We start from the raw sequence: 72,089 nt of genomic DNA on the forward strand, positions 1-72,089 counted from the left end.
GAGTCCACAAAAAAAGTTTCCAAACAGAAATGCAAGAGATTAAAAATATGATTGAATATATGGGTTATAGAAGTAACCAATATGAGAACAGTATCAGAACTGGAAGACATGGCTTTGGCCAGTTTTCAAATAATAAGAAATCATTAAAATCAGAGAACAGGGCTGGGGATTTAGCTCAGCGGCATAAGCGCCTGCCTTACAAGCAGGCAGTCGTGAGTTCGATGCCTGGTACCAGTAAAAAGGAAAAAGATAAAAAAAGAAAAGAAAATCAGAGAACATGGAAAATGGATCCACTAGCTGCTAGTGGACTCAACAAAGACTAATTTGAGACTAATTGGAATAAAGTAAAAATCAGAAGACAACACAAAGGGCTTGTTTAAAAAAATAATTTAACCCAATGGAGTATATTTCTCTGACCATGGCTATATATGGGGCTGTATATGTTAAATAATTTTTTTCATACCTGGAAATTTCCTATTACTTCTGTAAACAAGTTTTTATGCCCTTTGTGTTGTCTTCTGAATTTTACTTTATTCCAATTAGTCTTATATCACTCTTTGTTGAGTCATCTATTAAATCTTGTAACCTGAACAACTACTTCTAAGATAACAATATGCAATATATTAACTGGTGCTAATTTCCCACTATTGTGTTAAAATTCTGTATCATTTCTATCTTTTTCTGTTTTGCTTTTTAAAATAAAAAAGAAAAATACAATCCACAACATATTATAAATAAAATGCAGATACTCAGAAAAATATGAGCGTCTTAAAAGCTGTTAGAGAAAAGCAACTAAAACACTACTCAGATTCCCAAGTAATACAATAATCCAACCAAAAGGGAGAGAGAGAGAGAGAGAGAGAGAGAGAGAGAGAGAGAGAGAGAGAGAGAGAGAACTACAGGTCAATTTCTGTAACGTACATAGATATAAAAGTCCAAAAAGACATTGCCAAACAATGCAACAAATCTTCAAAACAAATCATACACCATGACCATGTGGGCTTCATCCAAGAAATGTAAGGGTGATTCAATATATGCAGATCAATAAATGTAATATGTCACACAAACAGAAGCAAGGACAAAAATCCCATGATCGTCTCAATAGATGCAGAAAAAGCCTTTGACAAAATCCAGCATCTATTCAATAGAACAATCTTGTCTCAATCTGATACAAGCCTCTTGTGACTAACAAACAGTCAACATTAAACTAAATACAGAAACCGAAAGCTTTCCTTCTAAAATCAGGAAGAAGACAAGGATGCTCATCATAACCACTCTTGTTCAACATAGTCTTTGAAACATTAGCCAGTGCAACCAAGCAAGAGAAAGAAGAGGTACGCAAAAAATGAAGTCAAAATATCAGTATTAGCAGATGACATGATCCTTTACTTACAAGACCCCAAAAATTCCACCAGAAGACTCCTAGAATTAATAACCAAAGTCAGCAGTGTAGCAGGACACAAAATAAACACACAAAAACTAATAGCATTGCTGTACACTAGTAATCAAATTTAGGAAAATAATACTGTTCACAATAGTATTAAGAAAAATGAAGTCTAGGAATTAACCTAACAAAGGAAATAAAAGACCTCTACAATGAAAGTTATGTCACTTTAATAAAGGAAATACAGGAGGATATCAGAAAATAGAAAGATATCCCCTGTCTGGATAGATGGAAATAATGTAGCAAAAAAAGCTATACTTCCAAAACTGACATACAGATTTAATGCAATGTTAATGAATATAATAACAACACATCTCATAAATCTAAAATGAAACAATCTTAAAATTCATATGGAATCAGAAGAGACCTAGAAAAGTGAAAGCAACTGTAACAGGAGTAAATTAGGAGGTACTACAATCCCAGATCTGAAGTTATACTACAGAGCTAGTGTGATTAAAACAGCATTTTATTGGCATTAAAACAAACATGTGGGTCAATGGAACAGACTAGAGACAGAGAAACAACCCCAGGCACATTCGACTGATTTTTGCCAAAAACATTTACTGACATTAATGAATGGTACTAGAAAAATTGGATATCCACATGCAGAAGAGTTTAGACCTATATGTCTAAGTATGTACTAAAACTAAAATTAAAATGGACCAAAGATCTAAAGGTTAAAACAGAAACAATCTGTTGAAAGATAAAATCAGTAAAATTCTTGAAAGACTTAGGTGTGTGTAAGGACTTGCTAAATAGAAGTCCAATGATACTGAGAATCAACAACTGGGATTATATAAAATCAAGAAGCCTCTTCATGGCAAAGGAAGCTGTGGGTCATAGATCATTTTAAACTAGTTTAACCTTAGGTTGCCCCAGGGACTTTGTGTTCTACTAGGCCATATGATTGTTCTGGAGGAAGTCTTACAAACGCATTTGTGCTTTTGGAGATGAATGCAAAACCTAGGTCTCAATGGAACTCTTTTGGGACAGCACAAGATCCTTTGCTAAAATTCCCAAAAGAATGATAAAATCATGAAGGCCAAGTATAGCCAGAGATGGTCCCTGGGATAGTTAAACAGTTAAAAGTTACCACTTATCTGAACTTTACCCCTCCAACATCTGCTTCTGTTCTTTGTAAAGAAAAGATTCTAATAAAATTATTATATTACTGGGATACATCCATACCCAAGTTTATAGCAGCACAATTTATAATAGATCTTGGAAACCACATATGTTCATAGAGAGACGAATGGATAAGGAAAATGTAGTATTTATACACAATGGAGTACCAGTCTCCCATAAAGAAGGATGAATGAGGAATTTGTAGGTAAATGGATGTAACTTGAGAACATAATGTTAAGTGAAATAAGTTAGACATGCAAACTTAAATATCACATGGTTTTTCTTGCATAAGAAACTCAAAGTATATATATATATATATATATATATATATATATGTAAAATAATAAAATAGAAAATAAGTACAGTAGAAGTTAGATAAAATAGAAAATAAGTAAAATAAGTAAATTAGAAGTTAGATAAATAAAAATGAGGAGAGGTACAGATGTTGCCCCACATTAACCCCTTCCATTATTTCAAAATTAGTTTTATATATATGCTAATTTGTTTCATGTTTACTACTAGTTTCTTTCAGCTCATTGGAAAGAAAGTTTTGTACTAATGTGTGTTTCTTCATAAGACAATATTTTGTGTTAACACTTTGTACTCTGAGTCACTGGTTTGAAGATAATGATAAGGAGTGCTTAAGTATTGCTATTCTCTTATTTTGTTATGAAACTTTATTTTTTTCATAAAATTAAAAAAAGGCTGTTGTTGCCATCAAGTTGACAGCATTACGAACAACTTGCCATGGTAATACATGATGGTGTTTCCTACTGTTTTAGTGGTTCCACGTTATTTCTCTGAAGGGTTGTTTCATGATTTATTTATTCATCTCTTTTCTCTTCTCTTCCCTTCCATTTCCTTCCCTTCCCTTTCTTCCCTTTCTCCTCTCTCTCTCTCTCTCTCTCTCTCTCTCTCTTCCTTTCTTTTATGCTAAATGTTGAGCCCAGGGCCTTTGTACTGAGCTCATTCAACCTTCCTTTCTTTCTTCTTTTCTTTCTTTCTTTCTTTCTTTCTTTCTTTCTTTCTTTCTTTCTTTCTTTCTTTCTTTCTTTGTCACAGAGTCTAAGTCATTAAATTGATCATGTGACATTCAAAACTGTCATTTTTCCTGCCTCATCATTCCCAAATGCTAGAATTAAAGGCCTGCACCACCATGAATTGTTACTTTAGGGTTATTAAAGGAAGTCTCACCTATTTGACCTTTAAACAACAATACTTCTTCCCATGTTGCTACCATTTAAACATCCTGAGGCGACTCAGTGCATGGAAACATCTTGTTAAAACTGAGAACACTGTATTTCTTTATTCTTTGCAATGTTTAGCAGTAATCATTCTGGACCATTAATGCTCTGCTAGTTAGCTGACATCCCTAAGAGCCTGAGTATGAACCTTAACCACAGTCCTTACATAAACATAGTGTCCTCAACAGTGCCTGCTGTTCTGCACTCAGACCTAAAAGAGACTATTCAAGAATCTACAAGTGTGTTTGAAGATGAGTCCTGTACGTGTAACAACTCCCCAAGAGGAATATAATTATTATGTACTGCAAATGTACCCATTAAGCAAACACAGAATCCACAGAGACACACGCAAATAGTGTAGCCATAGGTCAGCCTCATTTGGGGAATAATGAGGGCACTGGAAGGCAGTTCTTTATGTATTTTACACTGGAAACACAAATTTAAATATCACATCACCGATTTAAAGGCATGTGATAATTTCAAATTGTCATGAGTCATTTCTCTTAACATAAAGGAACATTATTTTTAAAGGAAAATGAAATATATTCCTAGCCAGCCCCAAAACAGAAGTCACAGTGAGAGAAATTTTGAAGACCTCCAAAATTGTTTTTTTTTGGAACAACAAAATGAAAACAAAATCCATCCTGTAATCCTATCACTTGGGAGGCTGAGGTAGGAGAATCATTTGCAATTTCAAGACCAGCCTGTTTGCAAGTAAGCCCAAGACCAACGTGAACTGCACAGTGAGATCTTGTCTCAAAAACACAAAACAGGCAAACAACCCCCCCCCAAAACCCTATGTTTCTCTCCTAACATGTGAATAAATTATACATTTGTTATGAATTAAACAAACAAACAAACAAACAAACAATCAAACAAATGAACAGAAATCCCACTTGACTCAGCTATCTCTTTTCTAGGTTTCTTCACAAGAGTTAAAGCCATTATATTGTAGGCATATATTGATACTCATATCAGCACCATTTGAAATAACTAGATCTTGGAGACAGTATATATGTCCATCAACAGATGAACAGGTAAAGAAAATGCAGCATTTATACACTATGGAGTACCACCCTGCCATAAAGAAAGATAAACGAGGCATTTTCAGGCAAATGAAAGCAACTTGAAAACACAATATTAAGTGAACTAAGTCAGACACACAAGTTTAGGTGTCCTATGGTTTCTTTTATATGAGAAACTCAAAATATATACACATATAAATAAAGCACAAAATAGGAGACAGAGACATAGGAAGCAGGGAGAAGTTCAAATAATTTCCCCAAACTTTCTACATCATTGTTTAAAACTATTTCCATATCTATGCTAATTTGTTTCATTTGTACCATTAATTTCTCTTAGTTTACTGAAAAAGAAGTTTAGTGCTACTGTTCCTTTTTTGTTAGGGGAGTCTCTTTCTTGTCTATGACTTGTGTTCTGAGGAATGTTTTGGACAGTTTTTCAAGGTTATGGTACACAGTGTATTAACTTTTGTTATTCTCTAGTTTGTTATGAAATTTTATTTTAGTTTTTAGAAGAACAGGGTTTTAAATATTTTATTAATATTTACTTCTATTACATTAAAATAAAATTTGAAAATGAGTGAGGTGATAAATGTAGTCGTGTAGGGATCTTACGTTGCACAGAACAAGCCCTACATGTTTGCTGGGTTACCGGTAGTATCAGTGTTGTGGAGTCAGGTCAACACTGCATGCCTAGAAGTTCTGTCTCCAAGGCCTTATAGCCAGACCCAGGCCTTGATCATGGAAACTGTGCGGGCTTTGGACTTAGGTAGTTCTGGCTATGAATTCACACTTCATATCTTACAAGTTCTCTGCTAGTCATTTTAGTTCTCTGTGCTTCAAGATTATAGTCTGTAAAATGAAATTTTTATTATAGTAAGTACAACCATGTTTTACACACTTCATGATTTTAATGGATTTAGACATTTAATATGTGGTGGGGACACACAGGTGCCCTCTCCTCTGCCTCGTCCTCCTCACTCTTCTTCACTTGACTGAAGACACCTTTCTTTCCTTCCTTATCTTTTTTTTTCCCCAGATGGGAGTTTATGTCGTACTGCTGTCTCCCTCTTTTTCCCAGACTTTATTTGTGTGATGAATCCTCCATGGGCACACATTCAAATATAATATTACACTCCTGAATGTTATATTTGTTGTTAAATCTTTCTTAAAGAATCTGAACTTCTATCTAGAGAGAAAAAAAGCTATTAGGAGCTATTAGAAGCTGTCCCTTTTTGTGCTTTCCTGATATTCATAGATGCAAAATTGGAGCAGAACTTTAATTATTCATCTCTGCTTTGATAGTTTCATTCATTTTTTATGATTTTGGGAAACATGTAGGAGAGCTACCTCACTTGTACCCTAATGAACACCCTACTTTTGCTCCCCCACCGACAATCTCTAGGTGAATAATTTGCCTCAGTGTATTTTTTACCTTGTAAAATACCTGAAATTATATTGAAGAATATAATATACTTTGTCTTTTCTCAACCAAATCCTCTTTTTAAAAGATAAAGTGGAAAGGGAGGTGAGGGGAAAATTAGGTGCAATTGATTAAACTTTGTGTTGTTTCCATTTGTCAATATATTTAAACTTCTCTTTCCTGCAAGAAAAGAGTCCTGCTATTGTGTGTATTATGTAAGGCCGATCGAGTCATGTGCACAGAGCACAAATTGTGCACAGAGTAGCCTCCATCTTTTACACTGTGTGTTCAGAGACTAAGTGTTATGGTGCATGCAGTGGGGACAGTCCCATTTTGTCTTGCTTGAAGGTTAAAGAATGTTTTGAAGGTCCTCAGTAGTAAAAGAAATAAAAAATTGAAAACACAAAGATAGATGCAAATGTAAAATTTTACATACATTAATAAAATTAAAACACAATTTAAACATTTTAAAACACTACATATTCTACAAATATTTAAACACCTAGAAACAATTCTATTTATTAATTAACTGCCTGAGTTTTGTGATATTTTTTCATGCATTTTGATTGCCTAATTATAAGATAATTTTTAAATGTACTTATAAATACTTTTGAAAGCTTCCTGAACTAAATATTTTAAACTTTATTTTTTCTCTTTTATCTGTGATTCTGTGCTTGGAATCTTAGGGCATATTTATGACATTTATTTCAGTGATAATTGGTGAGTCAACAATCACTTAACTATATGAATAAAATCTGTGAAATATAAATATGTTAGACAGAAGTGAATTATCTTTGACTGAGTTAACTTTTGTTTTGTCCCTAGATTCCAAAACAACCATCGCTACTCCATGGCTGCCTGACTCCTGGGGATTTGTGATGAAGTCAGAGTGGAAAGAGAGCAGCTTAGCCAATCATGATTAAAATAACTCAGTTTTGAAAATTTTGGAAAAAACCCTGTGATTATATAAGTACATTGCTTTCAAGACTCAGAGCAAGGCGACGGCCTTATAGGGATGTGACCTAGAGTTAGACTTCATTAGCGTCACAGTAAATCTTCCTTTGCTTCCAGGAACTTCTAAAAATGAAATTCTCCATCAAGGACCTTTCTCTATTTTCAGATATGCTATAGTTGACTTTGCGTTTGGTTGCATTTTCCTACTCAACTTTTCCACAAGAGTAAAGAGAACTCTTCAAAGGCACTGAAGTTGTGGTCTGAGACATATTCTTTGCTCCTGAGAGCACTGCTTTGTGTGAGCAGGCACTGCTAAAAAAACGAATGCCTGATAGTCTTGGAGAAAACGTGGTAATCAGAAGCAGGCAAAGAAGGTATGTTGATCTAGAAAAAAGGGGGTCTAATTTTGAACTTTCCAAAGAAGAAAAATGAGTGTTTTCAAGACCATGAATCCTAAGCAGATATCCACTGGCTGTCTAGAGAGGTCTGTGCATGTTAAAAACTTCCCAGAACCTTCTCAATCTCTTGGGCCAATGGGCATGAATGGATGAAAGGATCACCTTTACAATAACTGGGTTCTCCAGCAACTGAAGTACAACTGAAGGTCAAGTTTCTAATTTGTGCTAAAAAGAAACTCTCCACAAATGGGATGACTTGTGTTAGTGTGATCTATTTTCTCTTTCTGTAGATTGGTTTGAATAACAAATCTGATTATAAACACAAGGCTGCCAGGAGAATGGGAAGGGAGACATGACTGGCACGAAACGTTAAGCACAGCTTCTGGTACATGCGCAGTGACCCCCTCTTCCCACGTCTCCTGGCCAAGGTTTGCTTTCCTCTTCGTCACATGCGCAGTAGCCCATTGATGATGCATCTTCTTTCTGACACCATCTTTGTCTACACACACAAATGCTGTGACACTGTGCCAAGGAGGGGAGCTCATTTTCATTTTTCAGGTGAAATAGTAAACACGTTTTCTAGATTTTGAATTTTTTTTTACATTTTTATCAAAGTAATACTGACCTGTGATTAACAAATCAGAGAGCTGAAAAAAAAGAGCAACTCGTGCTTCATCACACATTTTCCCAGGTTCCTGTTGTGACCATTGCCTGCATATGTACAAAGAATTCTTGATGATCATTTTTTTGTGACGTTCTTACTAAGATAGATGAAGATGTAGCTACTCAATGTTCTTTTCTTCTAATATAGCCTGGTGAGAGGTCAAATTCTCATTCGGTCCTGTATCACCATTTTAAGGTAACCTTAAAAGTAGAAATAGTTTATTTATAGTATTTATGTGGTTTTTTAATGCTTTATATTGTGTATTTGTGTCAAAGGTGTATAATAATACTTTTGTCAGACTTACGAATGAATCCAACTTAATGTTTTCCTGGAATGAAACTCATTCATAAATTGGAAACTTACTAAATTTGAAACATCAAATACTATATTTGTACCTTTAATTTTTGCTTTGCCAATTATGAAATAAAATTTTTATTCTGTGCTTTATAGTACGCAGATATTATTGGTATCTCTTACTCCTCCTTTGAGCTCTTTTCTCTTCCAAATTGTTATTTATGTTTTAATTTTTATATTATCAAGATTGGGTATTTACTACAGGTTATATAGAAGAGCAAGTTTATTAAACCAAGAATAGTAATGTCTGCCAGCTTTCTATGGATCTCTGTTTAAGAAATAAAATTAGATCAAGAGAAAAGTTCTGTGCACAGTGATTATGGTCTGTCAGAACTTGATCCTTTTTGGCCACAACCTCCCAGCAAGAAGCTTCAGAATATTCAATGTGAAGTGTACTTGAGAGCTAGTTTGCAAGTGTACTATGACGTGAAATGGACACTAGGGTCATTAGGTCTGGTAATCAATCTTAGTGGTTGCCTATGTCAGGTGGATAGCTGAATGAGGTGTCACTTACTTTTATACCTGTGTCCTCCTTTATTTCTCTATTCAACACGTGATCATGCCCACAGGAAGCTATAAAAGCATACAGTTCAGATGCTGCTTGTCTCTTCAGTCTTGGAAACTTACAAAACTAATAATAGCACTTAGACTATTATGATTTTGCAATTAAATTTTACTGAGTAGTGTGTTTTTTATTATTTGTCCAGTATTTTGTTTTCCAATTTCCCTTCATTTCTTCATAATTATTTTCTTTCCTTCTTTTTGTCATTTCATATAGTGCAGCTGCATTCAACAAATCAGGATAACTATAAGAATAAAACTTCTTTCTGGATGCGTTACAGGAATTCTAAACTCAACATGCTAATAATTAAACCCATCAACTCGAATCCAGCCTAGTTTCCTTGTACGTCTCATCTCTAGAAACCCTGTGCCAAGACCAAAAATCTTGGGTCATCCCAGTTCTCTTCCTTATCTCCACATCCTGCCTGCTATAAAGGTTTTACCTGTTGTGCCTCAGAAAGAGCGGTTGGTTTGAGGCAGACTGTCCTAGTTACTGTCATTTGGTTTGGACTGAATTGCACGCTGAATCTGTTCACAGGAATGCCTGTCTGTCAGCTGCCATCCTGGGCACTGGTCTTGTTTACCTTTCAGCCATACTCTAATCCCAGTCAGAACAATTTCTCCTGTGTTCAGATCTGAGTTAATACAGTTTTTTTAAAGAGCCATAGTTCTCTCACATTGTGTGCATGGTAATTTCAAGTCCTTGACAAGATACTCATAGCCTTTCATTGTCTGGATTTCACTGTCTGGAAGCCTGGTGTCTTAATGCCTCTCCTCTCACATTCTTCTTCAGCTAAGCCTCTAATATGACACTTCCTCTTTGAAATTTAGATTTTCACATATTGAATCTCCACATTGTGCTGAAATAGAGCTTTTTTTCGCCTAGCAACCTTGTGTGCCCAGTGTCTGTCTAGGTGATAAACCCTTCTTGGAGAGTATCTTCTAGAGTCATTAAATGCTATCTTTGTATTTTCAAAGGTAGTGTTAATTGCTTCCCAGAATACATGTAACAGCCTGAAGTCATCCCTTTGTCTGACTCAATCCTTTAGGTTATACACTCTTCATGAAGAATATGTCTTACTCATGGTGTGCCCTAGTGACCAGCAGAGATGGTACCATCACCTGCTATCTATTTGCTAAGTGGGTTAACAACAAGTCCTCTGTTACAGATTCCTTGATTTGCTTAAAGTATTTTCAGCAGAGCAGATGAGGACCTCATGGGATGATATAACTATAGTTTTAAAAGGAAGGGATGAATTGGAGTGAGGGTAATACATTTACTGCTTTTGTAAATTTGAAAGTGGACACAATTAAATTAGCTTTTGTATTGCCTTCTCCAGGATTCCAGGGTTTCTTTATGGCTTAATGAATTGTGATCTATCTAACAAATCTGCTTTGCTATGTATTTTAATTCTCCAACTGCCTCAATTTGAGAAAAGCAATTGTAGCTTATAGTGTTGGGAGTATAAATAATGATTTTGTGGTTATTCTGTGACATGTTGCATTATGATATATTTGTTTCAGCTATTTGAATTTAAATACAATAACACATTTTAGTTTTTTTCTCAGAAAGCTATATGAAATCTTATTCAGTAATCCATTCATTAAAAACTTTTCCGAAAGGGAAATTTGTTTTCCAAATCCTCAATTAACTGCTGCAAACTACTGATTGGTATTCTTTCTGGAGAGATGTTAAATTTCTATTGGCCCCACAATGAGGATGAGTCATTGGGAGTGTTTTCTCTTTAGAGGGTTGATTTAGCATCTAAGTTTTGGCTCATCTAATCCTCCTGCAGTATTATTTTCATTGTTAGCAACAGACCTTTTTTCCCACTTGTTCTGTGTTTTTGTGTGAAATTACCCATGCAGGTGTCTCTCCTCCATTTTGTAAGAACATTGTTAGTGTTTCAGGAACTATTGGCTAAATTGTTCACAAGTAGAAAATTACTCTAAATCCAGGCATGGTAGCACCTGCTTTGGAATCCCAGCACTGAGGAAAGACTGCAATCTTTATCTTGACTTAGATAATTTAGTTACTTAGAGAGACCCTTTCTTTAAAAAAAAAAAAAAAAAGTCTATATATGACTGGGAATGTATGACAGTGCAAAGGTTTTGGGATCAATCCTGTCCTGAAAAACAAATAAAAAAGCGAGCACAATTACTTGGAAAATCCCAGTGTAAGACCAGAAATGGGCACACGGCAAAGTATTAATTTTAACCTCTAACAGTCCTACTTCTTTATTAGACTGACTCTGAATATCTGTTGGCACAGTGGATTTCTATTTGCAGTCCCCAAATCCCAAGCTCCTTGCAGAATCTCAGGCCTACCGCAGGAGCAAGTTGGGGTGGGAGGAATAGAACAGTGCTGCCCTCCTCCACTACAATCTACGTGGCTTCATTTTATTTAACTTGATTTATAATTTGGGCATCTGAGCATGATTTCACTGCAAAAATTTGAATAAGGAATGTGCTTCAAAATACTTTACAGGTCCTTTGTCTGATATGAGTTCTTTGAGAATCTGGCTGAGTTTTGTGAGGTGGTTGCAGTGCAAAGTTCCAAAGGATCACAGTTTCCTTGGGTTCTGATAGTCCTGGTGTCAGGCTAGAGTGCCTATTTCTTGCACAAACAGGTATGGTCAATGTGTTAGTCATTCAACTGTGACTCATAACCCTCACAATCTTAAAGACAACTTTCTCTATTTTGGTGGTCAAGATCTCTAGTGATTGCCCAGTGAGTGTCCTTGAAATGTCCTTCCTTCCAAAGGTTGGGTTCTTTATGTCCCAAAATATTCTGAAAAACCCCCTGAGTGCACAAACCTCTGTGTGTGTGTGTGTGTGTGAAAACTTTAGTAGGAATAATGTGAATTTTATTGTTTCTCTTAACATTTTAAAATTCTCAAATGTCTAAAATATGCAAGTGCATGGGAGAAGTAAGTCCGATCTTGCTCAATTCTCTTTCCTCTCACCAGTGCTCCCATCTCTTTTGTGATCTCTAGGTGGGGACAGTGCTTGGTTTTCATCTGACTGTCATTGCTTCAGCCCTCTGGAATTAGTGCTACTTTTTCCTTTGGAGGAAATGTTCTTCCTCCACTTTGTGGATTCTGGGGAAGGAAATGTCAATGTAACCCTCCAGGAACTGGCTGGGATGGGTCATAAGATCCAATTGGCTAAACAAAGATATTCCTTAGGGATTTCTACTTTATTTAGGGAGAAACCAGTTTTCTTCCCCTAGGCTTTACTAAAGTGAGCTAGGGTGAGCCTTACTAATGCAGACTGTTCTTAGTTACATGCTGTTCCTCTCAGCTTTTGTCTAGGCGATAGGAGGGCTGATTCATATATTCTCATGATAATTTTCTTGGGGTGGCAGACTGCCTCTAGCATGACTCTACTCAGGAACAAGACAGGTTCTATCAAGAAGAGGATTTCTGTTTCTGAGATTGTTAAAGTTTTAGTCTCCTCATTTCCCAACACTGTCATCTCTTCTTGCTGCAAAAAAAGTTTGGAAAGTTAAACTAAAGTTTTATGAAAGATTGCTGTTTGGACAGAACAGCAGCTGTTGTGTGGATGAGATGAAAACAAGCATTTAATAGTTTTTACCTTTTAACTGTCTCTTGTTTGTGGCATGTTGAATAAATACATACAAATTATTTCTATATGCAACCTATAAAATATTCTCACAAAACATATGTTTTTCTTGTAACCTGGATGCTGGTATAAATGACCCAGGCTTCTTTTATGAACATTTGTTTAAAGAGAATTAAAACAATGATTGATCTGAATAATTCTCATTGTGCTGTCTCTCTGTTTCTTAGGGAAATATGGACTGACTAGCCTTACATTCAGAATCATACTCTTGTATACTTTTGTGAGTCGGTTTCTACTTCTTAACAGACATGCATTGAATAGGCTTCTTTTCACTGTCTGAGAAAGAGTGGGCGGAGCAAATTAGAATTAAGGCTCACAGTGAAATCATCTGTCTAGGTGAGTGATGAACTAGGAAACAGGTCATCAATTTGCTCCTTTTGTGCCCTACCTCTTCTAAATTCTTAACAGACTACAGTTTTCCCAAAGGGTATTTCATTCATAATAAAAATGAAGCAGTGTTTTACAAGTTTCTTTAACCTAAAGTCATGCTTGAAGTATATAATTTCATTCTATTATGTTCTTAGTCATTGATTACTTTTCTGCTGTTACAAGGGTAGCTGAAGTTTTCTACTCTTGGCTACAAAAACTGGGGTTATGCTTCATTTCTGGAGTTGCTACGTCTCTGCAATAATTTTGCACCCATCAGGCAAAGGAGTACTGAAAGCTGAAGTTAAAATACATATTTAAATTGTTTGTCAGGTAAAGGGATTTCAGATTTATGTGTGAGGTTGGAATCTAAATTTCACATGCTTTGATATGGCACATGATTTTAAGAGTAAGAGTTTATAATATTTCTCTCCTACTGGAAAATATTCCCTCAGGAATTTTTTTTATTTTTTTCTTTTTGGTTTGAATTCAGTTATCCTTATAGTTTAGAAAACATTTTGGTTCTCAAATGAGTTAAAATAACAAGTGTTCAAAGTAGAGTTTTTACATTGAAATATCCAAATGTGTTCACAAATTATTTTTGGTGAATTTTCCCATGTGGATTTTTTGTTAAAACGTTAATTTGTATGAGGCACATTTAGAAATATCATATCAAACATGCACTAGGGAAGGTCCAACTGTTCACAGTAAAAGTTAGAGATTCTTATAAATGACATAATTGCAGGAAGAAGTACTCATTCTTTAATGAAATTTATATATGTTTATTTTTAGTAGACACAGTAATTAGTGGAATAAATGTGACATTTCAATTCATATATACAGCGATGATGTGTAATGATCAGATCAGAGTAACTGGAATATTTATAATAGCAGATGTTTACCATCTTTTGTGTTGGGAACATGCAAAATTCTCTCAGCTGGCTATTTTACAATACTGAGTGAATTGTTCTCAATCATAGCTATCTTCCTGTGCTAGAGAGCACTTTAAGTTATTCTCTCCCAACTGTGTCCCTGTGCTCCTCATTCTTTCTCTGTCCCTCCCTCTCCCACACCCGTCCCAGGCTTGATAATCACTACTCCAATCCCCAAGGAAATAATATATTTTATCTGCAGTCCAGGGGTAGAATTGTTATTTAAAATAATGTACCGATATTATTGCAAAAACAGGAAATACTGTAAGTAAAATGATATGCCTAAAGAAGAACCTCCCAAGTAAAACTTGGACTAAGTTTTACTAATAAATATGAACTCCATACACCAATATCAAATATTCTTACCAGCACTATACATTGGAAAGCCATTGCAAGCATTAGTTATTATGGTCCCATGATTTCTGTTTGAAGGGTATAATTATCTTTAGCTCCCTAAACAAACAGTCATCGCAACATTTAGAGTCACACAATGAAAACTTCTTGAGGGTACAAAATGTAAAATGTGAATAAATACCATGAATACTTTTTAGCTTTAGAAAAGAATTTTTGAATTGGGAGTCAAAAGGCAAATAGTATTAAGGCAAATAGAAAAAGGCAAATGTGTATTATTTCTGAAGAAAAGGCATCTCTGTCGTATAAATGTGTCTCATGAAGGCAAATCAGATTTAATGTTTGTATCCTCAAGAGGCAAAATATGAAAAAACTCAACCTAGTCCATTAACCACATTAATAAAAACTGTACTTATGAGATAACCAATCTGGTAACTTCACGGGCCATTAGCAGTGTGTGAGAGGCTTATCTGCAATATGGTTTTTGAGGTTCTTTATAAGAGATAAAAATGTAATATTTTTTCTAGTGAGTTCAAAACCATTTCTTCTTTGTAATTCTAGGTTAGATTTTACATTTGACTTTTGCATGACAGTCGTAATACCAATAGAATATTGCAAGCTGAGGAATTCACCGTCCTGTGCTTCCTAGAGCCTGCCAGGGGGATGCTTCAGAGCATTGATCGCTCCCCACCACTCACTTGAGCTCAGAGCTGCACTAAGAGCAATCTGTGTAACCCCAGACCAGAGCAAATGCTGATTTTGTTTTTCTTCCCCTTCTTGTTCTCCAGCCCAAAAACCTGATTTATCTGTGCTGCATGCAGCAGTCCTGTTCTCCTAACACTCTGTGACCTCTAATAAACGCAGCTGCTTCTCCCTCATCATGGAGTATATGCTTTGTAATTCTTGGCCTGCTGTACACAAGAATTTGGAATCTGTCTGTTAACTCCACCACACGATTACAGTTGGAGAAGAAATGGAAGCCTCCTAGTGCCACTTTGCCTTAGGAAAAACTCCATCAATATATGATAGGGCAAGTTTGCCTCTGTTTCTCCAAAATCCTTTCCAAACCTCTCTTTCAGTTTGGGAGTGAGGGTAGTGAAGGTGGATGAGATATCTCCAATTCTGAATCTGGCAAAGTCCTTCACTTGCATCTGTTTCTATCTACTTTTCTCTCCAAACCCAAACTCCCATTTCACTGGTATTCTTGACTTCATGAGTCAGTGAGGAAGCCTAGTGTTTAGCAGTGAACACTGAAAAGGTTGATCTTCCATGTTTTTTTTTTCAATGAATAAGTAAATATATATTTATAACCTCTCTCTCTATATGTATATATATATATATATATATATATATATATATATGCATTTATAATCTCAAATGGACCTTTAAGACCTGTATTGATTAAAATGAGAAGTGCAGGGATTTCATGTTGAATAAACAAAAGAGAAGGGTCTAGTTTTATCTTGATATTCACATGCATATATAAAAATTTGGGACTGCCTGGTAGGGAACTCTTAAAAAAGTGCTTAGTGATAGAATTGTGGTGCGGCTGAAAAGATAAGAGGTATGAAATATAAATGACCTTTATTTTAAGAATGTGGGGAGAGATCCCTGACCCTCTGGGGTCTGACATAGTCCCCGGGGTCCGGCAATCTCTCCCGGGGTTTGGTGATCTCTCCGTTGGACATGTGGAGTGGGGGCATACATGTAGCTTAGGTTTGGGGTGGAGCTTAAGGGGCATTAGTGATGTGCAGGTAGCTCATTGGTATTCATTTCGCATCACAAGTAAATTCCTAGGGGCGGGGAAGATAGAGCTCCTTGGTTCCGCCTCCAAGGCTTTACCAGCTACAGTGTCCGGCCTAGGGCAAGATTCTTTCAAGTGGTATTTTGCTCTAAAATGATTATAATAAGTGCTCACTTACTATGGAAGCTCATTGGTCTGAGAAGTGGAAAGATTCCCTTCGGAAAGGCATGGGCAGGGTGAGCATAGCTTTCACCTTTAGCTTATTTCTGTTTGTATCCTCTCTGCCAGTGCAATTCCAAGATGTCTTCTCTTGTGGTTTGTCTAGACTCTTAAACTTTTCTTTCAGCCCTTTTCATGTCTCAAATGGTTACAAGTATCTGGTAGTGATTTTAAAATTAGATAGTCATAATTTCTACTGAAAAAATAAAGTGGATGTAATCCATGTAGTGAGCATAAATTTGGTGTTCTCATGAGATATTGCAAAGTACACGAATAATTGAAATTTTGAGGCAGTACATTTGGTATCACTTGTGTGTCTGAGCTGAATAACCTGTCATTTGAATCAGGTCTTGAATTTCCTAGGCTCTTTTGTGAGTCACTATAAGAAAGTGGCGAGAATAGAAAACTCTAAAGAAAGTGCAGGGCCAGGCAAGAGTCAGCAGAGTCAGAAGCAGATGAAGCAAATGTGTCCCAGGCTCTTAGGTGCATATTTGTTTGTAATAAATTTATTTATTAAAGGAAATGGTTCATAAGTGATCTGTGACATTTGCTCAGGATCCTAGAACCCAAAAGAAGATGAATTGAATCCTAATGTTACAAGTTCAAAAAATCCTAAAGGGACCTCAGAGACACCATAATGGTATGCTCTTCCTGTGTGCCTATACCTTGTCCTCAGGCCAGCAGATTGACTTCCTTAGTCCGGCAGTCTTATAGACTCTCAAGTTTGCTTGGAGTCTAGACCTGGGCTTCTGCCATGCAGTGGCTCTTGGTGGCACTGGCTGGCTTTTGCAGAACACTACATAATGGTGCATGAAGAAGCCTGCTGTGTCTCATGATTGTGAATATTCATCTAAATCCCCATTGCAGATGGGCAGTGAGTTGTGTTGCAGTGCTGGACAATGAATGGACTTCCTAAGGTATTTTTCAAGTTTATGTTAAAAATAAGTTTTTGATAAAATGCTCAAACTAAAAACTTTTTAATAACTTTTGACAGAAAAAGTAACCTTTATGAAAAGCTTGATGGCTTAATTATATGACATGGTATATAAAATATCATAATAAGAACATCTGCATTCCCTACTGAGAGCAGGGCATCATAGTAACACAGCATAAGGCAATGATATTTATCAAATTGGACAGAGACACTTTCAAAGTTTTACCATGACTAAGTTCGTAAAATGTGGAATTGTTTTGAAAAAGGGAAATTATTTTCAATTTTATTCAGTTACACAGAAAGACTCCTGATGCAAATTATGTTTTCCATTCAAATTTGCACTTGTTTTTTTTTCACTATCTTTTTTTTTGTGTGTGTGTCTTTTTCATTTTTATCGGTACCAGGGATCGAACTCATGGCTGCCTGCTTGTAAAGCAGGCGCTTATGCTGCTAAGCCCCATTTTTTACCTATCTTTTACAGATAAAGTGATAACAAAGAACATTTCAATGGAAGCTTTCAGTAGAATTCAAACAAACAAAAGTTGCTAAAACATTTTGAGAATTTAGGGCTTTGTAAAAAATTGTAAGGTAATGGCATAAGCTAGATCTTTTCTGAAGAGTTCCAAACATCTTGCATGTGTTCTGTTTTTCGTTCTCACAAATCACTGTGTGTACCCTGACAGAGAAGTGTCTTTATTGTCTGTATGAGCTCAGCTGGGAGCATACTTACCAGAACAGAAAATCTTTTCTTTGTGTTCTGTTTTCAAGATGGTTTGTTTTTTTTGCACACAAGTCAAGTTTTATTTATCAACTTTATATTTAAATATATTTTGCAGAAATACTATTTTTGGAATTGCTACAGCAAATCATCCAGAATTTTAAATGTTTCCTATTTGGTAAGAGACTTTTTCTGAATGAGCAATAATAATAAACACACAAATACTTTCTTGTTGAATTTTAATTTAATTAATTTAAAATATTTTGTGCATGCATTCTTTTACATAAGGAGAGGTACCAAACTGGGTATACAGTTAAAATTATTTTTTGTTGTCTACTTTATTAACATTGCTTGATAAGTAATCTCCAGGGTAAATACCAGATTAATAAAAGTAAAAACGGCATAGTAAATTTTTAAAGAAATTGCAAAATAGACTACAAATTACATTGTAATTTTGACAGTAAACCTCCCCAATTTCTTGCTGTTTAGAGACTCAGTCATATCCAACTGTCACTGTTTACATCTCCTGCTAGTTTTGCAACAAATAATTGCCTGAACCATAAGAAAGCATTTCTTTTTGAAAGAATTAAACTCATTCACCATGAAAATGTTATCAATTTATTTGTGAAACTATTCTTTGATAAAAGTTTGAAAAAGTGAAAGTAAAATGTATAATTATTGTGACTTAGACTAAGCTTCTATGTATCTCTCTTTTATTGTCTTACCATTTTTCTTTCATTTGTTTACCTTTGTGTAATTTTTTCATTTCTTCTTCAGCTTTCTTTATCCTAGATCTAGCGACTCTTGTCTTCATCCTGAGTTGAAGTGTTAGTTAGTTTCACTAGCTAGAAGGAACATGAAAACCCAAATAAAGGGACAGTTGTTAACACAGCAAAAATATACCTCCAGTTGAATTTCACAGCTACAATAACGTGAGGTCTTACCATGTTTTACCTCCATCTGGATTCCATGTAGATCTGTGTGAAAATTAGCCTCTTTTCTGGACTTAGCAGTTCTTTCATGTATCTACGACTTTACTATTGGCATTTCTCTAATTAACTGTAAATGCGTTCTAGTTCCTAGACAAGGCAACTGAAAGGAAGATGCTGGGAAGTTGCCAGGCTGATCTTTGGTGATGGTGGAAAAAGTCTTCCTTCTGCTCCACCTGTGCCTGTTTGTACCAGTCATTGTGCCTGAACCTGAGCTCAGTCTTGACTGGAGCCTGAAATCACTATCAGTCTAATTGGCAGAATGTGGGAAATTATATGTGAGATGCACTGAAATATGTTACAGTGCAGAAAATTACTGCAGAAACTAAATACCAAGAAACTCTTTTGAAAAGCATTTAGAAAGGAATCTGATTATGTTTATTACTGTGATATTTACATTCTGCAACTCCATGTTAATATTTAATAAACAATTTAGTTTTAATATGTCTTTTCACAGTAATATATTTAAAATGCAAATGAATGCTAAATATTAGGGCTAAATTTCTGAGTCTCAAGAAAATTGATGAGGATTGTACACTTGTCTGTGGTGTCTATCAGTCTTTATATACATCATGAGGACTGAACTGATACCACACATAAAAATCAGAAGACCAGAGCATGAAACAAGTATCTATAGAATGTTAGAATTTACTTGAGAGACCTGTGCATAGAGACAATAGCTTAATACATACAGCTGCAGGAGGTGAATTTACACATTAGTCCTTGAGATATTGAAATGGGAATTGAAGAACAATCCCCTTCAAACCACCCACCTCCCCAGTAGCTGTAACTTCTTGTTCTGCTACAGATAAGATTGGCAACTACGTCTTGTAAACAGAATTTATGTCATCTTGTTCTCACAGAATTCATAAAGCTCTATCTTCTTTCAAGGCTAAGTTATTAACTGCTTTTCTTGCTTCTATACCATCACTTTCCCCACTCTCATTCCAGTATTTAAAGACCAACCCCTCAGCCAGATGCATAAAACTAGAGCCTTTCCTTGGTTCTGGTGCTCAGCCATTTTGGACATCTTAAAGTCAAGCTGAACCGGTATGCACTTAAAACCCAACAAATCTTTCTCTATCCCCATTGGTCTCTCTGATTTCTTGCATTCTACACCAACAAAACTTTTAATTTATATCAGAGGTTCTGTGTTGATCTGCTTATTTTTGTGTTCAATCTTTTGTAGGAATGTATATAGCTTTTTTGTACTTGATTTCATCAAATGAAGAATGGATTTAAAAATGTTTAAAAGATGCTTTATATTAAAGTTATTAGAACATGGGTCAAGCAAAGTGGAAATAGAAATTAAGTCTAAAAAATCAGCTTACTCTTATAATTGAGTTTTTTTTGAGACAGAGTCAACTGCAGGTTCATTCTACTGACAAATTTGACAATATTTGGGGGAAAAGTTTAACACTGAGGATTGTTTTTGTGGTGAGGATAGCAAAGTCCATTTCGGTGGGCCACAACATAATAGTAAAAACATTATTCTTACGAAATTAAAAAATCCGTGGGTCAAAAATGAACTTAGAATTTGACTTAGAATTGACTTTCCTAACAGATAACTCATCATTATATGCATGTAACTTGCAATAGTACAGTGATGAAATTAGCACCTATAATTGACAAAAATTCAAAAATATTTTTATTTGTAAACATAGGATTGAAATATAAAATGTGCTGCTGCACAGCAAACCATGCTATTTTTGCTGCTCATATTATATCAAGTTGCGGTTTCATAACATACTTCGTTAATCATTCCATTTGGTAGTGATATTAAACACTTTAGTTAATGAGCCATGTTAAGTAATTATTACATTTTGTTTAAAGTCATTAGAAAATATTTAATCAAAATAGTAAAAGTTAAAAGTTCAACATTTGAGAATTTTCAGCAAACCATGATTATTGAATCTTCAGATTCCAATAAAGAATCTGTACTTAGGAGATCAACAAGTAAATTCAACAAATAAATAGTAAGTACAGAAATTCTGTAAAACATTGAAGTTAAAAATCCTACAATCACAGTTCAGATCTTGATTTTGGAAGATCTTATAGAACAGCTATTTTTAAATTGGAAATAAGTAGATACCCTGCCTTCGTCTGATCTATTTTGTGCTGCTATAATAATATACCCCAGATTGGACAATTTATAAAGAATGGAAAATTATTTCTTACAGTTTTAGAGGACAAGCAATCCAAGATCCATGGAATAGCATCTAGTGAGAGCTGCAGGGCTGTGCTATGGCAGATGGTTGTTGGGCAACAGAAGACTAACTTGCTCTTTTCTAAGAACCCACTCCCATAATAGCCTTGATCCAGGGCCTAATCACTCCTCGACAGTCTGACCTCTTATTGGTGTTACAATGGCAAATAAATTTCAACTTGAGTTTTGCAGGGAACAATCAAGCCATAGCAACCATAGCAGCCTCACTATAAAGAAATCAAGGATGCCTAGTTTTTCAGCATTTAAATCTAGTACAACTTTAAAAGGAATCATAACACGTTTAAAAGGAATCATAACATGAAATATTTATATGTTTTAAAACAAAATTTGGAATTAAATATGTTCTTTACTTAGCATACTTTCTCTGCACTTACCATGTACATCAGTAGTTGTAGAGATATTATTTTCCTGATTTAAATATTATAGTATACTGCAAAGTCATTTGGGAGTGTTAACATATGCAAACATTATATAATTCAACTGTGTTCAAGATACTATAAGAAAAGAAACCTCTTAAAACTTTAAAGTTCAAAATCTTGTTTAAATATACATTCTTCAGAAGAATATTTTTTTTCATAATATTAGGGAACAAATGAAGTTAGCAATCTGATTAAAGAACATAGCTATGTACCAAGAATTATCATTTTGCTGAAAGATTTTATCTTTTAAAAAGTACACATTGTACATATAGATTTGTAATATTTAATGTTTGTATTTAATTTTATAATTTAATTTTTGACAAGAACCATCATTACAAATAAAACCATTACTTATTTTAAATGGAACCATTAGTTTTCTATAGGTATGTCATGAAAATATACATAATTATCAACCTATATATAAGTAGTGCCAAAATACATAATCTTAATGAATTTTTTAAAGTTTTTTTTGGTATTGGGGATACAACTCAGGGGCATTTATGCTGCTGAGCTAAATCCCTGGCCCTTGAATTATTTATTTTTTGTGCTTTTTATTCTCCTATGGTTTCAATTTGAATATTAAACTACAAAGCCAATGTTAGGCTACTTCATAAAAGACCAGTCTACACTTCTGTGTAGCTTTTCTTCTTGCATGACATATTAACTCCATGTAACTGTTATGATACTATTGCCATGACAATTTTATAGTCAAACCTCTTTGATGCCTATTTCTATTATTTTTTTGTTAGACCACATGAGCTAAAACTGTCACTTGACCTCTGATTTGTCTAAATAATCTCTGTCCTAACCTTCAATCCCTGAACGCACCTTGTCCCATTAAAATGTGGAAAGATGTAGTAATTAAATCTCTAGAATAGAAAACAATGATTCTCCATTATTTTAATTTTCAACGTTCTTGAGACACAAAGATCATCTTAGGGCAGTCACTGTTGCTCACAGTATGCTGGATGAAATTGTGATAAATGCCAAAATATGTTCCTGCAAACATAAATATCGTGACAAGTGTCTCTAGGGTTACGATAGGAATATATGACAGCACCCCAGGGCTGGAGGAGCACGGGGAAGAACTGGCATGATAGGACCCAGGAGCAAGAGAGACCTAGAGTCCAGGAGGATGTAGCTGCTCCTTGAAGCTGAGTATTAGGGAGATGGAACTACCTAGAAAAAAGCACTTGAAGCAGGCTTAGGAGGGTTTTCGGTCCTCTGGTCAGCAAGTCATCTTCCGAGGCCTGCTGGGTCACAGATACCCGTGACCAGAGCAGGAGGGAGACAGTGTGGGAAAGGTGGGAGGAGGAAGGCAAATATCTAACACTGGGGCAGCATTGGTAAATAATTCATGTTTCCCCAAATAAGAAGAGGTCTTTCCATGTTCCCCATATTTATAGTAAATTATAGCACAGGAATAAAACTATCTGGCAACTCCAAATAACACAGAATAACAATTACCAGTTTGCATAGAATAAACATTCAGTAGTCAAGCTGAGATATTTGTAAACCTTCACAAGAATCCAGTTATATACTTAACTTTGCACATAAGCATCATATGGACTAATTCAAAGTAGTCCAAACACAGCACTTTAGAAAGGAGCAGTGGGCTGGCAGATGTAGGGCAGACCAGTGCAAAATGGGAATATTTAGCAATCTGATGACAAGGAGAAAATTTTTAAAAAATTGTCCCATAAATTCACACAAAAATTCTTTTTCCAGTGGTAGTTTCATATTAAAATAAAAAAAATATTGTCTGGTCCAGCTTGACAGGGCCTTCCTGAAAGGCTAATGGAAATCTTATCTTTATTCATGTTGCTAAAAGTGAACATGATTCACTGAGAAAAGGTTACATTATTCACAGTATCAGCAGTTTAAAAGAGGGGAGACTACAGAGACATTATTGTCTAGATCTGTAGATTCAAATGTTACCTCTCTGCTATTTGAAAAGTTATATATTTTGAATATATAACATCTTGATATCATATATGGGCAGAACCTATAGAAAAACATTCAACATGACCCAGGAAGATTGCTGTTAATGAAAATGAATGAATGATATGAAAGATTACAATACCTTTTCATACACATGCACACAGCATGTGTCATGCATGTACACACACACACACACACACACACACACACACACACACACACAGTCTGTAAAAAAAATCCCCAAACAACATGGATTTTTATTCCAAAAATATTTATTGAGCACATACTACAAAAAGAAGACATTTTAATATTTTCTTTGTTCAAAAGAAAATTAGTTCCTAAAATCTACCTCACAAGATATTTGTATAGGAATTAAACAGCCAACACAGAGTGTAGATACATTTTAATTTACATCACTGTTTATTATAGATGGACTAAATATTAACTGGTCTCATAGGGCAGGGTTGCATTTTATTTTGTTTACTTATTGACATTGAGAAAGCCAGTTCACTGTAGACATGTTCAATAACAAGTGAATTAATAATTCGCTTTTAAACTATTGGACATAAGACAAGGATTTAAATTTTAAAATAGGGAGGTGAAACTAGTATTTGCGTATTACAGCCCCCGAATCCACAGTGTTCATGGAAAGACGTGTGAAGCCTTTAGAAAGAATGCAGAACAGAAAACAGCTGAGAGAACAGAGGGTGATTCCCTTGTACTATGATTGCTGTAGTCAACCTCACCAACCAAGTTGCTTATTTCTGGAGAGAAAGTGCAGCTTTCGCTAACTGAAAGCCCTGAACTGTCACGCAAGGGGATCTAGAGGAACTGCAGTTTGTTCCCTTGTCATCTCGACAAAAGATACATTGAGAATTACTGCTTAAAAACATCCCATTTGTGATTTGTTACTTATATGTCCTACTGAGTTTATTAATGGTGAAATCATTTCATCTGTTTCTCCAAACAGACTAGACAAGTCTCACTGAGGAACTAAACCAAGTCATCTTTATTTTCTAATGTCATAATTTGAATAAAAGTGTATTTTGTATGCTTAATTTATGTCTTTTGAATAGTCTCCAGTCAGTAAACATAAAAAGTAAATTTCTACTATGACTTCAAAAATAATTAAAATCAAGCAACTGAAAACAAACTGTAAGCAACAAATTTATTAAAGTCACTCTTCCTTCCCGTTTTCATCCTGCTCTCTTCTCATTTTCTTCTCCAGGCCCCTATTCCTGAGTTGGAGTGTCTAAAATAAAAATACGCTTTACCCATATTACAAAATCCAGTTTTTGGATAGAGTCTAAATACTGCATCCATTTCACCTGTGCAAATTTTTAATTTCTTACCATTTGAATAAAAAAATGCTTAATCCATTTTTTTGCTTAATAATTTTTTTTTAGTAATATCTTTTTCTTCCTGTGTTGGTAAATTTGGTGGGCTATTATCAATGTGAGCATGAAGATTATCACACAATAAACCATCATCAGCTGTGCTATTCTGCTGTTAATTTTTTTATTTTATATTTTAATTTTTGGGTACCAGGGATTGCACTCATGACCTCACGTTTGCCAAGCGGGCACTTGTGCCACTGAGCTAAACCCCTGGCCCTCTGCTGTTAATTTTAATGGAGCCAGTGCTGCATAATTTTGAATCTTGAGTCTACCAAGCACCCCAGATGAATGGCACATGTCTTTATATTTCTCTGCACTTCTCTGCTTAACTTGTAGTTTGCTGTTCTCTCCCTCAATTTCTGATCTTCATGCTGATGTTTTATTGTCATGGCTTGAGATCTGGTTCTCTGTTAGGACCTTGATTTGGCTCCAGTTTTTGCAATCAAAATTCTAAGACAACTTCATGTCTCTTAATGTCATTTTCAATGCCAAAATCTTGATAAAGTGTACTCTCTGTTTCTTCTGTCCATGTGACTCTGAAAGTTTGCATCCTATTACTAATGTGATTAAAACAGTGCAGTTGAAATGTATGTTATGAGGTTCAAATGGCATTTCTTTTAATATACTTAAGTAACTTCAATTGAAATACTTTCAGTTAAACCAGTGAGTGCTATAGAATATGAAAAGGTTCTCTTAAGGATACAGGTTAGTCGTTTTTAGTTATTTAATAGCATCATTTCTACATTCTATTTCATTGAATATTATACTCTGTCAAGCAAATTGCACTTGGTACAACAGAAGTATTTAATTTGAGAATGTATGATTTTTCCAATTAACTTTGAAAGAGAATTCGCGGTCAAGTGCTGGCATTGAGGATCTGGACAGACCTGGTCTTTGCCTTTTAAGAAATAACCTTTTGAAATGTGCAAATGTCTAGCAATTTGTTTCTCCCTGAGTGGCTTTCAGGTCAGAGGTAATCTGTCTTTCCTAACAGGCTCTCCATTTAATGTTGTGTGAACTACCATGTAATGATTGCTACCAGTGCAGTTAAATGCTTTTATAATTAAATCTATATCGAATGGATTTCTTTATCTTTCCTGAGCAGTTTCCTGCTGTGTGTTTAAACTTGTTCAGTTTGGAGTATTGTCATGGAAAATGTAAAATATATGACTGAGATGCAATTGTGTTCTATGGCAGAAAAGAGTACATTTTAAAAAAATAAATAGGCATGGAATTACATTCATTTACTTAGTCATGTAATTTATACAACTGTTACAACTTAAGAAAGATAATGACTTTTGTGAAACCTATTGAAAATATTGTTATAAAATAGTTTGGAATAAATACAGAAATCTTTATAATGATCTGCCTTACCACATGGTTTTTCTAAGCGCCCCATGGAAAATATGATTCATGGAGGCTGGAAATACTGAGTCAGGCACTGGCTGGAGCTTAAGTTCTGACTATTTTCTATCAGTATGAGTTTGAATTATTTATTTATCATCTGGAAGTCTGTACAGTGGAACAAGAAATATTACTTGTGGCATATAACTGACTTTAGCTTTAAATGCAAGCTGCCTAAAATATAATCTAAAATGATATCTTTATATTATTAAAATATCTCTCAGTACAAAGTTATATTGACAACTCGTTTAAGAAAACTTCATGGATGTACAGCATTTCTAATTTAGCCTATAACTTAAGGAACAATTATTCATAGAAAGCACTTTTTTTTACAAAATTATTTTGTATCATATTTCCTGTCCCACAAGGATGTCATGATTTACCAAAAATTGACTTATATACAAATGCATTGATTTTATTATATATAGTAAAATCCACAAAAGTCATTTTTGGAGCCAGAGCTTATGCTTAAATCTTCATTGTCTTTCACAAACTACAAGACTAACATTAAATTTAGTAAAGTATAAGAATATGTAAATATGTGTGAATTTAAGAAAGAAAATACTTTGTTTTTCACTAAACAGTTTTAATAGACATAATTTATTGCACTTGATAGTCATGAATAAGTGTGTATTTCCAAATTTTTCATAGAAAATTAGTAGTTTTTTTTAAACATTTGAATGTTCTAAGTGTTAAAACAGCTACTAGGTAGTTAACTAGTAGGTCCCAATGAGTAAGCAGTTATATGTAGTTAGTGATTCTTTTTCTTATGCTACTAAATGTCACTTCAGTCCCTTCTTATTAGGGTGATCATATTTCTAGAATTTATAGCACTACAGCTCAGTCTTATGAGAGTTTATCTGATATTTTAAACTCATTATCTATTTTGAAATGATAAAAAGGAAAATGGGGGTCCTTATAATATCAATTTTTGAAAAGTAAAAGTTAATAAGAATGAGTATACAATTTTTAAAATATTAAATAAATATTTGATGATAGAAATTGTTAAAAACTATTGGACTGATTTTATTTTCTATTACAAGCAAACAAATACAAATGTCTATGATTTGCCAAAGTATGGTCTATTCCACTCCAGTTTTCATTAGAAAAACACAATTGGTTTCTTTTATTTTTGTACAGAGTTGAAATGTAGTCAAATGTTTTGTTTTTTCTTTCTATAACGTCTTCTCTTCTGGGTCATTTTTCCCCCCCGTTAAAGACAAAGCTGAGATGAGTTAATTTTAACCCAGTTTATTTGAGCAAGAGCAAAGATTCCAGAACTGAGCAGCATTCCAGATTGAAGCTGGTTCAAACACCTCACTCTGTCACACATACAAGTTATAGTCACAGTAGGAGAAAAGACCACAACATAGAAACAACCCAATGCACTGAAGTCAGCATTTATTTCACAGGGACAAGTTCAAGTGCAGTGATTAGCTAAGACTCTTATTTGTTACAAGAATAAGTTCATAATAGTTCAAAGTTTGCATACTTAAATTAGGATGCAGTTTACTACAGACAGAGACAGCTTTGGGCCAAATTTTATCACCCAACTGCAAAATTAGACTTCATTCAAACTTAACAGTTTAACTCCTGTGAGCCACGTGGGTTAGATACTCTCAGTCTGGAGAGATCAAAATGTTAATCAGACCACTTCTTTGGATGGTCTGTAAACCTGTGCTTTAAAATCAGTGTTTTCTATGCATGAGTCAGAATGGATGCACAGAAAAGAGGTTTGTTTAAGGGAGGAGTGGGAAGAATTTCACAATTGAGACAGGAGGACCTGGGCCATATTACATTAAAATCACCTTGGCAAGTCAGAGGTGATTAACGTGTCCAAATGAAACCACTCACAAAAAGCTGTATTCCAAACACTAGTATTTGCTCTCTCTGGACATAAATTGAAGACTGCTATAAGTTACTATTTGTATCTCGTAAGTGCTAATTGTCAACAGTTTCACTGTAGTTCACAGGCAACATGATTTTGGCCATCTGACAAGATCTAAATCCTACTTAAAAGATTCTTTAACTTCTGTGATACCTTGTTGAATTCTGAAAAGAACTTGGTTTTGACATTAGTTTAAACTACTAATTCCTTTCTCTGAGCTTCAATGTTTTCATCATTAAAAGGGGGTCATGTAAAGGGTAGTGGTGGTGTGTGGTTACTTTTGTGATACATGATTTATTTATCTGTTTGGGTACCTGTCCATTCATTATATTTTATATTTGAAGCTAAATTTAGTGAGATTCATTAGTGTTCATTTTCTTAATCTCTTCCATGTCAAACTAATCCTTACAGTGAGAATAGAGCACGTAACTCTCGCTGTCATAGTTTCTTGATTGGTAGAAGAAAAGTAATAACAATATCCGCTTTGTATCATCAGGTGTTATGAGAATCAAATCAGAGATGATTTAAGAATGCTTCTTAAAATAAAAAGCAACCTACAAATATAGCTTAGAAAGCTGTTTTTCAAGTGGTGGTTTCATTTTTGTGGAATGATTGCATCTTGCTTATGCAGTTTTTTTTTTACCTTCTTGACATGTGTTTTCAATCTCACATTGGTTCTTTCAAAATTGCCAGCTTCAGTGAGGAGGGCAGTCTGTTGCCTAGCAACAATCTTTCCAGAATGGCCTCTTTACCATTATGGCTTTGGGACAAAGATATACACCCCTACACTGTTACACTCATGGGACAATCCTGTGTAATTTCTACAGCTAATTATGTGAATGGGAATTTGATGACAAAAACTAAGGACCTTACATGGGTTAACAACCCTTAGGAAATGTTTTAGAAATTGGATATTTTTACCTACTCATTTAATGTAATAGTTTATAGTTTTGAACTGGTATCTCCTTTACTTATTACAATCATTTCTGCTTATCGCTGAGAGCTAATGTCCTTGAATTTCACAAGCATCTGCAAAACTGTATGTTTTCTGTATACTTGGCAAGTATCCAGCCTTACTAATATATAATAGCAGTAGTCAAAACAAATTTTTTTCTTTTTTGCTATGTAGTTCTCGCTGGTCTTGAACTCACTGTGTATTCAGGCTCATTTTGAATTTACAGGAATCCTCCTACCTCAGCCTCCCAAGTGCTGGGATTACAGGTGGACTCCATCAAGCCTGGCCAAAGTTTTATTTAAACTAACAGATAATAGCCTTCACAATAGATTTACAGACATGCTCTTGATTAATAAATTTGCTTATGGTTGTTTTCTGCTTATGAAAATAATTCAGGTTGGCTTTTAGGGGTTTTGTTTTGTTTTGGTTTTACAGAATGTCACATCAAATAGCTTTGTGCTTGTGTGTGTGTGTGTGTGTGTGTGTGTGTGTGTGTGTATTGGTTTATCAGGCAAAGACTGTTCTCTCATAACTTTGGGAAGTTTCTTGCTACTGAAGTTTTTAGGTTTTCCTAAAGCACATTTTTTTTTCTAAAAGTAGTCACTATATAAATCACTGAAAATTTGTAAGCATTTGGAGTAATTAGATATCACTTGGTAATCAGCCTGAAAGCAGTTCCGACAGTTCACATTACAGCTAATTAGTTTATGACTCTGGTAATTGCTGTATGACTAGCTGATTGGTGCTTTGGGATTATTTCTTGTTCTTTTTCAGTTTTTGAGGCAATCATAATATCCGTTCTCAGGATTTGATGCTATAGTGGAGACAAGCAATACCTTGAGTTTTTTCATTTATATTTTAACACTTTCATCTATGAGATTAACAAGATGAATTGTTCGTTGAGGCCCAAAGTTCAGTAGATTAACTTTAGCTTCTAAAAAACCAAAACTAATTAGAAGCTAAATCAATGCAAAATTTATTTCACTTTGATTAAGCCATCATGTGTTTTTTTTTAAGTGAAATCTTATTTCTTATGTGCACAGTCTTATTGTCCATACAGCACTTTAGGCTTTATAATATTTTACCTGCTACCTTGTATGGTATTCGCAGGTGCTACTTCAGAAACAAAACAGTGTAAGGAATAGAGATGTGGAAAGAAGGGAGACTGACAGTGTTTCTTAGATGCAAATTCTTCATTTTAGTTGTCACAGAGTCAAAACTTCGCATCAGTGCTGTCTCAGAAGGCATAGACATTTTTCCCAGTCAAGAATGCTAAATGTGATTTTTTTTTGCTTGAAATTTTAGTGGCAAACAATACACTATTTAATTTATAATAACAATATCTGCTTTTTAAGAGAGATGGAAAAAAATCTATACAATTGGTGAGATTGGCAAAAAGGTAAAGTTCTAGCAATGTCAGGTGTTGGTGAGTTTTCCTGAATGAATGCAAGCGCACTTTCAGACTTCTAGAATGAATGACAAGTATGCAGTTATTTTAGAAGCTATCAAGTCAAAATGCATACACTGGGACCAGAAATATCAGTGGCAGATATCTGCAGAAGAGATGAGTACATCTGTCTATGAAAGATGTGAGCATGAATGAACTGAAAAAAAAAATTAAATAGTTCATTAAAAAGGAAAAGGATAGAAAAAAATGAAGCACTTCCTCATATAAAGAGACCATGACTGCCAAGATCCAGCAGATCACTGTCACTATTCAGCCTCAAAATTGATCTCTACAGTGAGTAAACATTTTGGAACAATGAGTTATAGCATATAAAATGAGGGTACTGTGTTTAAAGAATACAACATAGAATGAAAAATATGGTTAGGGATTAAAATCCTATAAAATTATTATGAAGATTTTTAAAAAATGTAATAGAAGTTTTTGAAATAAAAATAGTACATAGCAATTGTAACAAAAGCAGAGTTAAAATGAAATTAATATAATGGAAGATAGAACAGAAATCATTCTGAATGATTTCACAGGACACAAATACATGGAAAAATGAAAGTGAGATGAGAGTATGTGAGGTTACAGGACACCATCAGTGTATTTCTAAATGGGGTCCAAAAGGAGATAATAGAAGGCAGAAAGCTGGTATTATATGAAATAATGGCTCATTTTCTCCTAGAACTTGTTAAAGACACAATCCTCAGATGCACAAAGGCCTGCATATCTCAAGCAGGATAATTAAAGAAAAATCCATGCTTACAGAACTGTGGTAAAACCAAAGAACCCAAGAGACAAAGGAAAGATTTAAAACCTGGGAATAAAGGACTGATAATCTAGACTATTAACATCTCAACGACAAAAGAAGTTAAAAATAAAGAGTAATAATTATCTTTCACATGCACAAAGAAGATATCCAGCTTGTAGATGTACATCCAGAGAGTCTACCTTTCAAAAATGGCCTAGGGATAAAGGTACTGTCAGATAAGTCTTCTTTATCCACACATTCTCAACAAAATCAAAGTTATCTTATATAGGATTAAGTCAGGGAGATAAAAACCAACCGCAGATCTGGGATACAAAAAGAAAGTATAAAAAAAATCTGAAGAATTTGTGAAAAAATGAACAAATATCATTTGCATAAAATAAATAAACATCTAGGGATGAAAATTAAACTGGAGTTGAAATCTTAGTGAATAGAATAAAGTTGGGAGAGCAATAAAAATGGTTAGAACTCCCTAAATTGCTTATAGTCTTCTCAAGAATACAAAGACACTAATTAAATATGTCTATTAAAATATGTTGGGCAATCACTAAAAAACATTAGGATAATAGATGCAGGAAAAGCTTTTTGATAAGGTCCAACAAGCATTTATGATAAGAACCTTACAAAAAATTGGAAAGGATGGTCTTTAACTCAGTACAATTAAGGCCATCTATGACAAACCAACATCTAGTATCATACTAAATGGCCCAAAACTGAAGGCCTTCACTTTAAAATCAGGCACAGGACAAGGATGTCCCTTGTCACTGCTCCTATTTAATATGGTACTGGAAATACTAGCCAGAGCAATTAGATAAGAGAGAGAAATAAAAGGGATAAAGATAGGAAGAGAAAAAGCTAAATTACCATTATTTGTGGATGACACGATACTCTACCCCCAAAACTCCATTGAAAGACTCCTAGATATAATAAATAAATTCAGCAATGTAGCTGGATACAAAATCAATACTCAAAAATCAACAGCATTCATACACACTAACTACAAAATTACAGAGAAAGAAATAAGAGAAGCCACACCCTTCACACTAGCAACCAAAAAAATGAAATATTTAGGAATTATTCTCATGAAAGAACTGAAAGATCTATATAGGGAAAATTATAATACACTGAAAAAAGAAATTCAAGACAATCTCAGAAAATGGAAAGACATCCCTTGCTCATGGATAGGAAGAATAAATATTGTGAAAATGGCCATTCTCCCAAAACAGTTATGCAGATTCAATGCAATCCCAATCAAAATATCATCAACATACCTCATAGATCTAGAGAAATCACTCCACAAATTCATCTGGAACCAGAAGACACCTAGAGTAGCAAAGATGTAAGCAGCAAAGGCAAGGCAGGAGGCATCACAATCCCTCTGCAAAGCAAGTGTAGTAGAATCAACATGGTACTGGAATCAAAACATGGTACTGGAGCCAAAGATCAATGGAATTAGATGAGAAGATACAACAACCACAACAAGCACACTAAACCACCTTATGTTTGATAAAAGAGCCAAACTGTTCACTGGAAGAACAACAGTCTCTTTAATAAATAGTGTTGGAAAAACTGGCTCTCCATTTGCCGAAAACTAAAACTAGACCCATGCCTATCACCATGTACTAAACTAAAATATAAATGGATCAATGATCTGAATATTAAAACAGAAACACTAAATCTATTGGAAGACAAATTGGGTAAAAACCTTGAAGACATAGGGGTAGGTAGAGAATTCATGAACAGGACTCAAATCACATGGGAAATACTTCCCAGAATCAATAACTGGGACCACCTCTTATTAAAAAGTTTCTGCATGTCAAAAGAAATCTCCAGCATAGTGAAAAGAAAATGCACAAACTGGGAAAAAAATCTTAGTGTACTCTCCCTCAGACAAAGGGCTTCTGTCTAAAACATATAAAGAACTGAAAAAAAATCAGATCCCAAAATTCAAAGATCCAATCCAAAAATGGACATCTGAGATTAATACACATTTCTCAGATGAAGAAATACAAATGGCAAATAAATACATGAAAACATTCTCATCACCATTAGTCATTAGAGAGATGCAAATTAAAGCCACTCTGAGATTCCATATCACTACTGAAAGAATGGCCAGGATCAAGAAAACCATGAACAACAAATGCTGGAGAGGCTGTGGGGAAAAAGGAACTCTCCTGCACTGTTGGTGTGAGTGTAGACTGGTACAACCATTGTAGAGGTCAATTTGGATATTTCTCAAAAAGCTGGGATTGGAAGTCCCATTTGTTCCAGCTATTCCACTTCTAGGCATATTCCCAGAAGAACTGAAAACATCATACTACAGTGATGTATGCGCACCCATGTTTATAGCAGCACAATTTGTAATAGCCAGATTTTGGAAACAGCCTAAGTGTCCATCAACTAAGGAATGGATAAAAAAGTTGTGGTATTTTTATACAATGGAGTACTACTCAGCTATAAAGAAGGATCACATTGAGATATTTATAAATAAATGGGCACAGCTAGCTTGAGACCATACTCGTAAGTGAAATAAATCAAACTCACATGTATGAATACCAAATAATTTCCCTAGTGTAAGAAATGGTAAGAATACATTAAAGTATGTGGTAATCATAATTCCCCATTACATTGCTTTGAAGCATTGTAATGTTTCCATTCATTAATTCAAATGGTTTTATTCTGGGTTTGATTTTATTGTCTGTGATGGTATGAACAGTTATTTTTCAAGAAAACAATATAATTGACAATGTAATTGCTAGTGCTGATTTAATATCATATTGTTTTAAAGTCTCATCAAGTTTTTATTCTTCTGTCTCTATCAGTTTTATCATGTTGTATCATATTGGATTTTATTATATGTGATAGTATAAACAAAATTTTTTATAGACAAGAAGATAATATAGAAATCATTGTTCATTTTCTGTTAGTATTTTTCTAAATACCTTGTAATACTGTCATTCTCTTGAATGGTTTTACACTGTCATGGTATGTTTGATGTTACAGTATACAAAGTTACACTCAAATATTTCAAGTTAAGAGGCACTATGGTAACCACTATTATGTCAGGTGAAATACTTGTGGTGAAATACTGTGTTGCTTCAATTTTTCTGTTCTGATCTGTGTTGTTATGTTGTTTTGTCCTCTTTTATCTTAATCTCTTTCTTTTTAAAAAACTTTAATAGAAAATGTAAAAAAAGAAACTAGGATAATAAAATATGAGAAAACAGAAGTCAATCCAAATATATCAGGAGGATTGACAGAGAGTGGAGGAAAAAATGAAACAGAAAAGACAAAATTAGATGGTAAAAGTCAACACAAATATGTAATCATCATCACTATGTGTGGGTTCACCTCTCATACAGAAAGACATTAATTGCCAAAAATCAATTAAACAATTTTGTTCTTGAGATGTATCTGAAAAACAAGGATAGTTGAACATAAATGGATGTGAAGAGCTGCATGAGGTATATATCAACTAGGATTGCTCTTAGCACAATAATAAAATGTCACATAATAGATATTGAAACAAAGTCTTAAGAGAAAGGACATAATTTTGAAAAAAACTCAAAATATATGCAGAAGATGTTTCAATTTTCATAAGCTCAATGTATATATAATTTTAAGATACACAAAGCAATATTGTTATATAACTTCAAATTCAAATAGATGGATCCTTCATCATTTTCAAAAAAAGAATTAGATTAACTCCAAACTATTTAAAAAATCAAGAATAATTTATGGTTTAAACAGCACCAGGTATGAACTAATGGGCTATACAGAGAAGCATACATGCCAAAATTGACAAATAAAATATGCCTTACAAGTTTAATAAAAAATAATCTCAATAAATTATAAAGTATTGGTTTTATATGGCTACAATATCTGACCAAGTTATAATTACAGATTGAATCATATGCAATCCCCAATATACCATTGTTGAGCTGTAATAATGGAAATAAATGTATAAAATTTAAAAACAAATTAAAAAGGTCCTTTAAATTTTCTGGGTTTAAAAGCCATACCCATATAATCAAAGATGAAAGATAAGTTAAAGAGGCCAAACATGTTCACTGGAAGAATGACAGTCTCTTTAATAATGGTGCTGGAAAACTGGCTCTTCATGTGCCAAAAACTAAGACTTTTTTTTTTTATCACATCCTTTGTTTCATCTTTTTTTATCCATTCCTTAGTTGATGGACACTTAGGTTGTTTCCAAAATCTGGCTATTACAAATTGTGCTGCTATAAACATAGGTGCACATATATCACTGTGGTATGATGTTTTCATTTCTTATGAGAATATGCCTAGAAGTGGAATAGCTGGAACAAATGGGGCCTCCAATCCCAGCTTTCTGAGAAATCTCCAGACTGACCTCCACAATGGTTGCACCAGTCTACACTCCCCAGAGCCTCTCCAGCATTTGTTGTTGGTAGTTTTCTAGCCATTTTTTTCTGGAGTGAGATGGAATTTCAGTGTGGTTTTAATTTGCATTTCTCTAATGACTGATGATGATGAACATTTTTTCATGTATTTATTTGCCATTTGTATTTCTTCATCTGAGAATTTTGTATTCATCTCAGATTGGATTCTTGAATTGGATCCTTAAATTTTGGGGGTCTGATTTTTAAATTCATTATATGTTTTAGACAGAAGCCCTTTGTCTGAGGGACAGTTCACTAAGATTTTTTGCCAGTTTGTAGGTTTTCTTTTCACTATGCTGGAGATTTCTTTTGACATACAGAAACTTTTTAATGAGACCTGATCCCAGTTGTTGATTCCAGGAAGTATTTCCCATGCGGTTTGATTCCTGTTGATGAATTTTCCACCTACCTGTATGTCCCCAAGGGTTTTACCCAACTTGTCTTCCAATAGATTTAGTGTTTCTGTTTTAACATTCAGATATTTGATCAATTTAGATTTTAATTTAGTACATGGTGATAGACATGGGTCTAGTCTTAGTTTTCGGCACATGGAGAGCCAATTATTCCAGCACCATTTATTAAAGAGACTGTCGTTCTTCCAGTGAACATGTTTGGCCTCTTTATCAAAGATAAGGTGGTTAAGTGTGTTTGTAGTTGTGGTTGTATCTTGTAATCTATTCCATTAATCTTCAGTTCTGTTTTGATTCCAGTACCATGCTGATTTTACTACAGTTGCTTTGTAGTATAACTTCAACTCAGAGATTGTGATGCTTCCTGCCTTGCATTTGCTGCTTAGAACTATTTTGCTATTCTAGGTGTCTTCTGGTTCCAGATGAATTTGTGGAGTGATTTCTCTAGATCTATGAGGTATGTTGATGATATTTTGATTGGGATTGCATTGACTCTGTATAACAATTTTGGAATTTATTTTGAAAAGAATAAAACCAAATGGGAGAAAACAAAATGGGATCAGTCAAAACAAAAGGATGGACATAGTACATGACTTAAAACCAAAATATGAGTTGATCAATGATAGTTACCATAATGTCTCTTATTATCTTCAGTAGAAGCAGTATGGAACAAAATCAATAAAAACAAAACTTTGGAGACATTATAGGACTTCAAAAGATGGTTACAATCAAACCCGAACGGGTATCATACTGAATCTTATTGTCTTCAGAGTAGTTGCTTATACTCTCAGACTTGATAGTATCAAACACAACAGATTCGAATAAAGTCAGTCAAAACAAGACAGCAATCAGATAAAACACACTCAAATAAAATTAGTCCAAATAAGAAAGTGAAAGCAATGCAGGGCTTCAAATTAAGTTATTAGGAAATAAAAAGTGGTTGCCATAATATATCCTGCTGTCTTTGGAATAGCTGCTTATGCCCTCAAATCTAGTAAAACAGACAAACTGGAACAGAATATAACCAAACTAAACAAAGCGATGAAAACAATATGGGTTTCAAATCATGATACAAGATTAACAATGTCCTCTGCCTTCCCTTTTTAGACAGTTCCTCCCCTTTCACTTTCACAGGGTGCATTGTACATTTTGTATCCCACTAACTCCTTTAGTTTTAGATTAGGGAGGCAACCCACTATTTGCCTAATTCATTCTGAACCTTTCTATCCCTCGCTTGATCTCAAGTTGTATCCATTTACCTACCAGATCCTCAAGGTTTTCCTTCCTTACAGCTCTGTGGTTCTTCATTGTATGAAAGTGCTATGTCTTTCCAACTAATCTGCAGCTTCTGGATGAGCTACCCCTATTTCTCTCTGGTTCCCTCTCACACAGAGCATTATTTTCTCATCTTTGACTTTCAGTCCATAAAGCTTCTTTCAGGTTAATTATATTTCTTATATAGAGCATCTTGATGGACCCATTTCTTGATCCACTCTGTCTGTGTTTCTTTTTATTAGTGTAAGGCCCTCCATGTTAGTGATTATGCCAAACTTCTCTGCCTCATCTCTGCCATGCTATTTTTCTGCAGTTGGTTGTCCACTCTTCCCTGTCATTCCAACGTCTGCCCCATTCAGTGAGCCTCCTCTGTTGCTCTCTCTGAAACCATGAGCATTCTTGATTTCAATTTCTGTTTCATGATAGTTGCAAAACATCAGTTCTTTGCTGTAGGTGTGGTCATTCCAAGAGGTCTAGTTTAGAACCTGAACCTTATCACATGCAGGCCCCTAAATTCCTGATTCATTTTTCCAGGTTAAAGCACAGTCACATATTTTTTTTGTCCAAAACTGCAACAGAGCAGTTGACACATTGTATCAACTTCAGAAGTTTAAAATTTAAGAGACTCAGTGCGGAGTCGGAGTCGGGATCCTTACTTTATAAACATCCTTAGCCTGTGCAAGAAGAGGGCGTAGAGATGGTGTGAGTGCTACACCTGCCCTGGATGGTGGTGGCGAGAGCCTGCTTACACTACAAAAGAGGAGAAGAGGTTTGTTCTCCCTCTTTTGCTCTGGCAGCTTCTGCTGGCTATTACCTCAAAGTGTTGCCCCCGTGCCATGCCACCCTGCCATGGAGCCTGCTGATTATGGACTGAAACTTTCATAAAGCTTTCCTTCCCTAATTTTTGGGATTGGATATTTTGTCCCAGAAATGAGAGAAAAGTAACCAAGAAAGGGTGGTCATCCCAGAAGTTCTAGTTTAGAAAGTTCACCTTACCATAAGCAGGTCCATAAGTTTCTGACTGATTTTCCAGTTGCAAGCACAGTGGCTTATTTCTTGTGTTAAACTGCAACTGAACAGATTCAGACACTTTTGATTTTTCTTGTCTTTATACCATAGAAAATAACACAATGGAGGGGCATGCTCTTTAGCCTTGGATTTAACATTATATTAATGGGAATCTGAGCAGTGTTGATCCATTTTCCTCACACAAATCCTTCTGTATCAGTACAGGGGTAGATAATCATTCAAGTCTACGAAGAGCATCGATTTCATTTTGATGAATCTCCCTGTCAAGAGAAGCACTGCTGCACTTTCTGCAAGAGTTTTTCTCTAGCTTCCTCCCAGTCTGAACTGTTTAGTGTAGGTAAAAACTACACTGCCAGATGAAAGAAAGGGTCTGTGTCAATATGCATTCCTACAGTCAGCAAGACACAGTACCATGGACATTTTTCATGAGTATGTCTCAGTGGAAATATGATTATTTAAAAAAATCAATTAATCTGATAAAGGCATAGTAATTCATACTCATATATAATCAGAATTCTGATTTATTCAAGATGTAGCAAGCTCATTAATGTGAGGCATGTTTTATTTTGTCGTATGCTTGGACAGCTCAACAATCTTTTGACCTAAGCCATGTATATGGCTCCTGGGAAGAATCAAAGGGTGACAGGTGACCATTTATCAAAATCTATATTCCTGCTATTTGGTTTTGCTTCAATAATCTCAGGTTTTCATTTTTAGACAAGCTTGGTATAAAATAATCTCAGAGGATTTGAGCAGTCAAAGTTCCAGGGCTTAGTACTTGCTGGTAGCTATTTTCTCTGAATAGAAAATTGTTGTTCTTCTTATATTTTTATGTCAAATTTAAGGAAGCAGAAGAGGAGTAGAGTATTAATACCTTATCTAGAACTTTTAACCCTAACATATTTCAAATTTATTTATTACTTTCTATCAGAATAAATGAACTTGTTACTGTCATTTGTTAATTTAGTTTTGACTTATTTATTTATTTTTTGCTAAAGGGGTAAATCCTTACATGCCAGGCATTCCATACACTAGAATAGAAAGTTCCATTTTCTTGTATTTATTGTCCACCTATGAGGTTTCCTGCTCACATTTTTCAAACTGCTGCTTTAAAGCTTTAAGCTTTGACAGGGTGTAGCCAGTTAGATCAATCAGTTCCTCTTTGCTTGTGTTTTAGGAAGTGAATTCTATATGAATACCAATCACCACTCTTCTGTGTGTGCTCTTTATGACATAGGAATTAGAAATTATGCCATCTATCATTTCCCCATGCTAAATATCATTATTTTAATTCATATCCCAATTTTATCTCTCCATGATCAATAAAACTCACAGTGCTACCTACTATCTTCAGTCTCTTGCAGTAAGGTGACACTTCCTTTCATCACCAGTTTCCTAGCTAAGTAGCAAGTGTAAATATATCACTGTGATACTTAAAAAACTAGTCTCACCTCACCATTGGTTTTACTATTCAGTTTAAACCTTTAGGTCAGCTACTAGATTTCTTAAAAATTTGTCCACAAAAACAATACTAGAGTAACTTTTAAATAATTTACTTGACTATTTTTTATTCTGTCTTTTCTAGACAATATGCTTCTGCGGAAAGGCCAAGTTTTATTTATATGAGTATCTTAGTGCTGACATAAGTTTTATCACAAAATATTATTTTATTAATTCGCTCAAAATACATATTTTATTAATTCATTCAAATACATAATTCATCAAAATAGTTGAAATGTAGTCAGTTTTCTACTTTCTGGATGTACAATCTTGAACAAGAGATATGGATTTACTGTTCTCATAAAATCTGCATTACACACAAATGTATGTTTGGAAATATACCCTGAAACACTGTGCCTCATCATTTTTATAAGTCATCTAAAATACGCAGTGTTTTGTTCCTTTTACACGTTACTTTTTGTGGTTAGGACTTATAAGTACTACTCAAAGTCAAGTGCTACACTGACATCTGGCAGCACTGGGAGAGCTTTGAATTCCTAACTTCAGGTCATCTCCACATTCGGCTCCCACAGAGAACGTCCCCAGAACATCAGCCCGAGTTATCAAGTGACCAGGCAGAGTGTCTTCTTCCCTTGGCAGATGTGGAATTATCTGACAGACCAATCACATCTTCCTCTTGGAACTAGGGAAAGAGTGCCCTGCCATCCCTTTACTGCAAAGCCTGTTCCCCAGCCCTCAAGTCACTCCCTATGTTCCTAAGAACCCTTCCTGCATGGTCCTGTGTGTTGTAGGGTTCTCTTCTTGCTGGTTGTGAGAAGAAGCTGATGAGTAATTGCTGTGATCTCTGCCATCAGGGTTTGGGTGGATATGTGCACCCATCCCAGCAAAACTCAGAGTGAGAGCACTTCCTTGTTTGAGGAACCAAGGCAATCTTCTGCCTGTGCCTCTAGAACTTCCCTTCTCTTTCTGTTTGACAAAAGACTTACCAGCCTGACATGTATTCTTCTATGATGTTTTTGCAACTTTTCAGAAAAAATTACTCCATTCTCTTGTTCACCTCTATTCAATTTCCCTGTACCACAACATACAATTTTTAAGTGTCTTGTTTGGTTTTGTCAGAGTGAGCATCTTAAAGCAAAAATTACCTTTGTTTGCCAATTAATGTCAAAATATTCTATGCTAAATGTTTGCTCAGAATTATTACTTTTTGCCTAAATTGGGATTTATGGCATCGACGTGGAACCATTGCAGTCAGTCAGTTTTCCTTCCCCAAAATTTAGCAAAACTTAGTAGTTTAAGGTTTCAAGTCATGGCTAGGAAAAGTTGGTTTGATCTCACAAATAGTGCACACAAAGAAAATAAGAATGTAATAATATGGTTGACATGGAATATTCTATGTAAAATTGCATTCTATTTTTAAAGTTTCAATTTTAATGTGATAGCCTATTGATATAAGTAAATTAAGAAATAATTTAAGAAGATTGACTAAGAAGGAATATATTCTGAAATACATCTCAGGTAAATTTTTGCTAAAGTTCTAATATATTTAAGAAATATAGCCCGGGCCCTAACCCCATGTACAGATTGAATTTTAGCACATGGGGGACACTTGGAACTTTGCCCCCAGGTGATCAGACAATTCCCCGCATCTGAAATCACCCTGAGACACACCAGAGGTACCAGCAGGCCTAACAAGGCCACACTCACTGAACTCCAAGCAGCAAACAGGGCCCGGAATCCAGTCTTGGGTCCTGATTATGTGTGGATTGCATTCCTATGCATGGGAAAGCCTTAGAACTTCACTCCCAGGCAGTAAGACCACCCACTGTATCTGACATCATCAGAGGACATGGAGTCACTGTAGGCCCAAGAGGCCCACACCTAGCTAGCTCTAAGCGGCAAGCAGTTGCCAGCAGTCTGTCCTAGGAGCCAAAACTGGGCCAGCTGATTCACAGTGCACCAAGGAAGCTTTGAAACATAACAAAAACCCAGAAATAAGAACGACTCCAGCCAGCACTGAGGAACAACACACTGCCCTGAGACCTTGGCCCAGGGCCACTGAGAGCTTCCTGCATGACTCCTGCCAGCCCTGGGGAGCACATACTGCCTTGGGACCTCAGCCCATTTATCCACCTGCTTCTTGCACAACTCCAGTCAGCACTGAGGAAGACTGCGCTGCCCTGGGACATTGAACCTTGCCCAGCAGATGCCAGATGCAAGACATCTGATGGACCATTGGAGACACTCCCTACCTCCTGGACCTAATACTGCTGTTGATCTTCAGCTCCCACCCTTTCTCCCAGAACCTTCAACTACAGCAATGAACTGTGCTAGGTTGAAGGGAGATTCAGTAAATGACTCACCCAAACAGAAGATCTCAGCAGGCTCCAATAAGTGTGGTGAATATGCCTCTAAAATAGAGGTGTACTGTGGGTAAATAGGGCCAGTAGTAAAGCTCCCTCAAAGTAAATGTAAGGCCTTGGTGAGTCTGGTAAGAGTGTGGGTGGCCCCTTCCTGAACACAGAAAACATCAGGCAGGGTGAGGAGTGTGCCAGTAAGGACTCTCCCAACTTGGAGCAAATCAAAAGGGTTTATGAGACACACAGACACACAATAGGGACATAGTAGGGCCTCAGCTGACACAAACTCTATAGACAGGGAGACTTGGTGACTTGGAATAACCTGAAGATAAAGTAATAGTAGGAACTAAAAGTTGGCCTACATCAATGCTACTAGGCTTGTCAGCCCAGGAAGAATATAAGACTTACTCAACAGGCCCTGCAGTGGGAAATCAGGTGACTGGCCCACCTTTTCATTGAGGGACCCATCAAGTGGACAAATATCAACCTTACATTAGGACGCCAAGATACACACTACCAAAAGTTGACACTAGTGGGATTGAAGGGCCAAATATTAACTTGAAAGGGGAAAATGGCAAAATGAAAAAGCAAAATGCAATCTCAAACATCTAGTCCCCCAGAAGGAAGTACAGGAGACACTGAAATAGAGGACTTCAAAAGCAACACACCACAAATCTCTGAAATGATAGCAACTGAAATAAATGACAACTCTATGATGCTATATGGCAAATCAAATTAGAGGTACTCACCCATGTAAAGATAGAAATAACAACCTTAGTAAAGGAGTTGATAAGTGCAGCTAAAGAAGGAATAGTGAAAAAAGTACAGGAGCATGGGAAACTGATTGAAACCTTGAATGAACAATATAGAAAACAAGCAGAATTCATGAAACAAACTCAAAGAGACATCCAAGATGCAAAAAAATCTATTTAAACCTGGCAAAATCATTTAAAAGAAGCTGAGAATAGGATTTTGGACCTTGAGGACAGGATCACAATTAGTGATCATGAAAGGATAGAACTTTTAAAAATAACACAGCACCATGAAGTGACAATCCAGCAGTTTCAAGATGATGCCAAGAGCAACAATATAAGATTAATAGGCATCAGTGAAGATACAAGAAAAAGTTAATGCAAATGACATAACTAAAATATTCACAGAAGTAATAGCAAAAAACTTCTTAAACATGAGGGAAAAATCTGATGTACAGATAATAGAGGCATATGGAATGCCAAACAGTCACAACCAACATAAATCTATACCTAGACATATAATAATTAAGATCTCAGACATACAGCATACAAGCAGAATACTAAAATGTGTTAGAAAAAACACACAACTCACCTATTAAGGAAAGCCCATTAGAATCACAGCAGACTTTTCAGCACAAACTCTCAAGTAAAGAAAAGCTTGGATTGAGGTATTTCAAGCCTGAAATAAAACAACTTTCAACCCAGACTGATGTACCCAGAAAAACTTTCTTTCAGATTTAATGGAGAACCAAGATACTTCCATGACAAAGAACAACTGAAGAAATTCTTGTCCACCAAAACAACCCTAGAGAGAGTATTCAAAGGCATACTAGACAGAGATAAAAATGACCATAGTCCCCAGAACAACAACAGAAAGAAACCACAAGATAGGACAAGCAATTAAACAAGGGGGAAAAGCAGAAAGCAAACAACTGGAACATACCATAGCAAAGTAAAGCAAGTACATATCAGCAATATCCATCAATCTAAATGGCCTCAATTCACCTATTAAAAGAAATAGGCTGGCAGAATGGCTCAAGAAACATGATCCCACAATATGCTGTATACAAGAAACACATCTGACCCAAAAGGAAACTCGTAGGTTAAAAGTCAAAGGATGAAAAACACTTCCATGCAACAGGAACCCAAAAGAAAGCAGGGGTAACTATTCTATTTTCAGACAATGTGAACTTCATACGTAAAATGATTAAAAGAGATAAATAAGGTAACTATATACTTGCTAGTAGACAAATTTAAGAGGAAGAACTAACAGTTATAAATATACATGCACCAAAAATAGTAGCATCCATCTATATAAGACAGATACTAATGGACATGAAAAACCAAATACACAAGAATACAATTATAACAGAGGACTTTAACAGCCCATTGTCACAAAGAGGATAGATCAACTAGACAAAAAGTCAGTAAAGAAATAATAGCACTGAATCATACTTGCGAATAATAAGACTTATTAGATGTTTACAGAGTGTTCCACCGAACCCCATCAGAATGCACATTCTTCTCAGCTGTGAGGCTACATTCTCCAAAATAGACTATATATTCTCCCATAAAACATTTTTAAGAAAATGCAAAGGTATTGAAATTATTCCATGCATAATATTGTACCATAGCACAGTGAAATTGGAAATTAATGGAAAAATAAAATGCAAAATGTGTATAAATACATAGAAATTAAATAACACCCTTTGAACAACCAGTGCCCTACAGATGGAATTAAATAAGAAAAAAAACCAATACCTACAATTCAATGGAAATACAGAAATAACATACTGCATCTGTGGGATGCAAGGAAAGTAGTCTTAAGAGGGAAATATATAATAATAAATTCTCATATCAAGAAAACAATGAGCACAAATAAGCAACCTAATGCTTCATCTCAAGCTTCTAGAAAAAGAAGAGCAAGTTGAACCTAAAGCTCACTAGAAGAGAGGAAATTATAAAAATTACAGCAGAAATCAATGCAATTGAAACTAAAAGAACAATACAAAGAATTAATGAATCAAAAAGCTGTGTTTTTGAGAGAATAAACAAAATTGACAACCCTCTAACTACCCTTATACAGAAAAAGAAAGAAAAGAATTCAATTTCATGTAATAAATATTGAAAAGGGGGAAATTACGAGAGATCCCATGGAAATTCAAAAGATCATCAATACCTGCTTTGAAAATCTCTACTCACATAGATTGGAAAACAGAGGAAGTTGACAGATTTCTAGAAACATATGAACTACTGATGCTCAAGCAAGAAGATATAGCAATTTTGAATAACCCAGTATCAGCTACTGAATTTGAAAATGTAATTAAAACTTACCAACAAAAGCCCAGGTCTTGATGGATTCATAGCTGAATTCTACAAGAAATTTAGAGAAGATTTGATGTCAATACTCCTTAAACTCATCAATGAAATTGAAAAGGAAGTAATCCTCCCTAAATCATTCCTGGAGGCAAGTATTACACTCATACCAAAACCAGAGAATAACCCAACCAAAAAGGCGAATTATAGGCCAATCTCACTAATGAACATTGATGCAAATATTCTCAATAAAAGAATGGCAAAGAGAATACATCAAATCATCAAGAAGATTTTATACATCATGACCAAGTGGGGTTCATATCAGGAATGCAAGGATGGTTTAACATATGCAAATCATTAAATGAAATACACCACATCAACAGAGACCAAAATAAAAACCATGGTCATCTCAATAGATGCAGAAAAGCTGTCGATAGTCCAACACATGTTGATGATAAAAACCCTTTAGAAACTCAGAATGCACAGTGTCTACCTCAATCTTATAAAGGCCCTCTATGACAAACCAACAGCCAATATCATACTAAATGGCAAAAACTGAAAACTTTCACTTTAAAATCAGGAACAAGACAAGGATGTCCACTATCACCAACCTTATTCAATGTAGTTCTGGAAACACTAGGCAGAGCAATCAGACAAGAGAGAGAAATAAAAGGAATAAAGATAGGAAAGGAAGAAATTAAATTGTCATCATTTACAGATGACATACTCTATATAGGAGACCTAAAGAAACTCCATTAAAGGGCTACTAAAAGTAAAAAAAAAAAAAAATTCAGCAGTGCAGCTGAATACAAAGTCAGGACTCAAAATCAATAGCATTCTTGCACACAAATAAAAAAACTCACTGAAAGAGAAATTTTGGAAATATCACCTTTCACAATAGCATCTAAAAAATGAAATACTTAGGAATCAACCTAACTAAGAATGTAAAAAACCTATATGCTGAATATTATGCTATACTAAAAAAAAGAGATTGAAGAAATTATTAGAAAATGGAAGGATATTCCTTGCTCTTGCCTAGGAAGAATCAATACTGTAAAAATGGCCATACTCCCAAAACTGTTATAATGCTATTCCAATCAAAATACCATTAACGAACCTCATGGATCTAGATAAAACATTCCTAAAATTCATTTGGAAACAGAAGAAACCTAGACTAGCAAAGGCAATTCTGGGCAACAAAGGCGAGGCAGGAGGCATCTCAGTTCCTGACTTGAAGCTATACTACAAAGCCAAAGTGATAAAATCAAAGGATAGCTTCTTTAATAAACGGAGTTGGAAAAATTGGCTCTCCACATGCTGAAGACTGAAACTAGATCCATGCCTATCATCTTGCACAAAACCAAAGTTTAAATGAATCAAAGACCTAAATATTAACACAGAAACAATAAATCTACTGGAAGACAAGATAGGTAGAAATCTTGGAGACATAGGGTAGGCAGATAATTCATGAACAAAATGCAAACTGCACGGAAAACACTTCAAAGAATCGACAACTGGGATCTCATGTTATGGAAAGGTTTCTGCACTTCAAAAGAAATCACCAACAGAGTGAACAGAAAACCTAAAGAATGGGAAAGAATTATAGCCAGCACCCCCTCAGACAAAAGACTGATATCCAGAACATATAAAGAATTGAGAAACATCAAGCCCCCCAAATTCAAAGACCCTCTCCAATAATGGGCATCTGAGATGAACAAACAGTTCTCAGATGAAGATATACAAATGGCAGATAAATACATGAAGAAATGTTCACCATCTCTGGTCATTTGAAAAATGCTAATTAAAACAGCACTGAGATTTTATCTCACTCCAGAAAGAATAGCTACCATTAAGAAATCAACTGATAACAAATGTTGGTGAGATGTGGAGAAAAAGGAACACTGCTCCACTGTTTGTGAGAGTGTAGACTGGTGCAACCACTATAGAAATCAGTATGGAGAGTTCTCAGAAGACTAAGATTGGAAGTTCCATTCAATCTAGCTATTCCCCTCCTGGATATTTTCCCAGAAAAACTGAAAAGATCATATCACAGTGATATATGTGCACCTATGTTCATAGTAGCACAATTTGAAATAGCTAAATCTTGGAAACAACCAAGATAGCCATCAACTGCAGAGTGGATGAAAAAGATGTGGTATTTTTATACAATGGAATATTACTTAACTATAATAAAGGATGATCTTGAGGCTTTCTTAAGCAAATGGAGACAATTTGAGGCTATCCTCATTAGCGAAATAAATAAGAATCATATTTACAAATATCACATTGTATCTCTAGTGTAAAAAGTGATAAGAAATATAGAAGTAATAAAACCCAAAATATGTAATTGCTGTTGTAAAAAAGAGAGGGAAAGAAAGTGCTCTAAAGATATAACTGCATGTATGTTTAAGTGTATAGGATTTATAACCGTATTACTAAGTTTTGGTTGGATAGTTAAACAGAACTCTTTGCAGTCTCACTGTTCGTATGTCCACTTTGTATGCTTTACTTTTGTAACTTGAACAACTATTTCTAAGAAGACAATATGTAATTATCAACTAATGATTTCTTTCTGTTAATTTTTTTGAAATTATGCATTGTTTCTATCTTTTTGCTGATTTTTTTCATTAAATAAAAAGGAAAAAATAAATGAACACATTAACACATATAAAAAAGACATATACTATGTAGGATTATATACTTGAAATATGTATTATATATTTGAAGAGTGACAATCTCTCTTCCATTTAGGTTTCTTCATTAAATGGAAATAATAGCCATCAAAACTTTCTATATCATTTCTTGACATTTTATTAAATCCTTAATAAAATGTGAAAAGCAGAACAGACAATATGCTAAACTCTTGAACTAAATGTTTTTGAAAAGTCTGGAAATCAGTGTTGTGATAGATTTCTGTATAAATCAGTAAGTAAGGTAACACATTAATGAGCAATAAAATCTCTCTGTTTAAACTTGGTTGCCTGCATCCCATGTAAGAGAGAGGGAAAAGGTAGGAAAAGTATGGACAGATAGAGAGAGACAAGAGATAAAATGATTGATTGATTTATAGGAGGAGAATATATTTATTTTTCAGTAAGAAATCACAGCATACTGTGGTGTATATAATTTTAGATAATGGCAAAAGAGAAAATATTTTATTGACCTTCTACACAGGAATCATTCTTAGATGAGAGAAATGTACTAAAAAATGACATTTCATAGTGTCTTAGCTGCTTTTCTTGTTGCTGTGAAAAAAATATCCAACTCTCAAAGTTAAAGGAGGAAAAGTTTATTTAATTCACAGTTTGTAGAGGTTTCAGTTTGTAATTGGCTGTGTCCAAAGATAGGGTGACACGTGTCAGAGGAGTAACTTTGTGGTGGCAGAAGTCAGCCTCTTTCTGTTCCTTATATTGTACCTGGTCTACTCGGATTAAGGGATTACCAATTCAGTCAGTGGATGTTTGCAGCAATCACCCACCCTTAATTCTAGCACCCTTAATCCCTGCATTGCACAACAAATCAATCACACAATCTAGATTCAGCCACTTCTGAAAGACCTGCCTCTCATGACTACATGAGGCTTTGGTGGGGGAACATACAGACACACATATAGACATGGAATCCTGGATACAGAGATTTAAGTAAAGTGCGCAAGCATTCACAGCTAGAATACAGAGAGGCCCCAGCACACTTGCTGTGGGTGACTGTGCATGGTGACTCTATGCAGCTGACCTCTCTGGGAGCAACAGCTGGACTAAGTACATACAGCCTGGTGATCTCTGGTCACCACTGAAAGCCACACGAAGGACACCCACCAACTTAACCTGGATCTTAGCGAATGAGTACAATACATACAGTAAGAGATTGCTGAGAGGAAAGAGGAACTGGACGTGCTATTGAAAAAGGGAATGGATTTTGGGTGTTTTAGTCCATTTGGGTTGCTGTAACAAAGTGTCATAAACTTAGCAAAATATCACATTTTCTGTTCTATTTAAGAATCTGATGAGACACTTAGGTTGCTTTTTTTTTCTAATTTACATTTGTGTACTCATAGACATATCCTGCACCAGTTTTCCTTTAAAAAGATTGAAATAAAACTCTCTGGTGTTGCTTATTTGCATTTTGTCCAAATGAGTCTGTGTATAAAATTGCTCTTGGAGTGTAGCAACAGACAGATCAGGTAAGCATTGCTTTTCTCAACAATGTTTCCACAGTGGTTAATAACGTTTGGGATGCTCTGTGTCGTCCATTAACAGGGGCTGGGAACAAGTTTTAGAGAGAAGGAAAGCTAGTCACATCCCTCTGGAAGATAATTTAATTCTTCCGATTCAGTATCTTAAAATTGCCCAGGGAGTTTTTCGAGAGAAGATAAGAGCTGAGAAAGCACAAATGGAGTGAGGCCAGAGGGAATGGCTAGAACACTCACAAAATTCTGATCTGACACATGATTCATTGCCTTTAAGAGTGCACTGGCTTGCAGATATACTTGTAATCAATTTTTTAATCAAAATATTTATTTTATCATTTTATCCATTGTGATTATTTTATGGAAAATCCCTTTTGTTTTTGTTTTTGTCCTAATTTTAATAGCTCCAAGGGTGATTTCTGTCTGAAACTATTACTAGGAAGGTTTCTTAGTTACCTTTTTTCTCTTTGCTGAGACAAAATACCCAACACCCAAAGTTAAGGAAGGGAAAGTTTATTTAGCTCATAGTTTGTGGAGGTTTCAGTCCATAGTTTGCTGGCTCCACAGCAGGTGGCAAGGCAGAGGGGCAACAATCCATGGCAGTGGGAGAGCAAATGCACCAAGAGCAAAAGGGAGAAACAAGCCTTTTTCTTTCCCTTTCATCTTCAGACTGGTGAGATTAGGGTGGTGCCAGTCTAATCAGTGGAAGGATCTAGTAATCACTCACCCTTATTTCTAGGACCTTCATACCAGCATTGCACTGTAAATCATTCACAAACTCTAAATTTCCCAAAAACTTTATGTTTGCATGAGGCTTTGGGGGAGTATCTAGACACAAATCATAATAGAAGTTCTTTTATATTATGTTCTATGATGCTTTTATGTTTGAATAGCTAAAAATTGCATTTTTTAAATCAAAAGAAAAAGTGACTCTTTTTCTTGATTCTAGGTTTATATAACTAATTGTGTCTAAGGAATTTATTTGTTTACTTCAGATTCAACAGAGACTGACTTCCTGCTATTTTACCTGACTGGAGTTCCTTGGAACCTGGTAGAGACAAAGCAAATTATGAGCTTCATTAATTGCTTTGCAGCACCACTGATTTGTTTAAATGAATTGTTAAAAGCATATTTGTTTATGTGTGCATTATTCTAGATAGGATATAAGAGAGCTTACTTTTTGGTGTCATTAAATTTAATCCAATCCAAAATATTGTTAACATTTACTGGTTTTTCAATGTTTTCTGAACTAATTTGTAGGAACAACTAATTAAACTTTTGGATGTATGTGGTAGTTAACTGTGACCTGCTCTCTTACATACAGACCGTCTAACAGATTGGCAAATTCCAGGTGTGTCTGGGATGATTGATGTGTAGACCAGCAAACAGGAAGATCCATCTGTGGGTGTCACTAACCAGCGTGCTTGCGGCCTGGGGAAGGAGGAAGTGCTCCTTCAGGAGAGCTCCAGGCTTGGCCATTGACTTTGGTCATTTATCTCCAATTTCTTCAGCCTTCCAACCAGTGACTCTACAGAAAGACTGAAAGCCTTTAACTTGACTGCTACTTGGTCTTTTGATTGTCCAGCTTACAGATGCCCATTGGAGTCTCCCACTTCCAAGCCTGTTGGCTTACCTAATAAATCCCTTTGCCTGGTTATACAGATATTTTCTATTGATTCTGTTCATTTAGAGAACCTCAAATAATACAATGTGATAATCACAAAACCTTGATAAAATAGTTTGACATTTCAGTAACTTAGTATGGATAGTAATACAGGCAATTGCTGGAACTGGAGTGAAGGGCAGTCTTGAAGAGAGAGCAGAGGCATGGTGATGATGAGGAGGTACAATGTCCAATTTGAGGAGGCATATCAAAAATATGCATAACAAAAACATGCATCAGAAGTAGAATGAGAAGTTGCCACATGTGGACTGAGTGGGGGAGAACCAGATGCCAGCCCCTTCTGGCACACAGGCAGGGCGACAAGAAGAGCCAACCCTTTCTGCCACATAAGTGATTGGCTGGTCTGGAGAAACACAGGCTGTGATGACAGCTAATGAAGTAAAACACAACTTAATGCTTGTAGAGTTTAGTGTTTTACTGACTTTGCAGGTCTAACATCTATTAAGAGGATAACACTACACATTGCAGCATATATGGGGGAATCTCCTTCTGAAGGTGGTAGCCATTGTTAATTCCGTATTATCTTGTTTCAAGATCCTGTAGCATTCTCATTGGTTTGGTTGAGTTTTACTGTGTTTTATCTTGCTTGATTTTGTTATATCTGATGGCATAGGCAGCTATTTCAAAGATAACAAGATATATTTGATAGCCATTTTGGATTGACTATTATCTTGTTTTGCAGTCCTATGTTGCATTCATTGTTTTGTCTTTATTAGTTCTATTTTGCTTGATTTTATGTGTCTGAAGGTATGGCTAGCTATTTTGAAGACAAAGAAGAGGAATTATGGTAACCATTGTTGATTTTCTATTATCTTGTTTTGAAATCCTGTGTCACTTACACTGTCCTGTTTTGGTTACTTTGCTTGGTTTCATTCTCTTTAAAATAAAATTAAAAAATAGAATGAGAAATTGTGATGATACCTTAGCATTGTAGAAAAATACAAAAATTCTCTTTATCACCTGATAATAAGTAAATGAATGAGTTATTGCTATAGAATTTTCCTTCTCACACTTCTTGAAGAAAGTAGACAGCTGCTATCTACACTTACTATAATTTGACTTTCACCACCACTCCACGAAAACTGTTCCTGTCAAGGTCAACAATAAGCTTGTTTGACATTAACAAATGCATCTGGGCACTTTCAGTCTTCAGTGAATTTACTTCTCTGTTATATTTTATTCTGTTGGTCTCTGTGTTTTTGTTTTCAAACACTGACTTGAAAAATAAAAATTAATTTTTATCAGAACATTTAATAGAAGACATTGTTTACTGAACACATCATAATAACAATACTCCTCCTCAGCACTATCCAGACACAAATGATTTCTGTCCTTTTACATGCCTCTTAGCTACTACAAAAGCTGTAAGTGATATTTCTATAAGACTACCTAATTATTTATCAATTTTAGAATTTACCCATTTTTCTTTTTATGTTTTGTGAGTGTTTTAGATAATATTTTCTCTTTCTCTAAAGCTATAGTACCTCAATGTAATTATGCATAAATTTTTGGATTAAACCACATTTAGTGCCTTCATTACTATGATAGATTTTTATTAATTTTTCCTTCAGATAGTATCTATACTTCTATTTTCTTTATGAATTCATTAATAATATCTTATTATTTATTTTAGTAGGACATTTGCACACCTCTGTAAAATATTTCCCAATACAATTTTCTATCTGGGGAAATCCGTTAAATACTTTACCAATTCAATTACTTTACTCTGGAGCTATCTTGCTGGAGCGCTCTGTCCTCCTGTTGGGGCCTACAGGGATTCTTCTTGTAGCAATGGTACAGCATCTACCTTGGGAATTCTTGTTGTTTGGGTCCTATGGTAGCTTTTCTTATTCTTGGTTTACTGTTTTTTGGTGTTTTTATAGAAATAAACTGAGGATAAGACACAGAGAGGCAAAATTACAAGATTTTGTATATTAAAAAGTCTTTATTTATTGTCTCTCTTGTAGATAAACAGGGTCACAGGTTGATTAAGAAATAAAGTTTATTTGAGCTCCTTAATGTTACAGCTGGTGACACACAAACTTAAACACAGCTTTGAAGACACAGACTCCAAACACATTTTAAAGGCAAAAGCCATAACTGGGGAGTAAGCATTAAATTAATTATTTATTAAAGATTTAGATTGGTGCACGCAGTGTACAGTGGTACCTCAGCTCACAAACGCTTTGTTTGCTAACAGTTTGGTTTGCAAACAAAAGCATTTGGTGAAATTTTGTTTTTGTTTGTAAACTACATCAAATGACAAAAATACAGCCATCTTTCCTGCAACAATGTAAAGATGGTGGTCTCTTCCAAAATCTTTGAATGAAATTTGAGAACCAAGGTATACATTTGCATCTATTTAAAAATAAGAATTAAATAGTGTATGTTTTGCTACATTCCAGAATATCAGGTACATATTAAGAAAATAAAGAGCAAAATGTCACATGTGGAGTAGTAGTCATTTGGCATACTTTTCTGAAAAATAAGAATTTTGTGGATTATGTACATGAATTTTATTGAATTTACAGGACACCAGTGACTCAAATCAGGTGACTGCTGAACCAGCAGTTTCTTCAGATCTTTCATATTAAATTAATTAGGTCTACGTGTAATCTACTTCTAAATCATTATTAGAATCTGAGAGATTTAATTGACAAGTATGATATCATATTTAAAATGCCAACTTAATTATCTTTGCTTCATAGCTAGTTCCTATAGAGAAAAACATTAGATACTTAATAATGCAAAACATAAGTAAAATCAAAAGGGAGGGTGTAACAATTAAAAGATTATTATGTATGTTATACATGGGAGTGGTTTCAATCTGTGTAATATTTCAAAAAATGTTTGATGTCGTTTTCTAGGTCCAAGTATAGAGAACTATTCTAAATTGTATTTAGAGGTTACATTTTAAAGCACTTTTGTTATAACTTGTAATATCTCTAATTAATACATTTTTCATTTTTCATATTAAAAACAAAAAAGAATAAAAATGATGATGCAGAATTTCAAAACAAAATAGAAGACTTACGTGGTTAATATACTGTATATTGCTATCTTCAAAGTAGTTGTTCAGATTATAAGATACAGGAATGGAAAAAATGATCAAACAACTGAACAACAGAAGCACAAACTGTTCTTTTTGATAAGTTAACAAAGATTACATTTTAAGAACAGTTTTAGGTCTGTGCCATAATTTAGCATACAGTACAGAGAGTTCCTGTATACCACCCTGTTCTCATATTATCTGTGAAAAAAACAATTTTATTTTGTTCTAACGAATCAGTACAGCTTTTATTTCCATTTCTTATGTTCTCCATTTGCTAGGAATTCAGTACAATGAAGTACGCTGTACTTTTAAACAGTACAATCTTTAAAGGGAGTAGTGAGAGATGATATCCTTGGTTTGTGCCTAATCTTAGCAGAAATTCAAAATTCTCGCTATTAGGTGTAATATCAGTAACTGTTTTTGCAGATATTCTTTAACAAACTGAGAATATTTCTTACTTTTCCTAGTTTTCTGACAACTTGTATCATGCATAGATATTAGATTTTGTCAAATGTGTTTTCTACATTTATTGCTATGTTTATGTAATTTCTTTTCTTTAAACAGTTGATATAGATTACATTAATTGACGCTTTAATGTTACACCAGCCTTGCATATGTAGGAGAAATTCCAATTAGGCATGGTATGTAATTATCTTTATATATTATAATTACTAAGATTTGGGGGGGGATTTTCATATGTATGTTCATGAGAGAAATTGATCTGTAGCTTTCTTTCCTTGCTATTTCTTTGTTTGGTTTAGATATTATGGTAATAACCTGATAGAATGAGTGAGGAAGTAACTAGTCCCTCTACTTTATATTCTGAAAGAGAATGCAGAGAGTTGGCACTTTTTGTTCCTTTATAATTTGGTAGACTCCACAAGGGAACACACTTTAGCCTTTTCTTTTTGAAGATTACTAATTTTCAGTTCCATAACTATAATAGGTAGTAGGCTGCTATGTCCTAATGTTTGTGCATCTCCAAAATTAGTGTATTGACATACCAATGCTCAAGGAGATGATGGTAGCATAGGAGACTTCTGGGAAGTGGTTAGATCATGACAACGGAGCTCTTGTGAACAGGATTGAAGCCTTTAAAGAGAAACTGAGGGCTGAGATTACATCTCAGAGGTAGAGGCTTTGTGTAGCATGTACAAGGCCCTGGGTTTGATCCTCAGCACCACAATAAACAAACAAACAAGCTAACTAAACTAAGAGATCCTAGCCAGACATTGTGGTGCATGCCTGTAATCTCAGCACTCAGTATACTAAGGCAGAAGGATTGCTATGAGTTTGAGAAAAGCCTGGGCTACAGAAAGGAGTTCAAGGCCACACTGAACTATGTAGTGAAACCTTGTCTTAAAAAACAAAAACAAAATAACTAAGAGATCCTGAGAGAGGCCCCTCTTACCATGTGACCTTACAGGGAAAATGCAGTGACCTGAAAAGTTGGACTTCACTAGATAGATGCACTACACAGTTCTTGGACATCCATCCTCCAGAACTGTGAGAAAAAAACTGCCTGTCAAGAAGTCATTCACTGTATGATATTTTGTTATAAGAACTTGAAGGAAACCAAGATATAGGTCTATTTAGGTGCTTTGTTTCTTGTTGTGTAAATTGACACAGTGTGTCTTTCAAGGAATTTTTCCATCCAGGTTATGAAATGTTCAAGAAGTTATTTGTAGTATTCTTTTATAAGCTCTTAATGTTAAGTTCTTCTGGGATATTCTTTCATTGATGTTGGTAATTTATATCTTCTGTCTTTTTTTCTTAGCTTGAAATGCAATTTTATTGATTTTTTAAATGACCAGCTTTTGTTATCTCTGATATTTCTCCATTGATTTCCTATATTCTCTTTCATTGATTTATGTTTAATTTTTATTGCTTATTTTTGATTTAATTTTCTAGTGTCCTGAGATAAGATTGTAGATCGTTCTTATTTAGTACAAGATACATTCAATACTTTAAATTTCTCTCTAAGCACTGCTTTCACTGCATCTTAAATTTGATGTTTCATTTACAACTTTAGAGCTTTCTTTTTAAATTTTTATTTAAAAATACATACATTCATTTCCAGCTATCTCTCTACTATTGATTTCAAGTTTATTTCCATCATTGCCTGCGAGCAGAGGTTATACGAGTTACATTTATTAAGACATATTTTGCTACTCAGTTTGTGGTCTATCTTGGTGAATGCCCCATACCCTTCATTCTATTTTAGTATTTTTGGCCTCAGACATTATTTTATGCCTTTTGGAAATTTTCACCTCTGTGCTTACACTATCCATTCAAGTCCTATAATTGGGTGACTATTTCATTAGAATCTTGAGCATATTAATCATAGTCATTTTAAATTCTTAGTATGATAATAGCAAGATTCCTGCTATACCTTACTATTTCTGATGCTGGTCCGGTCTCTCCAAACTGCAATTTTGCCTTTGGATATGGCTTCTTAATTTCTCTTGCTGCTGCTGCTGCTGTCCTGGGTGAAAGGAACTTGGTGGACATGCCTTTAAGTGTATGGCAGTGAGGTGTGGAGGGACCCAAAACAAACCATAGTCTGTGTTCTTCTGAACCCTCAACTGTGGATAAGGGACTTTGTTTGCCCTTTTCAGTCCCTCGGACACTAGGAAGGGAAAGATCTATGAAGGAGGCTGGAATTTAATGTTTCCTTTCCTTCACATCCAGAATTTGAGGAAGCTGAAGTTGAACACTTCCTTCCCGGCTTATAGAAGATCACAGCTGTGAGTTTTTCACTTCACCCTCAGGTGGGTTAGCCTCTGATACAATGCCATCGGTTTAGTCTTCAGTGAAATAGTTTCTGGTAAGGGAAGGGCACGTTAAAACCAGAATGTTTTGATGTATTTCAAAATAGTTACTAAAAAATAGACAGATGAGAACTGCGTCATGAAATTTTTGTGAGAATTAAATACAATGATATTTAAGGGTAGAGGCAGCTAAGTGCTATTGTCAGCCGTTATTAGCTAATATCCATAACTTCTGACAGTACTTTCTTAAGAGTATTCTCTTAAGCAATTGTTAGGAATTACCTAATGAAGAAAGACATTTTGATAGACTTACATATCAAATGATATCCTCAGCAGTTAAGTATGCTATGTATCTTTGTATAAGGATGTGAGATTTCACAGTTAATAAAGTTGATTGTGACAGACTGAGTTTGGGAACTATATCATTTTATTGTTTTATGAAAATATGTATTTATAAAAACATAATATATAAAAATAATGTAAGTATATTTAGTAGGAAATTGTAACATAGAAGCACATCCCAAATAATCTTAATAAAATAAAGTAACTGGTTTATGAGCTAATCTAGTACTATTGGCTTGAACTAAAATTCCTGATTTTTACTATTCCTATCTAAGTGATACATATGCTCTAGAGCATATTACTTTTATTTCAAAGAAAACCTAAAAAAAACTGTGCGTGTTATTATGAAAACATGAAAGTAAAGGATAAAGGAGCCATTGGAAAATTACTAGTCAACTAACTGAGAGCTGCATAACACATTTGTGTATTTGCTTCATAACAAGCCAAAATAGACTATACCAGTTTGCTCCAGAGTTCTTCCTTAATCACGAGCCAGGATGATTTGGGCAGAGCCAGAGGATTTGTATTTCTCGTGAAACCACATTCATTTTTACGGATTGATTGCTACCAGGGATCGAACTCACAACCTTGTGCTTTCCAGGCAGGCACTTACACTGCTGAGCCAAATCCCAGACCCTCATTTTTATTTTAAGGTATAACCAGGGCTCTCTGTTTTTGTGTAATAGTGGCTTGAAATCCCTTTTTTTAAAAACCCAACAGGTTAATTATCTACAGAGAATACTGAGTTTGCAAATTAAACCCCAAAGATTCCACATTTATAATAATTTTTCAGTAAAGTAAGTTGAATAAAACAGCATTCTCTGCCTCCACTTTCCCCAGTTACTTTCTCTTTGATCCCATCCTTTCTGATCACATTTGGCTCACGGGAGTCAAATAACTCTGTTCCTAACCTTCTCTGCCCTCCACTGTACCCCCTCTTCCAATCCTCAGCACTCATGTTACATGGCCTCTGCACCATGGTCTCGTAATTTCTTATCCAATTTGAGACACTGTCAGTTCCACTGCTCAGAGAGATCTTGTGAGAGTTTCTTCTTATCCTACTGTCACTCTTGTTGTAGATCTTTTTTGCTGATTTCTCTTTTGTACTTTAAAGTTTTGTTTTCCCATTTATATTTTCTGGCTGAGTGTTCTTCTTACCTGCCTTAAAACATCCTGTGGTTTCAAATGTCATTTATCTATTGATATTTCTTAAATACATGTGTTCATGGTTGATAATGTCTCCTGAATTTAGATTCCATTTTAAACATTTACCAGAAGTCAAATTAGTATATCACCATAAATATAGTGAAACAGGACTTGGATTTCTACAATGCTAAGAATAACAACTACAGACACCAACTTACTTAGCTCATATTTTTTAAGACCATACTTTATCATCTTATTTTCCTCATAACTTGTATCTCCTTTGTCATCAGTCCCATAACACCTCTAGAAACACCCCAAATATGACTTTGTCTTTCTATTATTTTGTAATTATCTGTATCAGTCAGCTTTCCCATTTTAGGAACAAAATATCAATATCCATGGCTTAAACTAGGAAAGGTTTAATTTGGCCCATGTTTTGGGAGGGAGATTCAGTTCATAGCCAGCTGCTCCAAGGCAAAAATGATACAGTGCAAGAATATGGTATAAGACAGTTTCTCACCTCATGGCAACAAGAAAGCAGGGAGAAAGAGAAGGGAGGAGACAGGTTGTACCCCCAGCAGTCCCGCCAATCAAGACTCACCATTGAATATAAGATTTCAAGGGATGTTTTAGGTCTAACTCATGATATTTGTACCAGAATGGAATATTCATCTAATTATGCAAAGTACATTTAGTTCATCACTAACAAGTACTAAAGTCTTAACATGTCCAGCATTGTCAAAAAGTTCATATCCAAAGCTTCTTTTGATACTGAAGGCAAACTTTTAGCAGACAGCCCCTATAAAGTTAAAATATACAAAGCTAAATACTTCTAATATACAAAGACGTAAAGTAAATAATCCATTCCATTTAATGGATTCCATAGAAAGAAATCAGGAGGTTAAACATTAACACGTTAGCTATGCATCCAGCACCCTGGGCAAGTGGCAGTGAGATGTGGGCATTAAATAACCTGGGAAGCCTTGTACTAGTGGGTGGCTGGTTACAGTCAACATCTTGTCTCTCTTGTGTAAGCTCCACTTACTTAGCTCTCTTCAGCAGATGTTTCAGATTCCTGGCTTCTCCAACATTCTGGAGTCTCTACTGGACTTTCTTTTTTCTTTTTATATGCTCTGTCTTATCAGGGGCACACTGCCTGGCCTTTCAGATATTCTTATGAAATCTGTGTGGAAACTTCCATGACATAATAACTTGCATTCTCCATTCTTGAAATACCAGTGCCACATAGATAATGCAAGGGTCTTCCATCAGCTTGTACAGCAGTGTAGGACCCTTGGATCATGGCTTTAATGACCTTTGAGTGTCTGGTGGTTAGACCTGGGGAAACACTTTCCTCAGCAATCCAGAAGAGCTGAGAAATCTTGAGTTCTCTTCTTAAAGCAAAGTTTTTCAAAGGAGTTTACCTTATTGTACCTTTAAGCCTGAGAAGAATAAGGACTAAGATGGATTGAAGCCATCTTTCTTATCGTCTTGGTACAAAATACTGGGCTTCTTTTTAGTTCCAATCTTTTCAGCAAACATGTCTACAGATTTGTAGGCACTGTCTTTCTGATGAAAATGCAATCTTTTCGCAAAGGATTTAGCTCAGTGGCACAGGCACCTGCATTGCAAGCTCGTGGTCCTGAGTTTGATCCCTAGTATAAACAAACAAACAAGACAAACAAATAAATAAATTGCAATCTTTTCACAGCTGCTTTTTTTGCTCCTGATTCTTACCTATGCCTTGAAATTTATTTTGCAGGTTTAATTCATCCATGTTCTTAAATTAAGCTTCACAGCACGTCTTAGGACATGGTGAAAAGTAGACACATTCTTGGCCAAAATGGAAATTTAGGGTCCTTAGTTCAGTTTCCAATGAAATCCTCGTTCATCTGAAATATTGTGAGTTTGACTTTTACTTTCTGTATTTCTATTAATATTCTGGCTTTCTGAGGCTCCTATCAGTCACATCTTATAGTAGTACAGGACTTCTTTTTCCTGCTTCTCCAAAACTTTCCAAGCTTCTGTAAACAGCTTCCAAAATCCTCTAAACCACATGATCAGGTACAATCACAACAATGACCCCACTCCTGGTATCAAGTTTCTGTGTTAATTAGCATTCCCACTGCTAGGATAAAACACCTAACACTCATAACTCAAAAGAGTAGAGACTTAATTGGGTTTATAGTTTTGGAGCTCAAAGTAAGAAATGATACGGATGAAGGATGTGGTGGAATTAAGCTGTTCAATCCGTGGCAGCCAGTTTGCATAGAGAATAAGGTGTAGTTGGGGACAAAAGAACACTCTTCCACGTCACATCCCTGGTGTCCTTTCCATCTGATCATGCCCCACCTCTGACTATGAAACTTTCGAAAAGAGTTTGGGTTTAACCCATAACACCATCAAAGACTCTTCATATCCTTCTATTGTAATTCTTCATCCAACTTTTAAAATGGTCCTTTAATGCTTAAATCAGTCACATAAGTCTCTGCTTAATGCTAAAAATATAATGATTATGATTAGTGTAAGTTAGTAAGTGCCTAATAGGCCCTCTAGGTCTCTATCTAATCTGGGCATTGTCACCTTTTTTTTAAAACACTAATTAATATATTGTATATTTTTATCTTAGAGGTAGTTGTTCAGGTTACAAGATTTAGGCACAAAAAATGATCAAACAATCAAGCAATGAAGGCGCAAACTCTTCTTTTGGATGAACTAACAGAGGTTAGTAGTATAGCTGCTATACACACACATATCACATATCATTATCACAATACCTATTGTACATTTTGGATCTTATTGCACTTTCAGGTTTTTTTATAGTAGTGAGATAATATATTTACAAATGTGAGTTTGATTTATTAGACTTATAAGTATAGTCTCAAATTGCCTCTATTTACCTATAAAAGTCTCAAGATTATCCTTCTTTATAGTTGAGTAATATTCCATCATATAAAAATACTATCTTTTAAAAAAATTTATTTAAGGAGAAAAAGAAAAAAACAGAAAAAGGGTACAAGTAATACAGAATTTCTTTCTTTTTTTTAGAATTTCAAAAAAATAAACAGTAACAAATCACTAGTTAATAGACTATATATTGTCATCTTAGAAATTGTTCAAGTTACAAAATTAAAGCATATAAAGTGGACATTCAAGCAGTGAGACTGCAAACAGTTCTGTTCAATGATCCAACAAAAACTCAGTAATATGGTTATCTATCATATACACTTAAATATACATGCAGTTATATCCTTTAGAGCACTTACTTTTCCTCTTTTTTACATTGACAATTACACATTTTGGGTTTTATTACTCCCACAGTTCTTATTACTTTTTTTTTAAGAGAATAAAATCAAATGTGACATAACAAGACAGAGTCAGTCAAATCAAAATGATGGACATAGTACATAATGTAAAAACAGAATACAAGGTGATGAACAATTGTTACCATCATGCCTCTTGCTATATCAAAAAGAATTGCCTATATCATCAGTTATAATAAAATTGAACAAAACAGTAAAGAACAAAACCAATAAAACCAAAACATTGGAGACATGACAGGACTTCAAAAGAAGATAATAGTCAAACCAGAATGGGCATCATAGTAAATCTTATTGTCGTCACAGTTATTGCCTATACTCTCAAACTTGGTACTATCAAGCAAAACAGAATAGAGTAAAATCAGTCAAAACTAGATGGTGAGAGCAATACAGGGTTTCCAATCAAGTTAATAGGAAATCAAAGTGGGTTACTATAATATATCCTGCCATTTTTATTATTTTTTCCCTTAATTAAAAAGACAAAAATGAAAAAAATAATAAAAAAGGAGATTGAGATAAAAGAGGACATAACAAAACAGCACAGGTCAGAACATAACCATTTAAGCAAAATACTGTTTCACCACAAGATATCCTGACATAAAAGTAGTTACCATAGTGTCTCTTTCCTTGAAATCTTTGAGTATAACTTTGTATACTGTAGCATCAAACATATCAAGGCAATGTAAAACCATTCAAAAGAATGACAGTATTACAGTGTATTTAGAACCAACTATCAGAAAATATACAATGGTTTCTGTGCTATCTCCTTGTCTATAAAAGTTTTTGTTTATATTATCACATATAATAAAATTCAATAAGATACAATATGTTAAGACTGATGGAGACAGAAGAACAAAAGCTTGATGGGACTTCAAAACAAGATGATATTAAATCAGCACTAGCTATTATGATGTCTTGCTTTCTCTAAAATAGCTGTTGCTGCCATCCAACCTTCTCTGTCTCTTTTCTGTTGAGCTCTTTTTCTGACATTAGTTGTCAGTTTGTCTTCTTCATTTCCCTTTGTGCTCCATTCATTGTGGGCTCTCTGCCACTGTTTCTGGAATCTTGGTATTTTTTCTCTTTTAGAATATCCTGAAGTATTCTCTGTAGAGTTTAACTGGTGGTTGCAAATTCCCCTAGTTCCTTTTTTATGCTGGAAGCATCTTGTTATTCCATTAATTTCTAGGGACAGTTGTGCAGGACATATCAATCTTGGCTGGAGGTTATTGTCTTTTGGAGCTTGAATTATTTCCCCCCATGCTCTTCGTGATTTGATGGTTTGTGCTGAGAAGTCTGCTGTAATTCTGATAGGTATTCCCTTGTAAGTGATCTATTTCTTGTCTCTGACAGCTCTTAATATTCTGTTTTTATATTGGATTTTTGGAATTTTATTATATGCCTGGGTGTAGTTCTGTTTGGGTTGTAGGTGGCTGGGGTCCTGTATGCCTCATAGATCTTAGTATCTTTACCTTTTCCCATATTAGAGAAGTTTTCCTGGATTATTTCTGTGAATAGCCTTTGCAGTTTATTTGTTTGTATCCCTGCTTCTTCCTTTACATACTTAATTCTTAAATTATAGATTCTCTTATCATTTTCTAGCATTTGTATTGTTATTGCTTGTTTCCTTGATATTTTTAAGAAGTTTTTCCTTTAATGCTCCCACATTATATATCTGTCCTCCAGTTCAGATAATCTATCCTTGGTTTCTTTCAAGCTGTTATGCCAGCTTTCAATAGAGTTTTTAGTTTCCTGGTAATCTCTTTGACCTGCTTCATGTATTCTATGTTTTCTCTATTTTCTCCATCAAACAATTCTCCCCTTTTTTTCTTTTCTTACATTCCACCATCTGTTTTTTCTTGGGAGGTGCTTAGCATTTCTTTAACTATTCTACTTGTATCTTGCTTTACTTGGTTAAATACTTCACTTTTGAACTCGTGTATGAGGTCCCAGAGATATTGCTTTGTCTATTGATGCCATGCCTGATATTGCATGTTTTCTGTCCTCATTCTCCTTTGCATTTACCTTTCCTGGATCAGTGTTTTCAGGCTTGGGGACTGAGGGTCCTTTCTTGTTGCTCCCTCTTCCCATACCTTTTGTTCCTTCCATACAAGTGTATATAGGAGGCCCAGTTTCTTTCTTTGTTGTCTACAGTTTATTTGAATCACTTTGCCTAGGTGTTCCTGCCCACTGCAGTGTATTAGGGAGACACGGACCTGGGCAGCTTGTGCTGGGCCCGCCCCTCCAGGTCGGTCAACACGCTGAAGGCTTCACAGCATTAGGTTGCACTGCCAGGTGCAGGGACCTGGTTTGGGGTAGCCTACTGGGTCTTAGTACGTGGTGTCACCCAGGTCAAGCACTCCCCACCAATCCCGCTTGAGAGGGGAATATGTGACCTAAGTCACTGCAGCATCCTGTTCTGGCTAGTCTGCCCAGTCCCAGAATGTCCTCTGTTGGAGCCTCCTAGTCTATGGAAGGGTCCCCATTCTTCTCACTCACTGCAGGTCAGGGCTCCCTGCCAGCTCTGCTCTCATTTTGGTTCACTGATTCCCACTTTCAGAGCTTTTTCAGACCCATCAGTGGTGGCAGGAAATTCAAATCGTGGCTTCCAGATGTGCAGGTTCCAGCCTCAACACTGAGATTTTATCTATTCTGGTTATAGCACCAGGATCGCATTTCCAGTTGGTTTCTCTCAGCTTAGTTTGTTCCTGAGTCAGCAGGTTATATCTCCCCCTGCTTAGCAATCCCCACACAGTACCATTCCTGAAATCTAAGCTGGCTATCTCAGAGAGCCTCTGTAACTGCTGTTATCTCCCAGAATTCTCAAAAAATACCATATCTTTTTAATTCATCCTCTAGTTGGTGAGCATTTGGGTTGTTTCTGACATTTAGCTATTACAAATTGTGCTTCTATAAACATGGGTGCATGTAGCATGACAGTTTCAACTTTTTTCTGGGAAAATGCCCAGAAGAGATATAGCTGAACTGAATGGGACTTCTAATTCTAGAATTTTGAGGAATCTCACTCTGACATCCACAGTGGCCCCCAACTTCAAAGATCAAAAAATGAGAATCTGAGATGAGTATGCACTTCTCAGATGAACAAATACAAATGGCAAATAAATACATGAAAAAATGTTCAACATCACTGGTTATTCAAGAAATGCAAATTAAAAATAAAACATTGAGATATCATCTCACTCCAGAAAGAATGGCTACCATCAAGAAATCAACTGATATCAAATGTTGGCAGGGCTATGGGGGAAAAGGACTTCTCCACTATTGGTAGGTGCCTTAGTTACTTTTCTGTTTCATTGTTGAGACAAAATACCTGACACCCAAATTTAGAGAAGGGAAGGTTTATTTCGTACACGTTGGAGGTTTCAGTCAACACTCAATTGGCTCCAAGTGGCAAGGTGGCATGACAGGGGTGTCATTTATGGCCACCACAACAGCAAGTGCAAACAGCAAAAAAGAAAAGGTATGCCTTTTTCATGCTGTTACACTCTATGCTGGCTCCACCCCAAGCAAGTGTAGCACCCACATACCAATCTGAGTGCTAGACAATGAACCAACCACAAATGCTAGATTTGGCTGCACCTATGATTGCATGAGGCTCTGGGAGGTATACATCTGAATATACCCATGATGGTGGCAATGCAGACTGTGTCATTCACTTTTATTACCAATATGCTCTGACGTTTTCTCCCAACTTCCAAAATTTCTACTGGCACTTGTATTTTTGCTAGAAATGATGCTATCCAGATTCTGAACTGTTGTCTCCTCTGCATTCTCTTCCCTGCTCAAATGCCTCTCTGAAAAGTTCTCCTTTAACCTATCTAAAGAATCCTATTCTCATGCCTGGTGTTTAACTTTTTACTTTTTCAATTTTTTTCATAGCATTTGTCATTTTTTCTGATGAACATGAAGTTAAACTCTCCCCTAAAATGTAACCTTGGTGATGAGGTGGGTTTAATTTTTATTTTTTCATTATAGTTGGATCCTAAAACAGTGTCCACCAAGAGCACAGATTTGATAAATATCAGATGAAAGAATGAATGAAAAATGAATAACATGATTCAAAATCAGTTCTTGAAGAATTAGTGTCAAATAACTAGAAATTAAAATTAATTGCAAAGGACTTGAATCAGAATGTAAAATATGGTGGCACATACAACACTAGGAAAGAAATGTTTGAAGTTAAAGAATTTAGAGTACAGAATGAGGTTGTTCTCTGACTCTTGTTAAAAGTTATCAAAAATGCCATCATGAAAAGGGGCTCAATATTGTTATTACAATTGTATTTATTGTACATAAGTCCATAGATGTTATATAATTATACAGTTGGCAGAATAAATCATTTGAAATAATTTATTCAGTCATTTTAAAGGATTTATAGTTTGAAAAATTTTCAACAACAGTTTAATACAAAAATTGCATCTAGATGTAAACAAAACAAAACAAAACAAAACAAAACAAAGAAAAACAAGAAATGCCCTTTACAGAATTCTGTTTTCATAAATTTTATTTCTATCAAAATTTGGTATTGTGTACAGGAGTAGTAGATATTTGCTAGCTGAAATAAGACTAACATTAGTAATACTGTTTTATTTTTATTATTTTTTTAGTTTGCACAAATTTAGTAAAATTTACACGTCTAATCTTCTCTTCAATGAACGTCCATCTGATTACCTGAAATAAAGACACCATTTTTATCCCTATTTCTAGAACTTAACTTGTAAACCATGGGGAATACAGAAGTAGCACTGTTTTAATAGGCACCTATGTGTCAGCTAATTCCAGGAGAAGAAATATAAAATATGTATATTTTGATCTATATATTTATATTTCAGAGCATTAAGTCTTTCAATTATTAAAACAGGTGTACTGGTGTACATGCTATCCCAATTTTCAGAAAAGAGGAATATTTAGCTGAATATTTGAATGCCACCACTGAGGATAAATTTGAGAAAATAGATATAAATAACTAGAGAACATAACTCTGTGGGGCTTTCTAAGAAGGTATATTTTGATGGAACATATTCCTTTTTTGTAATATAGTTGGTCTAGTGGTAGAACAAGTCATATGGTAAATTTAGATGTCAGCAATAATTTGATAATTTCCAAAATTATTTTATATAGAAAAAGACACATGTGGCAGTTGATAATAAATTAAACAAATTTTTGATCAGTGGAACTTCTACACCTGAAGGATCCTTCAATTATGTCACTGGCAGGCTGTAAGACATAGATCTCAGGAGGTATCTCAGCTCGCTGTTGAGTTAATGTTTTTATCACTACTTTGAATGTTGGCATAAAAGTAATTTTTACTAAATTTTTGGACAAAATAAAGCTGGAATTCTAATTCAGATATATTGACTGACAGAATCACCAAATGATTTCCATATGCTGCAAAGCTGTACTGTGTCTAACAAGATAAAATTTATTTGGAATAAACTGAAGTGCTACAGCTAACATTTTTAGAAAAACCTAGCATCATCTCACAGAGGAAAATCTTGCCTATAAAATTAATGTGAATTAACAGTTTGATTTAGTAAAGGAGTGTTTATTAGATACCTCATATACTTACATTAAAATATCTCATAGATTTACATTTTTGTTCATTTTTTTTCTTTTACTTTTCTGGCTAGATTTTCTCAGATATATTGTGTTCACTTCTCTGAGCTCACTCTACAATGGGCATTTACAAATTTAAGTTCATAAATGAGGTACTGGCAATATCAGCTTATTTAAAATGCTAGAACATTCTGAGAGAGGAATACTTGGAAAGAAAACAACTTAAAAGAGTTAATACTCCTAAGTAGACTGGAGACAAAATGGATTTATTTGCAGCACAAATGAGAAGTATCAATAACAACGGATGAAAGTTATGTGGGCATCTGTTGTAGCTCAATTCAGAATAACCTTTCCACTATAAAAACTTGCTGGAAAATACATTGTGTTGTCATGCTGAAAGTTTACAAACATGAGGTAATGTTTAACTAAGAGCAGAGTATTCAATTATTATGAATGTTGAACAAAAGAATCACATACAGGTTTAATTGACTTTCCTACGCTGTCAACCTTGACCTTAGGATTCTCTGTGTTTGGAAAGCTTCTACAGTTCTCTTGAACCTTAGTTAACAGTCAACTCTAATTCCTTTTCATGGCTCCCTGGATATTCTAGCTGCTCCCCTGGTTTCCAACAAATTGTAAAAAATATAGGTACTCAAATAATGGACTTGCAATTTCTTAAATCACTATTGAGATTTTTGGTTTTTTCTTCTGTTGGTATCATTTGAACTTTAAAAATTTCTAGTGATGTTTTATGATGAGCTGAAGGTTCTTTTCTTATTTACTTTTCATATTAGATGGCATTATTTAAAAATATTCCCAATATACAATGCACATACTTTTAAAGAGTTTTTCATTAATGTCTTTCTGGAACATTCTATACTGACATGCCCTTTTCTTTCTTTGTCTATATTTATTTCTTTTGTAAGAAAAATGTTGTAGAACATTGATGTTGTATTAGTCCTTAACCTCTGCAGAATTGTTTTAGCCTTCACAGACTGGGATAAACAAATGTGATTCCTATAGCCTGATCAAAATACATGTTTACCTTGACTTATTGGTTATGCTTCTTTCTGTGAGTGTAGGAATTTGCTTTTGTGAGCTCAGCAATGTATTATGGATAGATCCTGCATGAATTTTGTGCAGTAACATCACATGGGCAAAACTTATGTTATTTCTTTCTTCATATCTGGACTCAGTTTGTCATATAAACCTTAATTTCTCCTTCATAACATACAATTTATACTTGACAAAAAAGAAAGTAACATTGCTTTCTTTTTTTATATTTTATTTATATTTTATAGTTTTGTGTTTCATTTTTGCTTTTTTGTCATTTCTTATCCACAAAAGGAAATCTCTGTTACACTTTTCTGGAGGTTATCTCATTCTAATCAAGATGCAGACTGTGTTTACTTTTCTCTGTATCTTCATGAAATTGATCAGTGTCTTTCATTTTTGCTCCATGCAGCATGCTCTCGTTTTCCATTTTTGTGGTTCCTTGCTCTTTCTGACCTTGTCACACTGACCTTGGTTTCATTTTCTACCCTGGGAGACTTTTTGTGTTCCTTCAAGTGAATAAACTTTGGATTCATTTTGCCCTTTTATTAAATCATAGTTTTATTGTGCATATTTAGAGTCCTTTGAAAAAATATTATCTCATTGATTTTTAAGTGTCACTCTTTGCTGCAGCCCATGCAGCCCTTGAGGTTCCTTGTGTGAAACACTGCCAGAGGATGAGAGAAATAATGAACAGACAAAGCTGGGATCAGGTGGAACCTTTACCCTCCTGATGAAAAAACTTCCCCTCACTGCAGCACCATTTATTTATACACAGTAGCAACTTAATGTCACATGACACCCTGTTGTCCTAGCAACCCACTGTTTCTATTGTCTTGGGGCTAGCTGTGCTCTGGGACGAAGCAGCTTCTTTGTGGCTTGCCTGGGACACTATTTGTTCTTTGGATGGCTATGCCCCAGCCTTGCACATGTAGCTTCCAAAAAGGCTTGAGTACCAGTACCAGATGTCAAAATGGATTTTTTCTTTCATAGAAAGACACAGAATTTTTCTCAGTGGCTCAATGCTTTTCAGTGTTTCTAGATTTCTTTTATGTTGGTTTAACTCTTTCATTCTGAAGTCATTTATTTTTCTTCAATTTTGGGGAATTGGTATGCTTTTAAAATATTTTCATTTTTCCATAGTTTTTCTTGTTTTAGGATTCTTATTTATGAATAATGACACTTCAACTGAAGTTTTATTGTAAATTCTACAGTCTTAGCTTTTCTCTGCTAAACAGCAGAATTAATTTATGCAGTAAGTGATTGTTTACAGTGAGGACAGAAAAATATAAACTTAAGCCTATACAATTCTACAGATTTTTTTTCCCAAGGGTCATACTATTAAACATATACATACTTTTAAACTTTGCTCTTGTAGAAGAGAGTAACATACAGAAAAATTATATAGTTTGCTCATATGTTTAAAAATGCACTGTTGGAATTCAAACCTTCGCCATCTAATTCTTATGTTCTTTCATCCATATGTATTGTCTCAACTACATTACTGCCTCATCCAATTATGAAAAACTAAAAATAAACTATAAAACATTAGTTATATTGTAGCAAAGACTTTTTGAGCCTTATTCCAAAAATTAATTTAAAAACTTCTCTACAAATGACCAAGGCACTCAAAACACTCAGAGGTCAAATCTATACCCAAATAATTAACTTTCCATTCAAAACTTGTTACTCTAGTTTTAGACAAGAATTTATGAAAAACACTAATTTTAAGATCAGTATTTTAAGTGTAGCATCAAGTTAAACAACTAAGTTTCCTTTTAAAAATGGGGGCAGTCGTTTCAATTTTCTCCTTAGAAATGTCACATTTTATGGCATCTAATTGACTGATATCTGTTTAGCAGCCTTACATATCAGGAAACAAATACAGCAAAGAGATAAATACTGCAAAAAGTAGTATCAAGAGTATTGTTTTTTAAAAAAAGCATCAAATGAATCTATTAATTTGCACATATGAAGAATCAGGTCTTGAAATATATAAATGTTCAAACTAAACTTTCCATATATCAGTGCTATACTCTATGAAATTTCCATATCCTGGTACCCAGTAATTACAATGATACATTAAATGCTTCTCAGAAAATGAACAAATATTAGAGTTACATGAATTAGAAAATCAAAGGAAGCTAAGCGAGTGGATAGATAGTAATGGTTTCTCACTGTCCAGGAAACAGTAGGTAAAAAGTGATAAATCTGTACATTAGAATTTCCAAGTTTCAAACTGCAAGGGACATGGAAAATTTTAATACTGACAAGAAGTCAAGATGCAGGATGCATAGTGACTAGATCAAAGGTAACAGGGGTGACTGGTCAAGAGATTACTGGTTACAAGAGTCTTTCATCAGCTCTGGTCACAGTCCTTTAGTAAAGGGCTTCAGAAGCTGGTGAGCTTGTGCTTCAAATATGGCTAAAACACTTATTGGTTTATGTCTTAGAAAAGTTAATTACATCATAAATGAACTATAGTAATGCTTAATCTGTTGGAGTTGTGGTAAGCAGGTTTAGACATAGTTATATAAAAATCTGATATGAAAGTGGGCTTTGAACCAATCAATATTAACTCCTACAGTTTTATATAAATTTATTAGAATTGTTTTTCACCACAGATATGACTTTTATAGTCACTGTCCTTGAGTTTTATCAAACTGAATAAAACGAAAGCCTTCTTCATTTTGTATTTTGCTTCTATTTTTTTGAGACAAAGTCGTGCTGTGTAATTCAGGCTGGCCTTGAACTCACCACAGTCCTCCTGCTTCAGCTCCGGAGTGCTGGGATTACCGGTGCGTACCACCACACCTGGTTAAGAATGCATTCTTTTTTTTCCTGTTGTTCTTTAGAGCAAATTTGGATAGAAGGTTGCTCTTATCTAATCTTTTCATTTTTGATCATTGCTTTCTGAGTGCTTTAGATTAAATATCAGCAATGTGTTAAAATACATAATACTTTAGAGGGATGAGACAGAAAACTGGATATTTTATCTCACATACATTTTTGTTTATCATCAGATCTAAGAATATAATGAAGACTTACATATTATTGTACTTCTTAAAAGGAAATAGTGTCACCATTTTTGCATACAGAATAGATATTTTGATAAAAAGAAATATGTTTATAGAAAATATAAAACAACATCAACTGTTGAGGAAGCCGGTTTTTAAAAATTGCTTTTATCTTAGAATGACCATTAAAGAATTAGTGGTAATACAGAATTATGAAAATATTTATGAATTTTATGAACAAAGTTGAAAGTAAAATAGGAGAAAAGCTGGTAAGATGATGGAGTGATAAAATATATATATATCAATCAAGCAGACAGACTATAATATATAATGTTTATATAAAATGGTAGTGAGAACTTTAAAATAAAATAGTTATGAAGTAG

The sequence above is a fragment of the Cavia porcellus genome, unplaced genomic scaffold (assembly GCF_034190915.1).
Source record: "Cavia porcellus strain 051 isolate PalLab524CR breed Dunkin Hartley unplaced genomic scaffold, mCavPor4.1 scaffold_16, whole genome shotgun sequence".
Lineage (NCBI taxonomy): Eukaryota > Metazoa > Chordata > Mammalia > Rodentia > Caviidae > Cavia > Cavia porcellus.